Source organism: Nerophis ophidion, linkage group LG06, assembly GCF_033978795.1.
Source record: "Nerophis ophidion isolate RoL-2023_Sa linkage group LG06, RoL_Noph_v1.0, whole genome shotgun sequence".
Taxonomy (NCBI): domain Eukaryota; kingdom Metazoa; phylum Chordata; class Actinopteri; order Syngnathiformes; family Syngnathidae; genus Nerophis; species Nerophis ophidion.
The window spans coordinates 63,930,200-64,002,288 of NC_084616.1; the positions used below are offsets into that span (position 1 = coordinate 63,930,200).

The following is a 72,089-nucleotide window of genomic DNA, read 5'->3' on the forward strand; positions in this document are numbered from 1 at the left end:
TTTAGTGTTATTCCTTGCACATATCATGTTCTTTGTATATTTTTTCTACGTTCCTTTTATTATATTTGTGTATATGAGTGTAATGTTTTACTCCTTTATGTTTACGTGTTTTTGATTGATTGATTGATACTTTTATTAGTAGATTGCACAGTACAGTACATATTCCGTAAAATTGACCACTAAATGGTAACACCCGAATAAATATTTCAACTTGTTTAAGTCGGGGTCCACGTTAATGGTTACTTCTTATTAAGAAGTATTGCTGTCCTGGGTAAAACAAGGCACATTCTTAATCAAAAAACATTACACACTCTTTATTGTACACTTGTTTTACCATATTTGAGTTACTGTCTAGAAGTTTGGGGAAATACATACAGGACGAACATCCAACCACTATTCATAATGCAAAAAAGGGCCATCAGACTAATGCATAACACAGGACCCCGAGAACACACTAATGGATTATTTATAAAAACATTTGATTTAAAACTACCAGATCTCATCCAACTCAAGACTGCCCAAATGATTTATAAAGCAAGTAAAGATTTACTTCCAACAGGGTTACAGAGAAGATTTTTACAAAGAAAAGGGAATTATAATTTAAGAGGAGAACTACTTTTTAAGATCCAATATTGTAGAACAACGCAGAAACGAATGAGTATAACAATAGCAGGGGTTAAAATATGGAACTGTTTAAAGGATGAAATAAAACACAGCACCAACATAAACCAGTTTAAAAAGCTTTTTAAATCATTTATCATTAGTAAATATAAGAAAGAAGAGCAAACATTGTTTTAGAAAGACAATAATATATAATATGTATATAAATACAATTTATGATTTCATAATTATAGATATAGGTTGTATTAAAATGTATGTATTACCACTTTATATGGAATTTAAATAGGTTGTGTATATGTGATATATGTATGTATATATATATATATGTATATATGTGTATATGTATGTATATGATTGATTGATTGATTGATATATATATATATATATATATATATATATATATATATATATATATATATATATATATATATATATATATATATATATATATATATATATATATAAGTGTACAAATGTATATGTTTGATTTAAATGTTAAACTGTGTATATGAGACGTGTGCTACATATATGTTGATTATATATTGTTTAAAAAAAAAGTAATATAATTGAAGCATGTTTTAGATTTTATATATTTTGAACCTTGTTCTTGTTGTGATGGGGTAGGTTTATATAAGCGTTGCTTCAACCTACACCCTTTCGGCTCAATCATTGCTCAAATGAGTGTTGTTGTTGTTGTTTTTTTTTTCTTGTTGTTGTTCTTTTTTTTATGTGAAGATTGCCGAAATAAATAAAAAAATACATTGATATTATATCAAAACACTTGATTATCCATCCATCCATCCATTTCTACCGCTTGTCCCTTTTGGAGTTGCAGGGGTGCTTGAGCCTTTCTTAGCTGCATTCGGGCGGTAGGCGTGGTACGTTCATGACAATGGGAACTCTGAACTTCACTCACACACGAACAGAACAACAACCGCAGCACATCGTAACAATATGCCGCATTAAAACTACTCTGACGAGTAAAATTTTCCCAAAAAGGTTACTTAGTATCGTAGCGCACTCTAGAGTAGTCTTGTGGCGCGTATATGAAGGCAGCGTGGGCAGTTTGCGTTTGTCTCCCAAACGAACGACTCGCAAATGCAATTCGGTTCTCATCATTCACTTAGGAGAGCCGTTCAACATGTTCGCCTCGTTCGCAAACGTCCCAACTGTAGTAGGTACGAGGTGTCGCACGTAAGGGCACACACAGGGCGGTTCATGAATGGGCAGTGGGAGGGCCCATCGTCAGTCTTTACCAGTCGGCCGTGGGTTAAAAAAAAGTGGGTGTTGAGTTGTAGTTTTGTTTTGGCTCGCAATGTTTTCGCAATGTTATTGAACACATGACACCGCGCATTCAGACGGCACGGAGAGGGGCGTTCATCCATCGGCTGCCCGGCGCAGGCCAGCCGCGGTGCAGTTAACGGCAGACCCGCAGCAGCAAGAGGAGTCTCGCCTGCGAGTCAACCATGGGTTTCCGCAAGAAGAACAAGAGCCCGCCGATGCTCAGCCACGAATTTATTATCCAAAACCACGCCGACATGGTTTCTTGCCTGGCTATGACCATCCTCCTGGGCCTGATGTTCGAGGTACTGTGCGGATTTAAGCGTGTTTGATAGTTGCCGAGCTAATGTTGTGTTCGGTTGGTTGACATGACACCAGCCGCCTGTCGTCCTCCTTCCTCATCCCCACGCCCCTCTTGCCCACCCTCACGTCTGATCGCCAAATGGCGCACATTACACCTAAACATCAACATTTGTCTCTTACCTCTTCTCTAGCCCAGTGGTTCTCAAATGGGGGTACGCGTATCCCTGGGGGTACTTGAAGGTATGCCAAGGGGTACTTGAGATTTTTAAAAAATATTCTAAAAATAGAAACAATTCAAAAATCCTTTATAAATATATTTATTGAATAATACTTCAACAAAATATGAATGTAACTTCATAAACTGTGAAAAGAAATGCAACAATGCAATATTCAGTGTTGACAGCTAGATTTTTGTGGACATGTTCCATAAATATTGTTTATGTTTAAAATATTCTTTTTTTGTGAAGAAATGTTTAGAATTAGGCTTCACAGTGGCAGAGGGGTTAGTGCGTCTGCCTCACAATACGAAGTTCCTGCAGTCCTAGGTTCAAATCCAGGCTCGGGATCTTCCTGTGTGGAGTTTGCATGTTCTCCCGTGAATGCGTGGGTTCCCTCCGGGTACTCCGGCTTCCTCCCACTTCCAAAGACATGCACCTGGGGATAGGTTGATTGGCAACACTAAAATTGGCCCTAGTCTTTGAATGTGAGTGTGAATGTTGTCTGTCTATCTGTGTTGGCCCTGCGATGAGGTGGCGACTTGTCCAGGGTGTACCCCGCCTTCCGCCCGATTGTAGCTGAGATAGGCGCCAGCGCCCCCCGCTACCCCAAAAGGGAATAAGCGGTAGAAAATGGATGGATGGATGTTTAGAATTAAGTTCATGAATCCAGAATGATCTCTATTAAAATCCCCAAAGAGGGCACTTTAAGTTGATGATTACTTCCATGTGTAGAAATCTTCATTTAAAATTGAATCACTTGTTTATTTTTCAACAAGTTTTTAGTTATTTTTATATCTTTTTTTCCAAAAAGTTCAAGAAAGACCACAACAAATGAGCGATATTTTGCACTGTTATACAATTTAATAAATCAGAAACTGATGACATAGTGCTGTATTTTACTTCTTTATCTCTTTTTTTTTAACCAAAAATGCTTTGCTCCGATTAGGGGGTACTTGAACTAAAAAAATGTTCACAGGAGGTACATCACTGAAAAAAGGTTGAGAACCATTGCTCTAACCTGTCCACGCCGAACTTAACCATCAGCATGACACTAGAGCAGGGGTCTCAGACACGCGGCCCGCGAGACGTTATTTTGCGGCCCCCACCTTAACATGAAAGTTTAATGTTAGTGTTGCCCACGAGTTTTATATGAATTGCGCTTGATAGCGTTGTGTGCTCCGGACAAAGACAATTTTTGTTATGTGGGTTCAAAATGGCTCTTTAAACATTCTGGGTTGCCTACCCCTGGGTTAGTGGAGAAGCGGCAAATGAGTGAAAGCGACAGAGACGTTGCCAGGGAGACGTGGGTTTTCTTACGTGCCTGGCTGCAGTCACACCGCGACACTTGTCCGTCAGTATTAAAGGCTTACTGAAACCCACTACTGCCCACCACGCAGTCTGATAGTTTATATATCAATGATGAAATATTAACTTTTCAACACATGCCAATACGGCCTTTTTAGTTTACTAAATTGCAATTTTAAAATTCTCAGGATTTTCTTCTTGAAAACGTCGTGTAATGATGACGTGTATGCGTGACGTCACGGACTGTTAGGAAATATGAGCGCTGCACACACACACAGCTAAAAGTCATCTGCTTTAACCACATAATTACACAGTATTTTGGAGATCTGTGTTGCTGAATCTTTTGCAATTTGTTCAATTAATATTGGAGAAGTCAAAGTAGAATGATGGAGTTGGGAAGCTTTAGCCTTTAGCCACACAGTGATTCCTTGCTTAAAATTCCCGGAGGTGAAACTTTACTATGGATCAGAGCGGTCAAGCGAACATGCATCCCCACCGAATGTCAACCAGCAGGTTTCGGTGAGAAAATTGTGGTAAAAAGTCGCTTCTTACCATAGGCCAGCTGAGCTTGCGCCGTCCATAAAGCTGCCGTCGACTTCCTGAGACACTGGCGTCAACACACCCGTGGACACACACCTCCGACTATCAGGTACTGTTAAACTCACTAAAACACTAGCAACACAATAGAAATATAAGGGATTTCCCAGAATTATCCTAGTAAATGTGTCTAAAAACATCTGAATCCGTCCCAATGCAATCGCGTTTTTTTTAAAAACTTTTTTATTTTTTGTAGTCCGTCGCTATCAATATCCTCAAACACGAATCTTTCATCCTCGCTCAAATTAATGGGGAAATTGTCGTTTTCTCGGTCCGAATATCTCTTTTTGTTGGAGGCTCCCATTAAAAACAATGTGAGGATGTGAGGAGCCATCAACGGGTGACGTCATCGTCTGCGACTTCCGGTACAGGCAAGGCTTTTCTGTTAGCGACCAAAAGTTGCGAACTTTATCGTCGATGTTCTCTACTAAATCCTTTCAGTAAAAATATGGCAATATCGCGAAATGATCAAGTATGACACACAGAATTATACAACAAAGTTGTATAATAGTAGTTTTTATGTGAAAACAATCATGGCATTTATATACAGTTTTGCTGATTCCAAAGTCATCAAAGGTCTTATATGCTAGCATTAGTTAGCGTCAGCTTTCCAGTTGATCTGCCAATTCATTGCCCTTTATGGCTACGTAAACCATACCCATAGGAACCTCATGCTGGTATTCACCCTCTCACGCCGTAACAGTTTTCATTATTATCACGTTGGCAAGATTGCTACATGCATGGATGGATGGATGAGAGTGTAGAATGCAAGACGGAACTGGTTTACAATCACATAATCTGGGTTATATTATTCCGATCTTTAAAATGTCAAAAACACTGTTAATTTTTTTTCCACACAAAATCTTTGATACACTACATTACGTTTTTTTAATTGGATTTTAAAATTAGTTTGAACCAAATTAAGTCAATTAATAGTTTTTTAGTGCATGTGGCAATGACGCAAACTTTAGGGTTGTTGTTTTGGATGTTGTTGATGTCCAGCCCTTTTGGGCTGCGGGTAAAGTGGATCCCAGTCACAATCACAATGTTCATGCACGTACTGTTACATAGAGTTGATTGATTGATTGATTGAAACTTTTATTAGTAGATTGTACAGTACAGTACATATTCCGTACAATTGACCACTAAATGGTAACACCCGAATAAGTTTTTCAACTTGTTTAAGTCAGGGTCCACGTTAATCAATTCATGGTAATGGGTGATGGGCAAGCTACTTTGAAAATGTAGTGAGTGAAACTATGGAGTTGGTCACCTCCCTTTTACAGCTTCGGCTTCCCTCCTGGGAAACCTCTACACAATTTTGGAATATGTATTTGTTGATTATTTTAATCTTTGAAACCATATTTTGAATGATGCCATTCACTTGCTATTTGCTTTTATTGTTGTTTTTTTGTCTGACAAACGGTAATGTTTTCTTTGCACTGCAGGTCACAGCAAAGTTTGCCATCATGTTCATCACAGTCCAGTACAATGTCACACAAGTTCTTGGTGAGTAGAAAGCGCAATTTCTAGTGATGACGTCTTGTTTCTTTTTGGTAAACATCTGTTTTTTTTACAGGTGAGAAGAACGACCCAGTGAACTTTTACCATTATGGCCCAAAAGATGTGGCGACTGTGTTTTTTTATCTCCTCATCGCCATCATTCTTCATGCCCTCATCCAAGAATATATTTTGGATGTAAGAATCCATGCTGAGCAGTTCTAACATTGTGTAATGTTTCCCCTTCTTATACTCTGACTTACTATGATGACACTTTTGCTACATGCTTCACTTAAATATTTGAAATCACTTTTAAAACAGCATAGTTGATAATTAGGGGAAATTTGTCCCCATTTTGGCTTTCCTGCACTTTTCCCTGAATATATATGTGACTAATATCCAAAGCACTTGCCTTTTTACACATTCTGAATATTTTCAGTTTGCAGAGGGAATATTACAGTCTTATGTGTTCACCAAATCAAAAAAGCATGACTTTCATATCCTGTCAAAACACATAGGGGTAATTTAACACTAATTAATTTAATAGTGTAATCCTGTCAATTTCATTTCAGTTAATTTTTTAAAAAGCAATACATTATTCCCTGCCAGTATGAGTATACATACAAACATGGAGGTGTTGTGTGGGAATGGACTATAGAACAGGGGTTGGCTACCTTTACTCTAAGAGCCGTTTTGCAAAACATAACACTGCAATTCAACTTAAAATAAAATTTCAAAGGCCAAGGAATCGAATTAAACGCTTTATTTTCTTTAGAGGTTTTTATTTTTAGGTTGTTGCTTACCACGGGGGTTGGACACTGAAGATTCAGACGTCTTTCTTGTGGAGATGTCTCTGTCACGATACACAAAGTGCTGCCCTTCCCTTTTCTTACCTTCCTATCTCTCATAATCACGAGTCAGGAACACAATCACAGCCTCATAGATAGTCGGAAATTATACTTTCCTTTAAAAAATGCGCACCACAAGGAGCCACCACAAGGAGGCCGAAGAGTCACAACGGACACAAAAAAATATGCTAACAATATTAACCTTAAAAAACTCTGACTTGTACTCAGGATTTACCAGACCTTTTTATTGTTTTTATGACAGTGAAACAACTGCTACACTTTAATGGTCTAGAACAGGGGTCGGCAGCTCCGGAGCCGCATGCGGCTCTTTGATCACTCTGATGTGGCTCAGCTGCGTACTGGCCGAACCCCCCGTTTTTTCCGGGAGGTTCCTGGATTTCAGTGCCTCTCCCAGAAATCTCCCGGGGTCAACACTCTCCGATTTTCTTCCTGAAATCAATATTGAGGGTACGCCATGACGGCAATGCCTTTAGCGTTCTCTAGTAAATGTCGTCTCGCCTGCTTTTACACCATGCTATCTGCGTGCCGGCCAATCACATGTAGTATAGGCCCTCTGTTTTCACACGAAAGCGACTGCAAGCATATTTGGTCAACAGCCATACAGGTTACACTGAATGTTGTGATATAAACAACTTTAACACTCTTACAAATGTGCGCCACACTGTGAACCCACACCAAACAAGAATGCCAAACACATTTCAGGAGAACTTCCGCACTGTAACACAACATAAACACAAAATAACAAATACCCAGAATCCCATGTGTCCCTAACACTTCAGGGCTACATTATACACCCCCGCTACCACCAAACCCGCCCCCCAACCCCACCCACCTCAACCGACGCACGGAGGGGGGTGGGTGGTCTTAGCGGGGTTGTATAATGTAGCCCAGAAGAGTTAGGGATGCATGGGATTCTGGGTATTTGTTCTGTTGTGTGTATGTTGTGTTACAGTGAGGATGTTCTCCTGAAATGTGTTTGTCATTCTTGTTTGGTGTGGGTTCACAGTGTGGCGCATATAAGTAAGGGTGTTAAAGTTGTTTAAACGGGCACCCTCTGTGTGACCTGTATGGCTGTTGAACAAGTATGTTTTGCAGTCATTTACATGTGTCTGCAGGAGCCACATACAACATGTGACTGGGTTGGTAAGCAGTTTGTACAGGTTGTAGAGGGCGCTAAAGACATACGAAATAATAGTTACTCGGCAATTCGGGAGTCTCCCGGAAAAATTGGGAGGGTTGGCAAGTTTGATGCTGTCAAGCGGCATTCATATAAAACTCGCAGGTGGCAATAACAGTAAATTTTCATATTACACAAAGCAAAAAAAAAACCTCTGTATGCAGTGTTATTTCATTTTAAATTTCAAAATAGTTTTGTGGCTCCCATTGTTTTCTTTATTTTGTGAAATTGGTCAAAATGGCTCTTTGAGTGGTAAAGGTTGCCGACCCCTGGTCTAGAAGGATAACGGTAGACCAGCCAAACGCCTCTTGGTGCTTTAACATTACTGGTCATGGTTGTGTACAGTGTCTATGGAAAACGTTTAGACTTTATTTTATAAAATGTGTTATTTGACATCACTTCCACTTTAACCTCTCAACGAATGCTTACCTCTGTTAATTAATGATCACAACACTGGCCTAAAGTGCATTGTAATTATTTTATAAGAAGCCAAGAGCAAATAAAATGATTCCTTACTGGTACCTTTATGTCAAAAGTCTCATCACAGTTTTGTGAGCTTTAATATACTAATAGACATGCACATCTATAAATGTGTTTACATATCATTACAAAAAGCAGTTAAAACATAAAATACATTTTCACAGATTTAAATGAAAAATCTACAAAGTGCCATTATAATATGATTTTTTTTCCCCAATGTTTTGTCTGATTTTCAGAAAATTAACAGGAGGCTGCATCTGTCAAAAACCAAACACAGCAAGTTCAATGAATCAGGGCAACTGGCGGCATTCTACCTGTTTTCCTTCATCTGGGGCTGCAGCATCCTGACAGCAGTATGAAAGTTACACCGGACATTAAAACACGTCTCTTCAATCTGTCACACTATTAATAACATCTTCTCTTTTTCTTTCTTTCTGTATTTTCCTGGATAGGAGGACTTTGCAAAAAACCCAACTTTCCTATGGGAGGGTTATCCACACACTCACATGGTGTACGTAAGGTGTTATTTTCATATAGTTATGTCCTTTCAGTACAGGGTTTCCCCTTAATGTAATTGATTGTGATGGTACGCCGTGGCAGAATACATTTCACCACCCCTTGAAAGTGAGTTTTTTTTTTCACGACTAAACAAATAAAAGCAATATAATGTATTATAGCCTGCAGAGGAAGTCGCACAAAGTCTGACAGTTTTGTTTTACTTTTATTGCGAATCTTATGCTGACAACGCTTCATTCTTAGACACACAACAACACTTCCTCATTCTCCGCCAACACGGTGCGTTCACAGTCATGGAAACAATGGACAGCAATAATACATGAACATAAATTTTAACACCAGCAGGTTGTTGCTGTGTAAAATTTGTTAATGTATAGCCTATTATTTGCACACTATTCATAAGTGATGAACCGAAAAAATACTGAAACCGGGTGTTGTGATGACCTAAGCAATGCGCAGGGGATTGTCTGGAGCAGAGGCAGCATGCGCACGTGGAATTTTTTTTTAATATAGCCGAAATATAACCGCGAACAGTGATCTACAAAATGTGCACTATGCGATAATAAGAGGACAGTGGTGGCTATCTAGGAGAGAAAGATTGGAACAGCGCAAAGATTGATTGATACTTTTATTAGTACATTGCACAGTTCAGTACATATTCTGAACAATTTACCACTAAATGGTAACACCCGAATAAGTGTTTTAACTTGTTTAAGTCAGGGTCAACGTTAATCAATTCATGGTAGTTAATCAATTCATGGTAAGAAAGCAAGTGTGACGTCAGGTTTGCTGTTGCTTTCACTGTTGGTCAGGGACATGGATTGAGAGAAGAGTCTCTAAACATGATTACAGTCTCTAGTCAAACCAGAAAAAGATCCTAGATTTGTTGCTAGTCGTTTTATATAAAGAAAAAGTCACTAAAAGGATTGGAGAAGGAAGGATCTTGAAAAGATCTCAACAATGTACATTGTATAATGAGAGGCAAAAATTTAGATATAGACAAAAACAATACAATATAACAAAAAAAATATGTTAATACCAATTTATAAAAAATATATATATTTAAATCTATATATAAAAGTTTATATATGTAAAAATGTATGTACATTTGTATTATATAATATATGGATTGATTCATTGGATGATTCATAGCAGGTTATGCAAATTCAATGATGGCATCATGTTGACTACGCCCCCACTATGCCCATGGCCTCACACCCCCCACCAGGGGTATGTTGGCAATTTTGGAGAAACACTGCAGTTTAGCAGACGTTGTATGGAAATCTCATGCACAATGCGATATAAACCTTGTCCTTACTTCAACACCTGTTTTGTTTGTTTAGTTTTCAGGCCAAGTTTTTCTATGTATGCCAAATTGCTTATTGGCTTCACACACTTCCTGAACTCTACTTTCAAAAAGTACGCAAGGTAAGGTGTTTAATGTTGAAACATTATTGTATACTATATAATAATTGTGAACCAGACCTGCATGCTTTAAATCCTACTGTTTCACTATCTCACTTTGCTGCTGTGTCATGTTGTTTATCCGGCAGCTACTGACTATTATGTGCCTTATTATGCTGTATTTTATATTACACTTGGAGGTTCACTATACCAATGTCAAATGATGCTCTCATGCAGGAGTGTCAAACTTGTTTTCATTAAGGGCCACATCCCATTAACGGCTACTCTCAGAGGGTCGTTTGCAACAGTGAATGTACATGAATAATCTCAGGGCATTCAATCGATCGCAACTGGACGGTTTGGTTTGTCTTAGAAGACGTTTTGTCGCTCATCCGAGTAGGCTTCATCAGTTTGTGCTCATAGACTTAGATTGGTTAAATATAGTCCAGCGGACAGTGCTAAAGTCCCAAGTATTTATACAAAAAAAAAAAAAAACCAGGATGGTGTGCCTGAACAAGGATGGGTTCACCTTATCGTAGTGACAAAAACAACTGTTTTGATGTAAACGAGCAATCCTAACGGTCAAAGCCAATGACAGTTGAAGTGTAATTTTTTCTTGTTAGCATTGAGGTATTGTGTCAGAACAATCGCTGTGGATCGACCACTGCCAGTCTAAAATAGTCGGAATCCCCCACGTAAGCATTCCGTTCAGTTGTAAAGAAATGGTACAAATGGCATACTGGTCACTTTCTGTGACCAGAATGTTTCCAGCTTCTGTTATTTGTTTGAGGCTAAATTGCAGAGTTTTTTAGGAATTGTAGAAAGGGCAGTGTCGTATGTGGGAGACAAGTGGTGTCGCAGACCACCTCCTATGTTCAGGGATGGTTTTTCAACCTTGACATAGATTGCTTCCCTAATTCCTCTTTCGTACCGTCTGTCCTCCCTGTCCAGAATCTATACCAGTTTTGTTCCCAAAAAAGTGCTGTTTTTCCCGGAGGTGCAGGTAGACAGCTGAGTCTTGGCCTGAAGTGTTGGCTTAGTGGTTGTTTCGTTTCTCCAATATATGTATCGGTGCATTCATCATTACAGTGGATAGCATACACCCGATTGTTTTTGTGGGTGTGGGGTGTCCGGTCTTTAGGATGCACTAGTCTCTGTCTCAGGGTGTTGCCTTGTTTTAAGTGTACTGGGATGTTGTGTTGGTTAAAAATTCTTCAGGGTTTCTTAGATGGACCTGATACATATGGAATGACAAATGTTTGTGTCGGTCACCTTTTTCATCCTCATCCATCCATCCATCCATCCATTTTCTACCGCTTATTCCCTTTCGGGGTCGCGGGGGGCGCTGGCGCCTATCTCAGCTACAATCGGGCGGAAGGCAGGGTACACCCTGGACAAGTCGCCACCTCATCGCAGGGCCAACACAGATAGACAGACAACATTCACACTCACATTCACACACTAGGGCCAATTTAGTCCAGTGTTCAGGTTATTTCTGGAACCGGATGTTTGTTTCACAAATGATCCAGCTGGGGTAACCACAGGTTTTAAGAGCTTCCCTCAAATGCCTATGCTCTTTTTCTTTGACCTGTGGGCTGCTAGGAACATTATCAGCTCCGTATTGTAGGGTTCTTATAATGCCCAGTTTGTGTTCCAGTGGGTGGTGTGAATCAAAAATTAGGTGTTGATCGTATGTGTGGGTTTTTTTATAAACCCCAACCTGGAGGCCCCTGTTTTCTCCAATCTGGACATCACAGTCAAAAAAAAGGCAACTTAATGTCTTTTACATCCTCATCTGTGAACTTTGTTTTTGTCCACTGGGTTCATGTGCTCTGTGAAGGCTTGCAATTCTTGGTTTCAGATTTTCACCCATGTGTCTTCTACATACTGTATCTGTACCAATGACTTGGTGCTGTTCCTTTAAAAAAGCTCAAAGCTCTCGTTTTCAAGTCTGCCATGTAAATGTTGCTACTATTGTGGGTACAGGTGATCCCATGGCACAACCATGTTTTTGTCGGGAAAACATTCACATTAATTGAAAGTTTGTTGTGTTAAGGCAAAGTTCCAGCTAAAGGCAAACCTGATCATTGTGGAACTATCCTGTAAGGTGTGATCACCTAGTAGACGTTGCCTCACTGTCTCTACTGCATCCTGAGTTGGAATACAGGTGAACAGAGAGGTGATGTCAAATTAATCTATTATTTCATTTTTTTCCAGTTTTAGATCTCTGATCTTTGCTACAAATTCAATTGAGTTTTGGACAGGATGTTTAGTTTTACCAACCCAAGGTGCTAAGATGTTGGTCACATACTTAGCAATATTCTATGTCACAGAGTTGATACTGCTGACAATGGGTCTGAGGGGAGCCCCTAGACAGAGGAGATGGTCTGCAACACCACCTATTTCTCCAATATACAACACTGTCCTTTCAAACATTCCTAAAAAAAATCTGCAATTTAGCCTCCAACAAATAACAGGAGTTAGAATCATTCTAGTCACCTTCTGTGACCAGAAGGCCATTTGTTAACAACTGAATGGAATTCTTACGTGGGGGATTTTGACTATTTTAGACTGGTCGATCCACAGCAATCGTTCTGCCACACAATACCTCAATTCCAACGAGGGGAAATTACACTTCAATGACGTTGGCTTTGAGGGATAGGATTGCTTGTTTTTGCATCATAACAGTTGTTTTTCTCACTACAATAGGGCAAAACCATCCTTGCCCAGGCACAACCTCCTGTTTTTTTTTTGGAGCATAAATATGTGGGGTTTTGGCACCAGCTGCTGGACTAGATCTGACCAATGTTAGTCAATGAGCACGAACTGATAATCCATCCCACTTCACAGGTGTGGCATATCAAGATGCTGATTAAACAGCATGATTATTGCACAGGTGTGCCTTAGGCTACCCATGATAAAAGGCCATTCTGAAATGTGCAGTTTTATCACACAGCACAATGCCACAGATGTCACAAGTTTTAAGGGAGCGTGCAGTTGATATGGTGATTACAGGAATGTCCAGCAGAGCTGTTGCCCATTAATTGAATGGTAATTTCTCTACTATAAGCCGTCTCCAAAGTCGTTTTAGAGAATTCGGCAGTACATCTAACCGGCCTCACAACCACAGAACACCAGCCTAGGACCTCCACATGGTTGTCTGAGACCAGCCAACCGGATAGCTACTGCAACAATTGGTTTGCATAACTAAATAATTTTCTTCACAAACTAAGAGAAACCGTCTCAGGGAAGCTCATCTGCATGCTCGTCGTCCTCATTGGGATCTTGACCTGACTGCAGTTTGTTGAGTGGGCAAATGCTTACATCCGATGGCGTCTGGCACGTAGGAGAGGTGTTCTCTTCACAAATGCATCCCGATCTTCACTGTTCAGGGCAGATGGCAGACAGCGTGTGTGGTGTCTTGTGGGAGAGCGGTTTGCTGATATCAATTTTGTGAATAGAGTGGTCCATGGTGGGGGTGGGGTTATGGTATGGGCAGGAGTATGTTCTAGACAGCGAACCCAAGTGCATTTCATTGATGGCATTTTGAATGCACAGAAATGTTGACGAGATCCTGAAGCCCGTTACTGTGCCATTCACCCAAGACCATCACCTCATGTTGCAGATGACAATGCACAGCTCCATGTTGCAAGGATCTGTACACAATTCATGGAAGCTGAATATATCACAGTTTTTGCATGGCCAGCATACTCATTGAACAGGTCACCCATTGAGCACGTTTGGATGTTGTGGATGGGCGTATACAACAGCGTGTTTTAGTTCCTACCAATATCCAGCATCCTGGCACAGCCATTGAAGAGTGGACCAACATTCCATAGGCCACAATCAACAACCTGATCAACTCTATGCGAAGGAGATGTGTTGCACTGCATGAGGCAAATGGTGGTCATATAAGATACTAACTGCTTTTCTGACCCTCCCAGACACCAATAAATCAAAACTTCACATTTCAGAGTGGCCTTTTATAGTGGGCAGACTAAGGCACACTTGTGCAATAATCTTACTGTTTATTCAGCTTCTCAATATGCCCCACCTGTGAGGTGGGATGGATAATCTTGGCAAAGAAGAAGTGCTCACTAACACAAATTTAGAATATTTGAGATTACAATGAATCAACTTGTTAGTTTCCTTTTGTTGGTTCGACTCAGGAGTTACTGCTTGAATCACACTGAAAGGGAACTTTCACTTTAACCATTCACGTTCACACCTACAGTCATAGACCCATACTACCCACATGTTTTTTGCCCAACTCACTCGCGCATCTGAGAAAAGCAAATGCGCACAAACTTGCAGATGTTTGTCTAATTATTGTGTTCTTTGTCTAGGAGGATATCCCCCGCCAACTCTACTATATTTGCCTCTATGTTGTTCACATCACTGGTGCCTATGTCCTACAGTAAGTATACGTTTAGGTCAAATGTGTCCAAAGTGCGGCCCCAAACTTTTTACCACCCGCGGCACATTCTAAAAATACCATTACAATAAAACCAAACAAGTGCAGTGAAAGATCAAACAGGTGAAAGGTTACGAGAAAAGGTTGCAATGTTGACCATTAATGCAAAACTGCTATAGAGGCAGGATTTTTTTCTTTAAAACTGTCGTTGCTCAAAAATAATAAATCAAAATCAATGTTATGAAATATTGACCTATTAAAGGCTCCAACTACTTTAAATCAAATATTCCATTTAGAAATATATTTTGGGGAAAATATATATTTTTTGTGTGTTTACCAAAAAAAAAAAAAAAATGTAATACCAAAAAGCGCACAAATAAAAACATAGACGAATAATAAAACATACTTGTAATTGAGAGATGATTCAAAAGTTGTTTTAAAGATTTAAGGGTTAAAAATAAAAAATAACACCCGAGAGACTTTTCGTGGGATTTTTCCATTGCTCAAAAAATTATAATGAATTAAAATCAATATAGTCATTGATCATCGACCTGTTCAAGGGTCCAATGACTTTATATCAAATATTTCATTTTGAACATTGTTTGGGGAAAATGTTGCATATTTTGTTGGGGGTTTTCCTATAAAAAAAAAACCAACAACAGGGTTTTCTTTAAAATAAAGGGCATTAAACATAAATAAAGTAAAATTGGAAAAAAATATATATGTGACGTATTTTAAAAAAAATATGACTAAGACCCCTCCAGGTCACTGGGAAGACTTTTTAGGAGATCCTTAAAGGAAAAAAAATTATATATATTGTATTGGTTTTGGGGCAGCACGGTGGCAGAGGGGTTAGTGTGTCTGCCTCACAATACAAAGGTCCTGAGTAGTCCTGGGTTCAATCCCGGGCTCGGGATCTTTCTGTGTGGAATTTGCATGTCCTCCCCGTGACTGCGTGGGTTCCCTCCGGATACTCTGGCTTCCTCCCACATCCAAAGACATGCACCTGGGGATAAGTTGATTGGCAACACTAAATTGGCCCTAGTGTGTGAAAGTGGGTGTGAATGTTGTCTGTCTATCTGTGTTGGCCCTGCGATGAGGTGGCAACTTGTCCAGGGTGTACGCCGCCTTCCGCCCAATTGTAGCTGAGATAGGCACCAGCGCCCCCGCAACCTCAAAGGGAATAAGTGGTAGAAAATGGATGGATGGTATTGGTTTTGATATTTAATTGTTCAGCCCTCAGTGGGAAAAGTTTGGACACCCCTGGTTTAAAGTCATCAATAAGGTTTTGACAGCAAATGACTAGCTTTTAGTGTAGTTTTTGTTTACTCACACTTGCCTTGGTAAACATATGACAGGGCAGAACTGGTTGGAAATGTCGACGCACCTAATAAAAGTAAGCGCAAATATGACAATATGACAATGCATGTATTTGCAGTCTCTGAATTTGGCGTCTGCTTCCTGTACTTTGCACTAAATTTCTTAGTTCTAATGACTGAAAAGCAGGATTGTGTCAAAGCTCAAACGCGTACGTCAATTGTCGAATCAAAACTTATGTTTGATTCTTGTGTAAACGAGGCAGGAACAATAACGTGTACAATATATTAACTACCATGAATTGATTAACGTGATAAACGTGGACCCTGACTCAAAGAATTTGAAAAACTTTTTCGGGTGTTACCATTTAGTGATCAATTGTACGGAATATGTACTGTACTTTGCAATCTACTAATAAAAGTCTCAATCAAGCAATCAACTCTATATTGCTTAAATGTTACAACCGATGCTTAAAAAAGCTTGTATCTCAAGGTATGCTTCAACTTAAAGGGGAACTGCACTTTTTAAAATTTTGCCTATCGTTTACAATCCTTATGAGAGACAACAAGACAAAATATTTGTATTTAGTTTTGCAGTTTTACATTTAAAAATTGAGTTGTTCTAGGTAGCTAGCAATGCTGCTAATGGGAAAGATCAATTCTACCTCTAAATCCCTCTAAAAATGCGATTTTTATTTTCCTGGAGGAATCAATAAAGTACTATCTATCCATCTGTTCTCAAACCGTCACCAATATTTAATTTCGTTCTGTAACCTGTATAATAATCGAGCTGTCGCAAAATTGTTATTGTAAGAGCAAACAGTGAGGAACTCGTTTTCTATTGTACTAACACATCAAAGTGCTTAGGTATTAGCCGTAAAAGCTAACTACAGCAAGAGATAAGCTAGCTTTTACACCAACATGAAACGCGTTTGAGTTTGTAATGCACAACACAATGTGATAAGACACCAATCTGCACTGACTGAAAAACATGAACAATCATATTATGGTATTTGTAAAGTATTAGCCAACATTTAATGTTTTGTTTGTACACAGCTAGCTAGACAGCGTATTAATAACACGCATGGCGTGCTGCATGTACCATGACTGATATTAACGTGTGACTCACTCGATAGACAGTTGTGCGTTAGGTCCAGCTGGCTGTGGCCATTTTTTTCTGGTTTATTTGGGTTAAGCACACCATTTATGTCGAAAGAGCTTGTCTCCAAATTTAATTTCAGCAGCTTTGTGTAATGCCGTCCTCACTATTTCGGCTCCGACGTTTCACCCTCTTCTCCGTGCTGGCTTCTATAAACAGTATTGAATCCTCTGTTCATTCAGCTTCAAAAAGATATAATTAAGAATAGTCCAAAAATAGTCGTCTTCAATGTCTGTTACCAAGTCTGCCATGATTAGAACACACACACAAGCCTTAGTATACAGGAGTAGGAACACAAAGTTGTTGCCAGAAATCGGTAGTGCGCTGCAGTGGAAGCAAAAAATTTGTCCCGATGATGATGTTTAAAATGTTCAAAATACGATAAATATTTTACATATTACATATTGTTATAAACATGTCTGTTGCTACATTATATATAGACTTGCAGTGTGTATATAAACCGTTGGAGGGTTTTAAAGTTGTCTTTGAGGTCTTTGAAGGCTACAATGGTGACTCCCATTAGCCACATCTTCTAGGCGTTTATTATCATCTTTAAAATCCTAATAAAAAAAACATGTGTTTTCTTGTCTTTCATGATTGTGCACAAGTGCATTAGCCCTTTAAAGCGTAACAAAAAACTGAGACATCTCATTCTTCAAATTACTTGTAAGTTGAGTTACCACCGTAGTGGATTGCTGAAAATACTATAATCACTTTTGAGAAATGTCCAACACATTTTAAAAAAGTGAAGGGAAAGTAGAGTCACTTTCCAAAAACCAGATTTAACCCTATGCGTAAATAAATGTGACATTGCAGCGAATATAATCGACGCTAAAAGAGATCCAACAAGTGTGATTTTTTTTTTTTATGACCATGCATTTTATATTGTCTGCATCCAATATTACTGATGTGATTGCTGATTTTGGTAAATGAGGATGCAACAAGCCAACATCTCTAATAATTCACCGTTATGTGACATTCAGGAGACCAATTATTACATCATCGGTACTACAAGCCAAAACCAATGAAAGTTTCCTTTTTTTTCCTTTGGTCAGTCTCCACCGACTCGGACTGTTGTTGCTGGTCCCTCACTACTTAGTGGAGCTGCTCTTTCACGCCTCTCGTCTCTTCTACTTCAGTGATGAGAACAAGCAGAAGGGGTATGCTACATAAAACCACTATGTTGTCATTTAAATGGTGATATCTACTACAGCATGTAACACTCTTCCTTCATGTGTTTTCTTGTTACAGTTTCACGCTGTGGGCTTTGCTTTTTGTCATTGCCCGACTGCTTACTCTCACCCTCTCTGTCCTGACATTTGGCTTCGGATTGCCCCGGATAGAAAACCAAGGCTTTTCACTTGTGAAAGGCAACTTTAATGTCCTCACTGTAAGGCAAGTTAAAATGACAACAATGTGAGATCAACTCTGTAGTCCTTTGTATGTACTTGCTGTATGTTCTCCTTTTTAAGTTTATACTTAACATCTCGACTTCAACTGATATCTCTAATTGTGCACTTGCAAGTTGGAACGCTTGAGAAAGTAGACATTTTCCGTAGGAATACTATGTAGTCCGCTACAATGTCACATTTATAGTTTACAATTGTTCCTCTTATCCAGGGGTCTGCAATCCGCGGCTGTGTATCCACATGCGGCTCTTCTGCCTCTTTATTCTGGCTCCTTCAGATTTTTTTTATCCCCAGAGTGACAAAAGGTTGGAGTTTTTAAAAAGAGATCTATAACTTCTGACTGTGTGTGAGGCTGTGAAAGCACACAGGCTGAGTCCTACACTGCAAAAAGTCCGTGTTCAAAAACTCGAAAAAAACACACAAAATTGAGGGGTATTTTACTTGAACTAAGCAAAAATATCTGCCAATAGAACAAGAAAATGTGGCTTGTCAAGACTTTCCAAAACAAGTTAAAATTAGCTAACCTCAATGAACCCCAAAATACCTTAAAATAAGTATATTCTCACTAATAACAAGTGCACTTTTCGTGGTAGAAAAAAAAGAGACCTTTTTTCTCAATATGTTAAAAAATATTCTTAAATTAAGTAAAAGCTAGTGCCATTGTCTTAACATAATGATATGCGGTCGGCATCATATTTTATTTTTTTTGCCATGCTTGAAGTAAGAAATTATTACTTTAAAAAAGTAGTTCTATACTTGTGAGTGTTAATGACACAACTTTGCATCAGTTGATATTCTAGTTTCAAGCATGTTTTACCTAATATAGGTCATAAAATCTCAGCTACAAGCTGTAATATTTTACTGATATCATTTAGGACCAAAACCCTTGAAACAAGTAAAACATTCTAACACAAAATCTGCTTAGTGATAATAATTATCTTATCAGATAGAAAATAAGCAAATATCACCCATATTTGAGATATTTAATCTTACCAAGATTTCAGTTTTTCCAGTGTAAGGCGCAAGAGAGGCATGTAAAAGAGACTGGAAGCCTGTGTGTTCAGTTCAGCTTCTCAAGTGTGCACCTCCGTGGGCAGAGGTGGGTAGAGTAGCCAGAAATTGTACTCAAGTAAGAGTACTGTTACTTTGGAGATTTATTACTCAAGTAAAAGTAAGGAGTAGTCACCCAAATATTTACTTGAGTAAAAGTAAAAAGTATGTTGTGAAAAAACTACTCAAGTACTGAGTAACTGATGAGTAACCTGATTACGGCAACAAATAATGCACAAAAACATAAAAATAGCAATGAGCAAATTCAGAGCCAGGAATATCTCTTAAGCAACTAAAACAATAATATATATTAAATAATAGTACATTAAAATAAAATAAAAAAATGGCACATTGAGCCACAATACCTTAACAGCACCATATGCTCAGTAGGCATTCATTGATTTGATTGATTGATTGATTGATTAAAACTTGTATTAGTAGATTGTACAGTACAGTACATATTCCGTACAATTGACCACTACATGGTAACACCCCAAGTTTTTCAACGTTTATCAATTACTTAGTAAATGACCAAGTCGAGTTGATCTACCTCATATATACATATACATACACACACATATCATACATACACACACACACATATCATACATACATTTATATATACAGTATATAATTTATATTTATTTATTTTGCCGTTTTTGTTCACATGTTGAAAGTGTTTTAATGAATATACATGCATGTTTAACATATAGATTCCTATCTTTCATGAACACAATAATATAAGTTGATGTATTACCTGATTCTGATGACTTGCATTGATTGGAATCAGACGTCCACGTTTTCAAATGGAGGAGAAAAAAAGTTCCTCTTTTCTGTCTAATACCACATGAAAGTCGTTGGTTTTTGGCATCTTATCTGTCCAGCTTCCATATTCGTCTTTATACACTTTACAAGAAATACATTGGCGGCAAACTCCGTAGCTTGCTAGCTTGTTTGCGCTGGCTTTTGGAGACTCTTATTTTGTTAACGCAGGCGCGATGGCGCGGCATTTTTATTGTGAAGACAGGAACTGTGCGATCAGTCTTTAGGCTTTTGACGGGAAGTATGGTTGAAATAAAACGTGTCTTTTTTCCTTTACACTTTTGATTGATTGATTGATTGATACTTGTATTAGTAAATTGCACAGTACAGTACATATTCTGTACAATTGACCACTAAATGGTAACACCCGAATAAGTTTGTCAACTTGTTTAAGTCAGGTTTTACGTATCACGGTCATGTGACCGCCTGGCTCTGTTTGATTGGTCCAACGTCACCAGTGACTGCATGTGATTGGTGAAATGCAGGCATGCGTAGATTCTACTTTGAAGCTCTGTCATTAACCAAAACAAACATTAATAGATCGATAAAAAAAAAGTAGCGAGTAGCGAACTTAATGTAGATAAATGGAACGGAGTAAAAGTAGCGTTTCTTCTCTATAAATATACTCAAATAAAAGTATGTTGCATAAAAACTACTCGTAGAAGTACAATTTATCCTAAAAGTTACTCAAGTAAATGTAACAAAGTAAATGTAGCGCATTACTACCCACCTCTGCCCGTGGGTAAGCTAACCATCAATAATTGCCAAAACACAAAAGAGAATAGGTTTTGCGACGTTATACCATTGTTTTTGTAGTGCAAGAGGTGGCAAAAGGTGTCTTTTGATAGTAAAGGTTGCAGACCCCTGATGTAATAACATCTGTATAAAGAGGTACTTCAGTTTTCATTAGTCATTACTCCCAAAAGGTCTGCTACTTCTTTCTCTTTTGTTGAATTGTAAAACTGAACGTGTGACGTTACACACTATTGTAACCAAGTACACATGTTTGAAATAAACTAAAACCATTACCAAAGACAGAATTGTAGAAATACTGAAGCAATTTTTCCTATGAGAAAGGCAGTCCTATCAGTTTGTTGCAGATACCCAAATACAAACACAAATCACTTCTTTTTAAAAAATATTTTTTCTTTTACAGGCAAAAAACATTACGAATCAGATGAGAACAGAATGAAATAGATAAATGAACATTTAACATCACTTTTACCCTTATTGAAGACTTCTGTTGGTGAAAACGAGAGGGAAAGAAGAGCCACCTTCGGTTTGCTCCAAGTTACTTCTCAAATTCAATAGTGTTTCTCACCATTTCTTGTTTTTTTTCTTCACGGTGTTGTTACTTGCAACTTTGTGCGGCCTTATTGTGGCAGAGACCTTCGGCGTGGTTGTGGTCGTTAGCAAATAATTACAAAGTTAACTGGTGATAACCTTAAAGCTGGAGGAGAATGCCTTCCGGGCACGGTAACAAAAGGACAATTTACAATAAAGACATGTTAGGAATATTTTGTTGTACTCACGCAGTGTATTAAAAACAAGACAAGATCAAGTCACTAATGTATTGGATTCTAGTTTGTTGTATGGCCATACGATAACAGACAGTATAGGAAAACTGGAGCAAACCTTTGGCAAATTGCTTTGGTGTAAACCAAATCCAATGAAAAGGAGGGCATACGAAAAAACTGAGGAACCATTGTATGAACATGTAGTATAAATACATTGCATTGACTGTGTCTGCTGTGCGCTTTTAGGATGACATGTTTGGCAGCCATCTGCCTGACTCAGGCTTGGATGATGTGGAAGTTCATCAATTTCCAGTTAAAGAAGTGGAGGGAACACAATCAAAACCAGGCCTCAAAGAAGAAGACAAGCAGCCCAAAGAGCAAACCTCATAAAAGGGAACTCATAAGGGGTGAGTTGTTAAGAACCTCATCCGGTCAGCAGCCTCAAAAAGAAACAGTCATAGTCCTCGTAAAGAGACTTTACAGATGGCATGTTCAACACATTTTTCTTCAAACTTTCAGTGTTATTTAAAAGAGCCATATGTAAAAATTTAATGTCAAGTCATCATTAAATGCCCCTACTATGTCAAAATGCATTAATAAATTATGTTATTTTCGAATACCTTTATAACTGATGATAGTAGTTCAGCCAGGATAAGCTCATTTCAAAATTAGATTTACTGCCCCAAAATCTTGTTATTGTTTACATTTCGACATCCCGCCCTCCACCTTTTTAACCAATTAGAAAGTCAGTGAGTGTTACATCCAGGTTGCCGGTTACGCACCGCCATCTTCGTCGAGCTACTGCCACTGGTAAAGTTACTAAACATGTCAGACCTTAATAAATTCAAAAGGCCTCATTACGATTCTCAACTTATTCATGACAAAGACAGGAACAAAACAAGGATTTGTATCGGGGATGCCTTTTGAAGATAGAGACGATTAAAGGCGGAGAAGATTTTTTTCGTCTGTCGCCAAACTTGCTAATTTATTCAGTGATAGCTAAGTAAGGCATTTAAGTTTTCTTATTACCGCATTTTTCGGACTATAAGTCGCAGTTTTTTTTATGGGTTGGCCGGGGGGGAGACTTGGCAAAAAAACAAAAACAAAACATTATTTTTTTTATAGTTTGGCCAAGTCTCACCCCTAACTATTAAAAAAACTTATAGTCCGAAAAATACGGTACTTGTAATAAATGTAAATAGACATTTCGTATGTAAACTATGTTGTCCAATACAGTCTATGATCTTCTCTAACAAAGCTAGTATGTTCGTGCAACGAATGCTTAGCATGCTGGCCTGGTCAATGGGAGTATACGTATAGCCCAGTTCCATAACACATCGACATATAGGCTAACGGGGGAAATATATGGTAGTTTCAGTGCCTATTTCGTTCTCAAAATGCTGATACGCTGAGGAAACGAGTTCCAACGTTAGCATGGCTGTCATCATGGCAATGTGAAACGTATGGAGACAGTCAAATCAAATGATAAAATAGTTTCTCATTCGTATCTGATAATGTGGACTGCATGTACCAAAATATGTCTGGGGTTTGAAAGCTGGATTCTTCCGTGGTCAGCTCCGTAGCCTAAAAAGCAATATATATTGTGATGGTGGTCCGTTCGGTCACACTAAACATTTTAGCAGTATAATGCCAACAATTTGTCCTGACTCCCGATTAAAATATTGCTGCGTAACTTTACAAATACATTTAGCTAATCAACATTAGTAAGATGAGGCATAATTACTTAGTAAACCATATTGCAAGACGCAAAAACAAAAGAAACCTAGAGCGTAGGACTCGTCGCTTGCCATTTGAAGTTCCTTGGAGTAGCCCAGTCGATCGAACTGGATTCAGCTGCGTATCTGGCAACCTCAGTCAGGGAAAGGGTGAGGGGACTACTGAATTTTGATTGCAGTACCATTCCTGGCTAGATTCTTACATATGGTTCCTTTAAACACTTACACGCAAATATAAGGGAGACATTTTCTTTAGATAAAAATAAGCCTGAAAAAGAAGGATCGCCTTATACTTGGGGTCTAAAGATTTATTCATGCTTAACAAAAAGTTTAACGCAAATGTAAGTTTTTCTTCTTGTTTCTCACACATCAGTGACTCTTCGTCACTTGCAGATGTGACACGGAGACAAGCCTGAAAAAAGTTAACCCAAAGTTTGAACAGGTTGGCAAACAATAGAATGGTTCTGATACAAAATTAAGATAATGCTGACCAATACAGCAGAGTCATTAAAACAACGGCCCCTAAGAAATTTATAATTTTTTCCTAGTAATCTTTTCTTTTTTTTTTTTTGGAGTGAGCTGGATATTGACAAGAAATACCTTAAGATTATAAGAAATATGTTCTGGAAACAAAAAGCAGCAATCAGGATAGATCTTGAATTTAAACCCTTTTAAAAGGGTGTTCGACATTGCTGTGTTCTATCTCCTCCAACATTGATGATCAAACTGGAATAAACATTGGAGTGAATATTCGTTACTAACAGCCTCAGATATGCAGATAACGCTGTACTCAGCTTATACTATCGGAATATTGCGATAATGCATTTTTTACATGTTCGACCTGAGTCCCACAACTTTGACGGTGACGAAAGAACGAACGCATTCTCAACCTATTGTCGGGCTCACCAGCATACTAGCGGCTAACTATTACTTGCCTTCACGGTGGCAAATAAACTGTTTCTTACGGGTAACATTATCAATCAATCAATGTTTACTTATATAGCCCTAATCACTGGTGTCTCAAAGGGCTGCACAAACCACTACGACATCCTCGGTAGGCCCACATAAGGGCAAGGAAAACACCCACCCAGTGGGACTTCGGTGACAATGATGACTATGAGAACCTTGGAGAGGAGGAAAGCAATGGATGTCGAGCGGGTCTAACATGATACTGTGAAAGTTCAATCCATAATGGATCCAACACAGTCGCAAGAGTCCAGTCCAAAGCGGATCCAAGACAGCAGCGAGAGTCCCGTTCACAGCGGAGCCAGCAAAACATCCCAAGCGGAGGCGGATCAGCAGCGCAGAGATGTCCCCAGCCGATACACAGGCGAGCAGTACATGGCCACTGGATCGGACCGGACCCCCTCCAAAAGGGAGAGTGGGACATAGGAGAAAAAGAAAAGAAACGGCAGATCAACTGGTCTAAAAAGGCAGTCTATTTAAAGGCTATCACTGAAGGACGAGGAATATCTAAATATGCTACTCTACACCTCCTAAAAGGATACAGTCATTTATGCGCACCGTCGAGCTACAAATCTGGAACATAAACAAAGGTGGGCGGGTCGATTCGAGTATCAACAGTAACGATACAAAGTACAGTAGTATATCGTCGGTACTACAATTATTAGAGTTATTTTTTATTATCACAAGAAACATTTTTGCTGTTTTTTTTTACTGTTTACAAACTTAGGAAATACGTCCTTGGACACAAAAGGGAAATATGGGCAGAAATCAAAAGCTTTAAAACAGACCCAATTGTAGTTTTAGTAGTTAGTTATTTTGCACTATTACATTTATTTTCCTCAAAATATTGTATGTAATAAAAGGCAATATGAGAATAAAAATAATATAGAATTAATATTGTTACACCGCCATCCTGTGTTTATGTCTGATAATAAATGTGATCAAAAAGTTAATCATTTAATGATCTTTAAAATTTGTATCAGCATATCTAAGGCCAAAACTCTCGCTGTCACTGCTTGGTAATTAATTATTTGATTAATGTAAAGTATTAAAACAACATAGGAATAAGTGATTATTAAAATTTAACCAATACATTTTAGTTAAAAGTTTTAAGAAAATAATACAGCCAGAAATTATATAATATGTCAGCAGCCAACCCAGCAAGCACAAGACAGTGGAACAAAGTTGATTATAAATACATGTCCTTTATCAGTGACATCGAAACACTGTTACAAAATAGTTTTATTTGTAAATAGAGTGAACGTTGATTTCTAACCTTGATTCAACGTTGTTGATTGACAACTTGACATTGAATGAACGTCGTCAGAAAGCATGTTGTTCCAATGTTATGTGATGGTTGCTTAACTTCAGAACCAAATTCAACAAGTTCTCAATGTTGTTTCACTGTTTTGTGCCTGCAGGGAAATTAGGAGCGTTAGTAACCCAATTTAAAATGGTTCCATTAGCATTTACATAGCTTTGCGATATATATTGTTATTGCAGGAGGCTATATCGCAACACAGATTTTAGGCCAGATTTTTCATCCCCAACATAGCAATGGCCGACTGTGGAAAAAAGCTACAAAACAACTTAAACAGATTAGAGGCCCACAGTGACGGAAACAGACTCTAAATGTTAACAAAACCAAATGCATGACAGTTTTCAAGAAACCACATCCCCCATCACATGCAACAACAAGAAAATAAAACATTGTGAATCGTTCAAATATCTTAGCAACTCACTAACATCAGATGGTAGGTTGCAAAAAAGAGATCAACTCGTGATCTTCAATGTCAAAAGACAGCTTCACCAAAATAAGTGCTATATTTAGAAATATGAATATCTCACTTGACACCAAAGTCAGCCTTCAAAACAAATGTACAAATGTATGGTCTTTCCTACTTTTTGGATGTCAGTGCTGGACTTTGAATAATCTAAGAAAATTGGAGGCAACTGAAATATGCTTTTTGAAGGAAAAAGCTTGTAAAACTGATAACAGGACAACCTGAAGGAAAGAAAACTCCAGCCTATGATATTTCAATAGAAATATCAGTAATATAGAATGTATGCACAAGACAAATGAAAGATGACTGGAGACTCCTGGTCATCAATGACCGCAAAAAAGCCTGATAATCCATGATACCGAATCTTCTTTTTATTTCACTCATATTGAAATCCTGATTTTAAAATGTCCTCTTATTCTTTGAAAATGTGTCTGATGTTTGAGTCATTTTTGCATGATATACAATATGAACAGAAGTACTGAGAAAAAGAGTTAACACGCTGACAAAAATTAAATTTGAAAGTAAACGTCTGATAAAATTTTATTACCAACTCAAGAGTTTAGTGAGGTCTAAGGTCGCCGAGGTGTACCTCAGATTCTGTGTTTCCAAGTAGGACGCATTGAATTGTCTTGTCTTGAAACAACACAGATAATTTGGAGTGTAACAAATTATTTATTTAAGAGGTTTTGGTCCATTTGATCATACCTGGGATAGGTTATTTGAGATTGCTCTTTAAAGTGCCAGTATATTGGAAAAAACAAGTTGCCTCTAAATTGAAACTATTATCATCTGACATGTAACACCAAAAGACTTCCAAAATGTGTCAATAAATATAAATGATCACAATAGTATCAATCTCACAGAGATTCCTGACCCATTTTGAGAATTAATGAGCAAGCCAGTCACGTGATCCTTGACGTAGAGTTAAGAACCAAAGATCCCCTGCCCATCAACAACAATGCTAATCAAGCACACTTTGTGAGAGATAACAACGATTACTTTGGGGGAAATTATGATCCAGAACCTTAAATTTTTGAGCCCAAACACAAAGAGGATACGCAATAAGTTTTAGAAGCCGAGTGCTAAACGGCTTCATTGAAACACTACAGCATCAGCAGCATTGATAAGTGCTCAACATACACACTAACCATAATATACCATAACAAAACAAACACTGTACAATTTCTACTTTCGCTGGGATGCCAACCGATGGGACACTCACATAATACCGTTTATATAAAGATTCAATCACAATCCTCACGAATGTTTAAAAAAAAAGGTGAGTTGAGTTTATACCAAAATGGATACATGGATGATACAGCAGAGGATTGGGAGAATGTCATGTGGTCAGATGAAACCAAAATAGAACTTTTTGGTATAAACTCAACTCGTCGTGTTTGGAGGCTTAAGAATCCTGAGTTGCATCCCAAGAACACCACACCTACTGTGAAGCATGGGGGTGGAAACATCATGCTTTGGGGATGTTTTTCTGCTTAAGGGGACAGGACGATTGATCGGTGTTAAGGAAAGAATGAATGGGGCCACGTATCGTGAGATTTTGAGCCAAAACCTCCTTCCATCAGTGAGAGCGTTGAATGGTTGACCAAATACTTATTTTCCACCATAATTTACGAATAGATTATTTAAAACTCCTACAATGTGAATTCCTGGATTTTTTTTTCATATTCTGTCTCTCACAGTTGAAGTGTACCTATGATGAAAATTACAGACCTCTGTCATCATTTTAAGTGGAAAAACTTGCACAATCGGTGGCTGACTAAATACTTTTTTGCCCCACTGTATATCTCCAAAACATCCCAAAAAGTCGCTACATTTGTCACTAGTCGCTTTTGAGAATGAAAGTCACTAAAAGGAGTAAGAAAAAAAAAATTGATTGAGCGAGAAAGTTGACAACCTTACACTGAATGAGGTACTGTATGTGTGAAAGATTGAGAGGCCGAGACCTGCCTTACTTTGCTTCTGATTGGTTTACACGCGATGGTGCTTTCCGTGGTTGGCTGGATTTAGGCACGGTAATTTATGGATTGATCTGGGATTGGTTTGTTCTGTCAGAGTGCAGAAGCGTTCCTGGAATCTACGGAAATTGCAGAATATAGTTAAAGCGGATTATTCAAAATGGCTGACTGAATTTGTGGCAATTTGTGATGTTTAGACGGCGTGGCGCAGTGGGGAGAGTGGCCGTGCGCAACCCGAGCGTCCCTGGTTCAATTCCCACCTAGTACCAACCTCGTCACGTCCGTTGTGTCCTGAGCAAGACACTTCACCCTTGCTCCTGATGGGTGCTGGTTGGCGCCTTGCATGGCAGCTCCCTCCATCAGTGTGTGAATGTGTGTGTGAATGGGTAAATGTGGAAGTAGTGTCAAAGCGCTTTGAGTACCTTGAAGGTAGAAAAGCGCTATACAAGTACAACCCATTTATCATTTAGGGGACGGCGTGGCGCAGTGGGAGAGTGGCCGTGCGCAACCCGAGGGTCCCTGGTTCAAATCCCACCTAGTACCAACTTCGTCACGTCCGTTGTGTCCTGAGCAAGACACTTCACCCTTGCTCCTGATGGGTACTGGTTGGCGCCTTGCATGGCAGCTCCCTCCATCAGTGTGTGAATGTGTGTGTGAATGGGTAAATGTGGAAGTAGTGTCAAAGCGCTTTGAGTACCTTGAAGGTAGAAAAGCGCTATACAAGTACAACCCATTTATCATTTATTTAGACGGTATTTTCACATACTTTGCGGATTTTTTAAATACAATTGGATATGGTTTAATGAATACAATGAAACACAATTAAGCTTTTAAAGTCAACTTGTTTTTACTGGTACTTTACTCTGTAATTTTGCCTATCATTCACAATCATTATGAAAGACATGACTGTTAGAACGTGGACTATGATGTGGGGGTTTTTCCCGGAATGCAAAGGAACTGGACCGGACATGGCGTGAAGGTAAAGACATGTTTAATTAACCACTGTGAAAAAAAGTGCAAACAAAAGGCGCGCACAAGGCAGGGAGCAAACTTGAATAATAAAACAAAAAAACTAGCGCAAAGGCAGAACTATGGACATAAAAACGAAAATACACTAACTGTGGCATTTAACAAACAAAAACTTATTTGTGGTGACATGAGCACGGCCGCATGAACTATGACATGAAATAGGTATGAAACAGAGTGTAGAGTACAGAGTACAATGATGTCAGGCCGACTGCCTGGCAACTACAAGCTTAAATTATGGTGACATGATTATTGACAGGTGTGTGAGTCCGAGTGAATCAGGTGAACTAATTGGTCGTCATGGTAACCAAACAAGGGAACGTAAACAGGAACTAAAAAGAGTCTTAAACCAACGGAACATAACTAACAAAACGTGATTACAAAGACATGACAATGACGACGGATGGATTTTTTTTAATCAATCAATCAATCAATCAATCAATGTTTACTTATATAGCCCTAAATCACTAGTGTCTCAAAGGGGTGCACAAACCACCACGACATCCTCGGTAGGCCCACATAAGGGCAAGGAAAACTCACACCCAGTGGGACATCGGTGACAATAATGACCCAGTGGGACGTCGGTGACAATAATGACCTTAGAGAGGAGGAAAGCAATGGATGTCGATGCATTCTAACTTCGAAATGGAGCCAAAGGGAGGTCCTCTATTTCACCCATGAAATGTAAAAAATAACCATTGAAAAACCTGCCAACAATACTCCATTTACATTTCATGATTTGAATATTAACCAAGTATTAGTAACATTGTTATTATATTATATATTTGATCGACCGGCGAGGTGTTTCCTAGCTTCCTTGCTCCCTGGATGTTGTAGCATTTTAAATCATGCATCTCACTTGGACAGAAGAATGACTGACAGCCATTTAGGACCCGGAAAGGGCGAGAACACAAAAAGATGCTTCCAAAGAAAATGCTGTTCCCCTTTTAAAGGTCCATTTGTCCTCATTAGCAAGGGCAAATTCCTGTCATCCATTCCAGTTTGATATTTACACTGCTCTAACTCTGGTATTTGTGTTCAGGAGGAGCCACCAATGGAATTGTGAAGCCTGATGAGAGGACATCACCACGCGCGAGGAAAGCTAAAAACTCATAAACGCAGAGCATCCGTTTACCGCTCGCTAAACAAAATCACACAACAAACCTCACATAGCTGTCTCTTTTGACGATCACATTCCCTTTGCAAGACTTGTTCTGGGTGAAAACATGCAGGACCGACTTGGTTTTGATGCTTTAAACCAATATCACTTGTATATTTTTGTGTACAAGTACAGTAGTACCTCAACGTAGGAGCTTAATTAGTTCTGTGACAGGGCTCTTAACTCCAAACACTTGTATATGAACTCAACATTGTAACATTGAAAATAATTGCAATGTTGGCAATTTTATCTTAATTATTGGTCATTTTGTGTGCGCAGCTCAATCACTTTCCTTTTTTGCAAATGTTCTTCTTCCCTCTCCTGCAGTTGTTTTCTATCGTCTGCTTACTTTCTCTACGGCACAAACCCCTGAACAAGCTGATGTGGGGTCCATGTTTTATCGTGTAGTAACCTCTGCTTTGTTCATTTACAAAATCGTCGAGCCACGTTTATACTGGAGTCTGATAAAGATCACATGTAAACCAAACAGTCATCGGGTAAAAAATCAGATTTTGAAATAGAAGACATTTGTTCCACTTTGGCCTGCCCTGTAAACATAGTCCGTCCGTCCGTTTTCAACCGCTTGTCCCTTTCGGGGTGGCTGGTGGTGCTGGAGCCTATCTCAGCTGCATTCATGCGGAAGGCGGGGTACACCATGGACAAGTCATCTCATCGCAGGGCCAACACAGATAGACAACACAGATAGACAGACAACATTCACACTCACATTCACACACTAGGGCCAATTTAGTGTTGCCAATCAACCTATCCCCAGGTGCATGTCTTTGGAGGTGGAAGGAAGCCGCAGTACCCGGAGGGAACCCACGCAGTCACGGGGAGAACATGCAAACTCCACACTGATTGAACTCAGGACCTTTGTATTGTTAGGCACATGCACTAACCCTTGTCCTACTGTGCTGCCATAAACATAGTCTTAGATAAGACAGAGTATAAAAAATTACAATAAATGTGCTACTAACAACTACTTTATGAAGTAATGTTATGATAATGTACAGTATTACCTTAGAGAGTGGACTTCTACAGTAACTCCTTCCAGCTACTTTGCCGTCAAACACACCATAAGCAGCTTCTACATATTTTCATGGATAAATGTTTGCTGTTTAGATATTATTTCAACCTCCTAGTCTGGCTTTAGACTCTTTCAATCAATCAATTAATCCATCCATCAATCAATCTTTGTTTTGGCATTGTCATAATAACATCAGTTATACTTGTCATTAATATTTTTTTAACATATTGTAGCTACACAGGAAAGTGCAGAGGTGGTGCAGGTACTTCTGGTACAGCCATAGACAGCACAATTGCAGTAGTTTTTGTAGCACGGTGTAGACTAGCAGTAATACGCTTGAATTGCTACTACAAGTGGAGCACACACTGTCATGTTTTTGATGATTTTTTTCTTTAATTCAGTGAATAACAGCCACTTATTCTTCTCAGCACTGTCCTTCATGCTCACTTTCTTACTTCCCATTGTTGGAAAACAAAGTAGTGCCAATCTCCAGGTAAACACTAATGCTAAAGAGTAAGACCAGGGGCCTCATGTATTAAAAGTTGTGTTAATTTCCTACAAAAAAATTGTGTATGCTCAAATCTAGAAAAATTTTGCGCGTAAATAGTTCCAGACCAAAGCATGCATTTACCCATGCATACAGTGGGGCAAAAAAGTATTTAAAATGAAGACAGAGGTCTGTAATTTTCATGATAGTTACACTTCAACTGTGAGAGACAGAATGTGAAAAAAAAAATCCAGGAATTCACATTGTCGGAATTTTAAAGAATTTATTTGTAAATTATGGTGGAAAATAAGTATTTGGTCAACCATTCAAAGCTCTCACTGATGGAAGGACGTTTTGGCTCAAAATCTCACGATACATGGCCCCATTATTTCTTTCCTTAACATGGATCAATCATCCTGTCCCCTTAGCAGAAAAACAGCCCCAAAGCATGATGTTTCCACCCCCATGCTTCACAGTAGTTGTGGTGTTCTTGGGATGCAACTCAGTATTCTTCTTCCTCCAAACACGACGAGTTGAGTTTATACCAAAAAGTTCTATTTTGGTTTCATCTGACCACATGACATTCTCCCAATCCTCTGCTGTATCATCCATGTATCCATTTTGGTATAAACTCAACTCGTCGTGTTTGGAGGAAGAAGAATACTGAGTTGCATCCCAAGAACACCACACCTACTGTGAAGCATGGGGGTGGAAACATCATGCTTTGGGGCTGTTTTTCTGCTAAGGGGACAGGACGATTGGTCCGTGTTAAGGAAAGAATGAATGGGGCCATGTATCGTGAGATTTTGAGCCTAAACCTCCTTCCATCCGTGAGAGCTTTGAATGATTGACCAAATACTTATTTTTCCACTATAATTTACAAATACATTTTTTAAAATTCCTACAATGTGAATTCCTGGATTTTTTTTTCACATTCTGTCTCTCACAGTTGAAGTGTACCTATGATGAAAATTACAGACTTCTGTCATCATTTTAAGTGGGAGAACTTGCACAATCGGTGGCTGACTAAATACTTTTTTGCCCCACTGTATTTCTTTTTTACATCCCAATCAACGTCAAATTTCGCTCACATGTTTGAGTGCAGCTGGCCACTCCTTGTCCATGCCCCCATTTAACTACTATATCTGGAAGAAAGTGAAGAAGAAGATGATGGATATGGCCCAAACAGGCGAAGGGACCGAACATAAAGTTGCGCTCTTCCTGTCTGAAAAGATAGTCGCTGCAATGATACGTAAAACTTTAGAAGAGGTGGGTGACTCTGATTACCCCCAAGTTGAATATAATTTGTTATAACTTAAAACAAAATGTGTTCAGACTTTAGCCTGCTCACAGCCAGATTTGAGGTCCATGTGAAAATGATGTAATATTTTGTTTAAATGTTTTACATTTAAACATACTGGCATTCAAAAAAGTTATGAAAGACTTTGAATCTTGTTTGATTAGTCAATGTATTATTATAACGAAGGAGAACTACCTGTGGTAGCAGCCATGTGACACCAAGTCTTCACATTCCTCAAGTTGGCGTGAGTCAGCACACATTTCCATGCTCACTTCACTTTGGATTTACAGTTGTGGTCAAAAGTTTACGTACACTTGTAAAGAACATAATGTCATGGCTGTCTTAAGTTTCCAATAATTTCTACAACGCTTATTTTTTTGTTATAGAGTGATTGGAGCACGTACTTGTTGGTCACAAAAAACATTAATGAAGTTTGGTTCTTTTATGAATCTATTATGGGTTTACTGAAAATGTGACCAAATCTGCTGCGTCAAAAGTATACATATCCATCCATCCATCCATTTTCTACCGCTTATTCCCTTTCGGGGTTGCGGGGGACGTTGGCGCCTATCTTCACGGTGGCAGAGGGGTTAGTGCGTCTGCCTCACAATACGAAGTTCCTGCAGTCCTGGGTTCAAATCCAGGCTCGGGATCTTTCTGTGTGGAGTTTGCATGTCCTCCCCGTGAATGCGTGGGTTCCCTCCGGGTACTCCGGCTTCCTCCCACTTCCAAAGACATGCACCTGGGGATAGGTTGATTGGCAACACTAAATTGGCCGTAGTGTGTGAATGTGAGTGTGAATGTTGTCTGTCTATCTGTGTTGGCCCTGCGATGAGGTGGCGACTTGTCCAGGGTGTACCCTGCCTTCCGCCCGATTGTAGCTGAGATAGGCGCCAGCGTCCCCCGCAAGTATACATACAGCAATGTTAATATTTGGTTACATGATCCTTGGCAAGTTTCACTGCAATAAGGCGCTTTTGGTAGCCATCCACAAGCTTCTGGTTGAATTTTTGACCATTCTTCTTGACAAAATTGGTGAAGTTCAGCTAAATTTGTTGGTTTCCTGACATAGACTTGTTTCTTCAGCATTATCCACACATTTAAGTCAGGACTTTGGAAAAGGCCATTCTAAAACCTTAATTCTAGCCTGATTTAGCGATTCCTTTACCACTTTGGACGTGTGTTTTGGGTCATTGTCCTGTTGGAACACCCAACTGCGCCCAAGACCTAACCTCCGGGCTGATGATTTTAGATTGTCCTGAAGAATTTGGAGGTAATCCTCCTTTTTCATTGTCCCATTTACTCTCTGTAAAGCACCAGTTCCCTTGGTAGCAAAACAGGTCCAGAGCATAATACTACCACCACCATGCTTGACGGTAGGATGGTTGTTCCTGGGATTAAAGGACTCACCTTTTCTCCTCCAAACATATTGCTGGGTATTGTGGCCAAACAGCTCCATTTTTGTGGGGTTTGGTGGTAGCGTCCCGGAAGAGTTAGTGCTGTAAGGGATTCTGGGTATTTGTTCTGTTGTGCTTATGTTGTATCACAGTGCGGATGTTCTCCCGAAATGGGTTTGTCATTCTTGTTTGGTGTGGGTTCACAGTGTGGCGCATATTTGTAAAAGTGTTCAAGTTGTTTATACGGCCACCTTCGGTGTGACCAGTATGGCTGTTGACCAAGTATGACTTGCATTCGCTTATGTGTGTGTAGAAGCCGCATATATTATGTGACTGGGCCGACACGTTGTTTGAACGGAGGGAAAGTGGACGTGACGACAGGTTGTAGAGGACGCTAAAGGCAGTGCCTTTAAGGCACGCCCCCAATATTGTTGTCCAGTTGGAAATCGGGAGATATTCGGGAGAATGATTACCCTGGAAGATTTTTGGAAGGGGCACTGAAATTCGGGAGTCTCCGGAAAAATCGAGAGGGTTAGGGCTGCGGATCTTTGGGTGTCCCACGATTCGATTCAATATCGATTCTTGGGGTCACGATTCGATAATATATCGATTTTTTTCGATTCAACGCGATTCTCAATTCAAAAACTATATTTTTCCGATTTACAACTATTCTGTATTCATTCAATACATAGGATTTCAGCAGGATCTACCCCAGTCTGCTGACATGCAAGCAGAGTAGTAGATTTTTGTAAAAAGCTTTTATAATTGTAAAGGACAATGTTTTATCAACTGATTGTAATAATGTAAATTTGTTTTAACTATTAAACGAACCAAAAATATGACTTATTTTATCTTTGTCAAACTATTGGACAATGAGAAGCAATGCAAGTGTAAGCCACTGTGACACTATTGTTATTTTTATTTTAATTTTTTATAAATGTCTAATGATAATGTAAATAAGGGATTTTTAATCACTGCTGTGCTGAAATTATAAATAATATTGATACGGTTGTTGATAATATTAATTTTTGTTTCACTACTTTTAGTTTGTTCTGTGTCGTGTTTGTGTCTCCTCTCAATTGCTCTGTTTATTGCAGTTCTGAGTGTTGCTGGGTCAGGTTTGGTTTTGGAATTGGATTGCATTGTTATGGTATTGCTGTGTACAGGTTTGTTGGATTGATAGAAAAAAACAATCGATTTTTAAAAAAACGAGAATCGATTCTGAATCGCACAACGTATTCGAATCGATTTTTTCCCACACCCCTATTTGGCAAGTATGGTGATGTCAAATGTGGACAATGCTGAAGAAACAAGTCCATGTCAGAAAACCAAGAAATGTAGCTGAACAGCACCAATTCTGTCAAGAAGAGTGGTCAAAAATTCAAACAGAAGCTTTTTGCTACCAAAAGCGCCTTATTGCAGTGAAACTTGCCAAGGGACATGTAACCAAATACCAACATTGATGTATTTATACTTTGACCCAGCAGATTTGGTCACATTTTCAGTAGACCCATAATACATTCATAAAAGAACCAAACTTCATGAATGTTTTTTGTGACAAACAAGTATGTGCGCCAATCAATATATAACCAAAAAAATAAGGGTTGTAGAAATTATTGGAAACTCAAGACAGCCATGACATTATGTTCTTTACAAGTGTATGTAAACTTTTGACCATGACTGTATATCAACTTCGCTATGAAAAAGGGCATACGGTGGTTTTAGTGAGTACACATGCCTAATACACGAGGCTCCAGATCTTTTAGGCCAGTGGTTCTTAACCTGGGTTCGATCAAACCCTAGGGGTTCGGTGAGTCGGCCTCAGGGGTTCGGTGGAGCGTCCGCCGCGGAGGTCAAGCCACGTCCGACTCATCATTTGTGTACTCTAGCCTTTAAATAGACCTCCTTTTTAGACCAGTTGATCTGCCGCTTCTTTCCTTTTTGTCCTCTGTACCCCCCTTCCTTGTGAAGGGGGTCCGGTCCGATGACCATGGATGAAGTACTGGCTGTCCAGAGTCGGGACCCAGGATGAACCGCTCGCCTGTGTATCGGTCGGGGACATCTCTACGCTGCTGATCCGACTCCGCTTGGGATGGTTTCCTGTGGACGGGACTCTCGCTGCTGTCTTGGATCCGCTTTGAACTGAACTCTCGCGGCTGTGTTGGAGCCACTATGGATTGAACTTTCACAGTATCATGTTAGACCCGCTCGACATCCATTGCTTTTGGGGGGGGGGGGGGGTTGCCCACATCTGAGGTCCTCTCCAAGGTTCTCATAGTCATCATTGTCACTGGCGTCCCACTGGGTGTGAGTTTTCCTTGCCCTTATGTGGGTTCTTCAGAGGATGTCGTAGTCATAGTGGTTTGTACAGTCCTTTGAGACATTTGTGATTTAGGGCTATATAAATAACCATTGATTGATTGATTGATCGTGTACATAAAAACTTCTCCCTATTGTCATATTATGGATACGGCAACAGCAGAAGTCAAACTGATTTGCAGGCGTGTCATTTGTTGTGAGTTCATCCAATGTCTTGGTTTTGTTCTTTGAACAAGGTGATGTTCATGCACGGTTCATTTTGTGCACCAGTAAAAAATCGTATAACTTTGTCTTGAATTTGAAAAAAAACAAACATTTTCACAAAAGAAGGGTTCGGTGAATGCGCATATGAAACTGGAGGGGTTCGGTACCTCCAACAAGGTTAAGAACCACTGCTTTAGGCGCATCTTCCGAGGTTCACTTTAACATTTGCGAGGCCAATTTTTGGTGGGATGTTTGTAACTCACATTTTTGCTTGCAATTTAAAGCTTAACAATTAGCTGAAAGACTGCTCTTATCTCAAAACCCTCTTAAGTTGGAGCTCTTTTAAGTTGAGGTACCACTGTACGATCCCATGTTGTGTTTTTCATAGAATAAGACACGTTTTCAGTTCCTTTATGTACAGATAAATTGTAAAGGGTTGGTTTTAACAGGCTGCTATTTCATCTCCTTAGAACCGTTCTTGCACAGCACAGAAATGATGTTCTTGTTCGAAAACATCCCAATCAGTCAAGTCTGTGTAAATTAGTAGTGCTCAGTAGTCCGTGGTGAAGTTGGTAACTAATGATCATTTCCTGCGAGCATCTGTGGCCATTGCCTGTGAAATCCCGACATTGGATAGAGGCACTTTTCCTACTTCATTTCATTTTCGCCAGCCTTGCTCGCAGGGGCCCGTCCGCATCCGCGTAGCAACGCTGGGACATGTTGACCGTAAGCGTACAGTTGAATCAAACTGTCAGCATGAGCAGACATTTGAGCAAGGAACTCTGTGTGCAACTCAGTGGGTTTTTTTTTTTCTATGGTAATGTCAATGCATGGTTCTGAACACACTATGGCAAACTCCTACTTTGAGTTTGCTACTCACACACACTCCGAGAAGCATTCAGTGGCCTTTTTTTTACAACTGCTGCAAGAGGGTTATTTATTTTTGTCATATGGTTATTATAACCAACAAACACAGCAGTACATCAAAACTGTGTTCAGTTAGTCCAAACAATACAATCCTTCAAGTGTCCTTATAATGTCAGTGAGCTTTATCACTTGTTTTTGCGCGCGTGTGTGTTTATTTCATTGGACTTTTTTATTTATTTTTATATTCTGATATATCAGGGAATTAGATGTTTCCCGCTTACATCCCATGTTGCATTGGGAAGTGTGTGCATGTGTGTTTTGTTCTGCTTGTTGTGTATATGTGACTCGAAATGTTGATGAGAGCAATGTTTACTGCTCGTCGAGTAAGAAAAGAAAGTCTGTGTGCAGAGCAATGTGACAATCTGTCCATTATATCACATCACGGCGTCTTTTTAAACCTGGCCTGTCTTTTATTTCGATGTGTATTGCAATGTTAGGAGACTGAGATTTGTGTTTGTATCCATCCAATGATTTGGAGATTACCACAAACACTTTCCTCTTTCCTTCTCGTGGACCATGTGAGCTGTGAAGAGAACGCTTGCGGATTTCATTTCGTAGTCAGGGGAGGAAATATAAATGCCAATTCTGCGCTTTTTAGTTCACCTTATTGGGAATTTGACAGCCCAGTTGCAGTGTCAGGGGATGGAAAGGAGCTGAAGTTACTAAACTCTCTCAGATTTAAAAGGCACCACTGTAATACATGTCAGATTTCATTCAAATTTTTATAGGGATGATGTGACTCAATGCCACTGTTGTTCAGTTTATGAATTGTTTGTATTCCAAGAATGAAGCGTGCGTACTCTATATTTCAGTTTGAATGGCCTTATTTGAAGCAAGTCTCAGTTGCCTCCATGCTGTAGCTGTCTCATGCATTTTAGCTTACATGAATGACAAAACATTCAATTATTCTCTCTGGATAGTTAATATTTATAAAGAAAATGCACTTCTTGCCAACACATTCTGAGGGGGATTTTAAAATATGGATTTTGGGACACTTTCCATTTGAACTGAATCCGACGGACAATTTGGTGAGAGTTGCTGAGGTCTTTGACTTTTTCAGTTGTTTCCAATGAAATGTTATCGTTTAAGCTCTCCAAACCCTTGATTTGTCAGGTTCCCCTTCTGTGACCAGACGGTGTGTATTCCTTTTTGAATGTGTTGTCTTTGAAATGTTTTGATGACATACAGTATATATAAATACAGTATATATTTATGCAAAATGATTGTGTTCTGATCACTTTTTTGTGTCACTTTGGTTTACGTTTAAATAAAGGTTTTTCTTCCACTTTTATTGTTTAAACCAGGAGTAGGGAATCCTATTGCCAAAAAGCCAAATATTTTAAAATGTATTTCCGTAAGAGCCATATAATTAGTTTTTTTAACACTGAACACAACTAAACGCGTACATTTTTAAAGTAAGACCAACATTTCTAGAGTATAATAGGTCTCTCATTCTTTCTAATAACATTGTTATTCTGAAGCTAACTGTGGAGGGGGCGTGGCCTGCAGGCCTACAGCGAACTGGGGTGTGCCAGGACCGGCCTCGAAATCGGCGACGGATGCGTAGATGGTCCACCTGGGCCTTGTTGTCTAATCACCTGTCGCTCTGTTTTAAGCAGCAGCCGGGGGGAGAGATGGGGTTGAGGCTGGAGCCAGAGCGTGAGCGAGAACAAAAGACAAAAATACAATTGCTGGAGAGCAACTAAGAGACTTATTAAAAAAATAAAACAATATTGTAACCCTGAAACAGGCTCTCATGTTGATGCTTGGTGGTCTGAAGAAGCCCTAGGAGGTCAAGCCCCACACTAACCAATAATAAATAAATAACTTACCATTAACGCAACTTCTTGAACAGGTGCGGTAGGAAACGGATGGATGGATTAAAAACGCATGTGAATGTTTTATATTTTGAACGTTATTTTTAACACTGTGATTACAAGTGGAATTATTCAATACTTATCGTGTTAAGCAATGTCAGCTCAGATTTATCTGAGAGCCAGATGCAGACATCAAAAGAGCCACATCTGGCTCGCGAGCCATAGGTTCCTTACCCCTGGTTTAAACGCTCTCATTAGAAAAGTACATTAGGGCTTAAAAAAATATGAAGTATACAAAGTAATGGTAACTTTGCATAATGACACACTTAATGTTTCCCCCAAAGTAGCTTCTTAAAAATGATTAGTTAAATTAAGCATTTAAAGGCCTACTGAAACCCACTACTACCGACCACACAGTCTGATAGTTTATATATCAATGAGGAAATAATAACATTGCAACACATGCCAATACGGCCTTTTTAGTTTACTAAATTACAATTTTAAATTTCCCATCAGTTTTTGTTGAAAACGTCGCGGGATGATGACGCGTAGCCGTGACGTAACGGACTGTCAGGAAATATTAGCGCTGCACCAAACACGGCTAAAAGTCGTCTCTGTTCATCACATAATTACACAGTATTTTGGACATCTGTGTTGCTGAATCTTTTGCAATTTGTTCATTTAATAATGGAGACTATAAAGAACAATGCTGTTGGTGGAAAGCGGTGGATTGCAGCTGCCTTTAGCACCGAGACACAGCCGGTGTTTCTTTGTTTGTTGTGAAGCTTTAACACAGAGCGGTCAAGCGAACATGTTTCTCTACGTCAACCAGCATGTTTTTGGATGGGAAAATTGTGATATATACCTCACCGGAGAAATCATTGGATTATTAGTCCTCCTGCAGCAGCTGATTAAAAGGCAGCTATGACCTTGGCTCCTCGGCTTCTCTCTGAGACACTTCGTGTTCACCGCAGCCATCCGACCTCGAGGTATGTCTTTACAATCTTTAAAATCTCACTAAAACACTATTAAAACAATAAGCAGATAAGGGATTTTCCAGATTTATCCTAGTAAATGTGTCTAATTACATCTGAAACGCTCACACTGCCGCCGCCCGAAGCCATCGCTTTTTTTCTTTTTTCTTTATAGTCTTTCTCTATCAATATCCTAATTCACAAATCTTTCATCTTCGCTCAAATTAATAAGGAAATTGTCGCTTTCTCGGTCCGAATTGCTCTTACTGCTGGAGGCTCCCATTATAAACAATATGAGGATGTGAGGAGCCCTCATACCGGTGACGTCACGCGCACATTCTTCTGGTAAAGGCAAGGTTTTTTTTATTAGCGACCAAAAGCTGCGTACTTTATCGTCGATGTTCTCTACTAAATCCTTTCAGCTAAAATATGGCAATATCGCGAAATGATCAAGTATGACACATAGAATGGACCTGCTATCCCCGTTTAAATAAGAAAATCTCATTTCAGTAGGCCTTTAAAAAAACAAAAATCACTGCTATTTATTGATCTATTCCTTTATTCTGGAACACCACCAGAGGGCAACCTTGAGTCTTAAAAAAATATATTTTGTCTGCCCGGGGGACAGAAGCAGTCTGCAGGGGCATAGCTGCATACAAACCTGCATTAATAAATCATTTGTCAGTGTGAGAAAGACCCACACAATGTCTTCTCACACAATATCCAGCTCGGTTGTAACGATTTAGTCCTCGGCAATCAATCCCACAAAACAGTCAACATTTTTGCATGATAAATCTCAATGTGGGTTTATTGATGACCTCGGCCTTACCTGCAACACTGTTGTGTAAACCCTAACCCTAAACATGACATATGTCTTCCCCCTGAAAAAAAAAAAAGAGACAATAGCAGGTCAGCACTGGTGTGTTTTTTTAGTATTGGCTATTCTGCGGCCAAGCAGACAGCATGATGCATTTGTCAGAGGTAAGGAGGAAGGCTGGAGCTCTGCAGGGTCAGCACAAGGACAGGAGTTCACACGCATTCTCCATCAGGCACACACATTGCATCTCCAACCCAAGCGTGCGTGATCTGGATTGTCTGGAGTGCGCTTGAGAGGCAAAAAGTCCACCATGGAAGAGGGTGGTGAACCTTCCCACCCCATCGATTCCTCCCTTCCAGCCAAATGAGGATAAATCACCCAGTGAATTGTCAGTATTATGTGTAATTTCCATATAAATTAACTTCATTAAAAGTGGAGTACTTTCTTATTCAACAAAGCTCATTTCAAATTCTGTATTTAATAGGACATGTAATCCCGAACATGCAGACAAATAGCCAGCAATTAGCTGGGCTGGAGCTTGTGCATTTATGCATATGTGCAAAGTCTTCGCATTGTCGTCCTCCAGCATTGTTTTCATTGATTGTCTCATATGAGCAAATTGGGCAGCAGCTGCTTTCCAAACACTGTTTTTTTTTTTCAAGCAGTGTCCTGTGAAGTGCAGAGGAGATCAAAGACGTTTGTGACCTCGCGGCTATTTGCAGGCCCGCAGAGCAAAGTGGTGTGTTTGAGGTGGTCAGCGCAGCAGATGTGCAACGATGAAGGGGTGGAAACATCTGGAGGCATCGCGTAGTCATGGGGACGGAAAGATGGGAGGGCATGGTCAAGGAAGCGAGAGAGGAAGAAAAGAGAAAAGCAGGCGGCGATGTGGAGCATGCGATCACGTGCACTTTGGGAATAATGGGCAGGCGAGTGTGTGCTCGTGTGTGTTGTAAGTAAAGTGCATGTAAATAAATGGAGGAGACGGTGAACAAATAATGGCTGCCTGGGAGGCAAAAAAAAAAAAGGTACAATTACAAGGACATATTTGTTCGTGTATGTGCGATGGAGGAAAATTCCATCTAAAAATAACATTTCACTTTGTCATAAAAAGACCAGAGATCACTTTGAAGATTCTAGCGGGAACTCTAATTCAACCCTTTTGGGATTACGCTTGCACCTCCTGGTACCCCAGCACCTCCAAAACCCTCAAATCTAGACTCCAAACATCCCAGAATAAGATAATCCGGTTACTTTCAGACCTCCACCCCAGATCACACCTCACTCCAACCCACTTCTCCAAAGTGGGCTGACTCAGGGTGGAGGACAGAGTCAAACAACTTGCACTGAGCCTAGTCTATAAAATCCGCTACACCTCCCTGATACCGAAGCACATGTCAAATTACTTCATTAAATGACCGCCATAACCACAACACCAGGGGGAGCTCCACAAACCTCGTTAAACCCGTATTCCGATCTAACAAAGGTCTTAACTCATTCTATGCCACATCAAGGTGGAATGCACTCCCAACAGGTGTAAACGTAATTGCATCTCTATCCTCCTTCAAAACCGCCCTAAAACAACACCTCCAGGCAACTTCAACCGTTTACTAATACCCTCCTCCATTCACATCCCATCTCCCCGGTTTATAAATAACCTAATGTAAATAATTATATGTACTTCTAATGTATTTATTTGCTCTTATGCTATCTGAACTCACTATGTTCTCTGCTGGCTGTACATATCCTACCAAGTAAGACCTACATTGTTTCAATGTCCATTTCTCTGTTGATGCAATTGTTGATGACTGAAGTACTGATATCAAACAAAGCTCCTCATCCCAACCCCCGGATTGTAAATAATGTAAATAATTCAATGTATATACTATGATGATTAACCTGTGTGATGACTGTATTATGCTGATAGTATATATTTGTATCATGAATTGATTAACGTGGACCCCGACTTAAACAAGTTGAAAAAGTTATTCGGGTGTTACCATTTAGTGGTCAATTGTACGGAATATGAACTGAACTGTGCAATTTACTAATAAAAGTATCAATCAATCAATCAATCAATTGCTTTCACACCAACTTCACCGGTGTAACCAAATTGAATCATATCGATTCAATCCAACTTTGTACGATTGTGAGTAATACTGTAATTAAAACTGTTGTAACAAGCTCTCTATTGTTCCTGTTTAAGATTTGGAGGGTCCTCTCCAAGGTTTCTCATAGTCAGCATTGTCACTGGTGTCCCACTGGGTGTGAATTCTCCCTGCCCACTGGGTGTGAGTTTTCCTTGCCCTTTAGTGGGTTCTTCCGAGGATGTCGTAGTCGTAATGGTTTGTGCAGCCCTTTGAGACATTTGTGATTTAGGGCTATATAAATAAACATTGATTGATTGATTGATAGTTTGGAGGTAACCCTAGGACAGAAATTTTCCACTACATTTTGACAAACAATATTACAGTACATTAAACATATGTTTCTTATTGCAATCAAATAACAATTTTGTCCTTGAAAAAAATAGTGAACATACAAGACAACTTGTCTTTTAGTACTTAGTAAGCAAACAAAAACCGGTACTTTTTAGAGGCAGTATAGTACCGAATATGATTCATTGATATTACAGTACTATACTAGTACCGGTATACCGTACAATCCTAATATAAACTTAAGATAATTGTTCAGTAATAAGGTTTTGTTGCACCAAATTAAGAATGTTTAAGAAGACCTACACGCCCCTATCAAAATCCCACCTGCGTAGCGTTAGCATCAAACACGTCACTCATCATATTTGTACATATCGTATGTGCTGATGTTGCTCTATTGATGTTGTTGTTACTGTTGTGTTTGCTGTTGTTGTTTTTGTCTCTCTGTCTAATCCTCCTCTTAATTTCTCAATTTCCCCCGCTGTCTTCCTTTTTTTCTCTTTCTATCCCATCCAGCTGCACCAAATGATAATATAAATACATTTAATAAAGTCAAATACAAATAAGGCAGCCTATCTTACCGATTGTATTGTACCATATGTCCCGGCAAGAAATCTGCGTTCAAAGGACTCCGGCTTATTAGTGATTCCCAGAGCCCCAAAAAAGTCTGCGGGCTATAGAGTGTTTTCCGTTCGGGCTCTAGTACTCTGGAATGCCCTCACGGTAAAACAGTTCGAGATGCCACCTCAGTAGAAGCATTTAAAGGGGAACATTATCACCAGACCTATGTAAGCGTCAATATATACCTTGATGGTGCAGAAAAAAGTTCATATATTTTTTTAATCGATTTCCGACTGTAAATGGGTGAATTCTGGCGAATTAAACGCCTTTCTGTTTATCGCGATGGAGGCGATGACGTCAGAATGTGACGTCGCCGAGGTAATGCAGCCGCCATTTTCATTTTCAACACATTACAAACACCGGGTCTCAGTTATGTTATTTTCCGTTTTTTTGACTATTTTTTTTTAACCTTGGAGACATCATGCTTCGACGGTGTGTTGTCGGAGGGTGTAACAACAGTAACAGGGAGGGATTCAAGTTGCACCACTGGCCCGAAGATGCGAAAGTGTCTGCCGCCAGACCCCCGTTGAATGTGCCAGAGTGTCTCCACATTTTACCGGCGATGACAGACATGGCACAGAGATGTATGGATAACCTGCAGATGCATTTGCAAGGATAGTCAACGAAATCACAAAGGTGAGTTTTGTTGATGTTGACTGCCAGCTAATCGATGCTAACAAGCTACGCTAATCGATGCTAACATGCTATTTATCGGCGGTGCTAAAGCAGACATGGCACAGAGATGTATGGATAACCTGCAGATGCATTTGCAACTATATTACGTTTCCTTCCACCCACATTTAATGCGAAAAAAACACTTACCAATCGACGGATTTAAGTTGCTCCAGTGTCAAAAGATGCGACAGTCCTGATCGTTTGGTCCGCACATTTTACCGGCGATGCTAACGCAGCTATTCGGCCATGCTATGGCTATGAATAGCGTCAATAGCTATTCGCTCAATAGCTTCAGTTTCTTCAATACTTTCATACTCCAACCATCTGTTTCAATACATGCGTAATCTGTTGAATCGCTTAAGTCGCTGAAATCCGAGTTTGAATCCGAGCTAATGTCACTATATCTTGCTGTGGTATTCCCATTGTTTGTTTACATCGGCAGCACTGTGTGACGTCACAGGGAAATGGATAGTGGTTTCGAAGATAGCGAAAATAAGGCATTTTAAAGCTTTATTTAGGGATATTCCGAGACCGGTAAAATTTTGAAAAAAACTTCAAAAAATACAACAAGCCACTGGGAACTGATCTCTATTGTTTTTAACCCTTTTAAAATTGTGATAATGTTCCCCGTTAAGTCTAACCTTAAAACTAATTTAAATAGACACCCTTTTTAGACCAGTTGATCTGCCATTTCTTTTCTCTTTCTCCTCTGTCCCATTCTCCCTTGTGGAGGGGGTCCGGTCTGGTGGCCATGGATGAAGTACTGGCTGTCCAGAGTCGGGACCCAGGATGGACCGCTCGTCCAGAGTCGGGACCCAGGATGGACTGCTCGTCTGTGTATCGACTGGGGAAACCTCTGCGCTGCTGATCCGCCTCCGCTTGGGATGGTTTCCGGTTGGCTTTACTATGGACGGGACTCTCGCTACTGTGTTGGATCCACTTTGGATTGGACTCTCACGGTTGTGTTGTATCCACTATGGATTCAACTTTCACATCATCATGTTAGACCTGCTCGACGTCCATTGCTTTCGGTCCCCTAGGGGGTGGGGGGATTGCCCACATATGCGGTCCTCTCCAAGGTTTCTCATAGTCATCATTGTCACTGTCACCGACATCCCACTGGGGTGAGTTTTCCTTGCCCTTATGTGGGCTTTACCGAGAATGTCGTTGTGGTTTGTGCAGCCCTTTGAGACACTGGTGATTTAGGGCTATATAAATAAACATTGATTGATTGATTGAAGAGAAGTATCTTACACTTCTCTCTTTTAAAGGAAATCTGAACAGCAGAAATGAGCATCAACAACAATCTTATTATTTGCCTGAAAAACTGGACAGGAAAAAACAAACAAACAAAAAACAAAACACGTCACTCAACAGCGAAGTCATAACGTCATCGAAGCTCATCTTCAAGCATTCTCACACAGCAGAGACGTTTTGGAACTGGGATGAGATGACAGAAGAAAGGTGAAATTATAACAAATCCAACTGTGGCAGCGTGGGGGGAACGTGATGTACAAGTTTCAATTTTGCAGCTCATTGCCCATAATTGTGGTGCGTTCAAAGACTCTTGATTAAAGTTACAAACAGAGGCCGCTATCATTATATTTTTCTTTTAAGACAGGGGGAGACTGCACATCATCACAATAACAATGAAGTATTATTACGATGCTACTATTCGTTATTCTCTTTACACTAGGAAGTAAAGGAAAACCTGAAAGATGTATCATCATATTTAAGTAAAAAATGACAGGTTATATTATTTTAATGTGTAGTCAGGACACTTTATATTGAATTTCTTGAAATGTGTTTCAAAATGAAATTATTTAGTTTTTTTTTTTATGTTCGTCCTGTCTTTAAAAAGTCAAAACCCTCATTAGGATTGTTACATGTGTTTTATAAGCTGAGTTCAATCCATACTTCGTTATTAGTGCATGTAAACATTCCAAGTGTGTGGGTCTTTTAGGTGCATGGTATGGGGGCCCCTGAAGAGTCTTGTATAGTTTGGTGCGACGCCCCTGATTAGGCGCGTCGCCGGCTGTCTACCTGCGCCCTGTGATTGACTGGCGACCAGTCCGCGGTGCAACCAGCCTCCAGTTCACCCTGAATAGGACGGAAAGGAAATAATCATAAACAATATGGTCGTGTGAGACCATGCACTAAATACTGTGATTAGTTTCATAACTTCTATTGGACTAATATACACTGTAAACCCAAATAAGTAAGCAGAACTACAAAAAAGTGAAGCAATCAGTTGCTACATATTTTTTGAGTTCATAAAGTCAAATATTTGAGTATATCAAATCGTAAATATTTGTATTTTATGTTAAAATATACCTTTAAATAATAATTGAATTAAACCTACTAATTAAGCCAACTCAAAAATGTTCCTCCTCGTGTCTGCCTGAAAAGGAAGTGTACGCAAATGCTACAAAATAAAAGCGTGGGCGGTGTGCGCACATGGCGTATATTAACAATACAAATCTATAATGCATTTGATTCATCCATCCATCCATTTTCTACCGCTTGTCCCTTTTGGGGTCGCTGAAGCCTATCTCAGCTGCATTCGGGCGGGAGCCGTGTACACCCTGGACAAGTCGCCACCTGATCACAGGGCCAACACAGATAGACAGACAACATTCACACTCACATTCACACACTAGGGCCAATTTAGTGTTGCCAATCAACCTATCCCCAGGTGCATGTCTTTGGAGGTGGGAGGAAGCCGGAGTACCCGGAGGGAACCCACGCAGTCACGGGGAGAACATGCAAACTCCAAACAGAAAGATCCGGAGCCCAGGATTGAACTCAGGACTACTCAGGACCTTCGTATTATGAGGCAGATGTAGTAACCCTTTATTTATTCTTGATTTGATGTATTAATTTGTTCTTCCAAAATAAGACAAAATTATGTTTAATCCACTGAGTTTTAAGTAACTGTGATTTAATTATTTTAAGTAACAGTTACATAACCTGCAAAAAGTGTCATGTCCTGGTGATCACGTTTAGTTTGGCTATGTTCTGTTTGGTTTTTGGATTTTGTCAGTTCCTGTTTTTTCACTCCCTGCTTCGTTTCCATGACAACCCATTAGTTTTCACCTGTCCTCATGTCACGCATCTGATTCATTTGGACTCATGCACCTGTTGTTAATCACCACATCACTATTTAGGCCTGCATTTGCCAGGCAGTCAGGCTGGCGACACCACCCTCTATACACCCTTGTTATTCATGCTGATGATCCATGCTGCTCTTTTTCATGCTCTTTTCTCGTTCCAAGTAAGTTTTCTTTATTCATGCCATTGTTTGCAAGTTTTGTATTATGTCCGTAGTTCTGTCTTTGTGCGGATTTTTGTTCACACCCTTTGTCTTTGTAGTACTTTTGAGTGTCAAAATTAAAAGATGTCATTACCTTCACGCCATGTCCGATCCAGTCGCTTCACACCTCGGGAAAACAATCCACACCAGAGTCCTAGTCTTGACAATAAGTTCATATTAATTAAAAACAACAAGTTTAATCAATTTAAAAAGAAATAAATCGCTACTGACGCTCAACATTTTTAAGTAAGTATGACTTTTAACAGCTTTTTTGTTGCGATCCGCTGCTCGGATCGTTCCATTTTGTAGTTTTTGTTCCATTTTTGTACCACTCTCTGTCGTTTGACTCCTTAGTTCCTGTTTAGTCCGTCACTATGGTTACATATTAGTTCCACCTGCTACTCTCTGTTCCCGCACACCTGTTTTACTAATCACCATCCTATTTAAGCCAGCCTTTTCTGTTCACTCATTCTCGGACTCTAATTTGCCTTCGTGCAACAGTAACGACTGATTGATATGATTATTCTCGCCAGCTTACACGCTACGCCGTTGTTTATTCTTAGCTCTCATGCTAAATGTTTTGTTTTTCCCTTTTCGTGCCTTCGTGCCAAGTTTAGTTTTTCTGTTTGTATTCTTAGCTTTCGTGCTAGCGCCATTTGTTTGCCTTCCTGCTTAGCACCAGTATTTTTGTTCCTTAGCTCCTTTTATTAGTTAAATAAATACTTTATTTCTTACCTTTGCTGTGTTCTTGCCGACACATCCCTGGAAGAACGAACCCGGCATCGCTAAGCCAACCAGACGTTACATTTTTAAGTTTACAGTACTTCCATCCATCCATTTTCTACCGCTTGTCCCTTTTAGAGTTGCGGGGGGTCGCTGGAACCTAACTCAGCTGCATTCGCTGCATTCGGGCGCAAGGCGGCGTACACCCTGGACAAGTCGCCACCTCATGGCAGGGCCGTTTACACTACTTATTCTAATTAATTATTTTGCGCATTGGGGTTTGCAGTGTTACAAGTGCAGGGAGATAAACGTAAATCCTCAGAAATTACACGGTGCTGACCTTTGAGAAAAACAAACAGTGGAGCCAGGGCGAGCTGTCTTAGCTCTTTACACAACATGAACTTGGCTTTTTGCATCGTTTACTTTCATTCAGCAAGGTCACTTAGCTGTTGGGAACTCGCATGGCTGCAGTTGTGTGTCCCCGATGATGCAAGAATCCAGGAGAGTTGAGTGAAGGTAAGAAAATAATTTAATACTCATAAGAAACAGAAATAAACATGAAGCAGTCTTGCATAGTAAATTCTCCAACATAGCTTTTATCATCGAGCACTGAGGATTGCTCGAGTGAAACATAAATAGAGACTAATGGGATTGACAGCAGGTGTGAACCGCTGCCAATCAACGAAAACAGAAAAACAACAGTGCTCCGTGAATAAAACAGGAAATACAACAAAATAAGAGCACTGAACAGGAAGTAAACACAAAAACACGAAAAACTAACAGAAATGAAGTGACAGATTGTCACAATAGCACCTGAAAAAAGACTGCGCGCTTGGATATCATCCCTCCCATTCTTAAAGGGGAACATTATCACCAAACCTATGTAAGCCTCAATATATACCTTGATGTTGCAGAAAAAGGACCATATATTTTTTCAACCGATTTCCGAACTCTAAATGGGTGAATTTTGGCGAATTAAAAGCCTTTCTATTATTCGCTCTCGGGGCGATGACGTCACAACGTGAAGTCAACTAGGTAGTCAATCCGCCTTTTTCTCAAACACATTACAAACATCGAGTCAAATCAGCTCTGTTATTTTCCATTTTTCGACTGTTTTCCGTACCTCGGAGACATCATGCCTCATCGGTGTGTTGTCGGAGGGTGTAGCAACACGATTAGGGACAAATTCAAGTTGACTTACGTGGAGTGTGTATCGATTAGCACGGCATGCTAATCGACGCTAACATGCTATTTAGGCTAGCTGTATATACATATTGCATCGTTATGCCTCATTTGTAGCTATATTTGCATCCAGCCTTTCCCTCCACCCACATTTAATGCCAAACAAACACTTACCAATCGACGGATTCAAGTTGCACCAGTGTCAAAAGATCCAAAAGTCCCTCGTCTGCACATTTTACCGGCGATGCCATGGCACAGAGATGTATGGATACCCTGCGACACTCAAAGCAGATGCATTTCCAACGATGAAGTCAACGAAATCACAAAGGTGAGTTTTGTTGATGTTATTGACTTATGTGCTAATCAGACATATTTGGTCGCGGCATGACTGCCAGCTAATCGATGATAACATGCTATTTAGGCTAGCTGTATGTACATTTGTAGCTATATTTGCATCCAGCCTTTCACTCCACCCACATTTAATGCCAAAAAAACACTTACCAATCGACAGATTTAAGTTGCTCCTGCACATTTTACCGGCGATGCCACGACAGACATGGCACAGAGATGTATGGATACCCTGCAATAGCTTCAGTCTCTTCTTCAATTTCGTTCTCGCTATCTGCCTCCATACTCCAACCATCCGTTTCAATACATGCGTAATCTGTTGAATCGCTTAAGCCGCTGAAATCCGAGTCTGAATCCGAGCTAATGTTGCTATATCTTGCTGTGCTATCTGCCATGTTGGCATCACTAAATGACGTCACAGGAAAATGGACGATGGATTTACAGATAGCGAAAATCAGGCACTTTAAAGCCTTTTTTCGGGATATTCCATGATGGGTAAAATTTTGAAAAAAACTTTGAAAAATAAAATAAGCCACTGGGAACTGATTTTTATTGGTTTTAACCCTTCTGAAATTGTGATAGTGTTCCCCTTTAAAGCCCTCAATGATGAAACACAAGCCACATATCTGTGAGCTGCAGGGATGTGTGGAAGTGTGTGGCAGGATCAGGCAGCAGATGACGTGGTCACCCTGTGCTGCCCATGGCGGTTAAGCACACCATAGCAAATCATGAAACTGGGTGGAATGTTGCGGCGTGCAGTCAGCACGTGTCACACTGTCGCCTGGAGCAATCAGACTGGGCAAAGCCAGATCAACAGACATCATGGGGCGGGGGGGTTATGGGCGAGATTTATCTATGGCCTCTCTGCACAGTGAGTCTCCACACACGCATGTGCATACGTGCATTTGGGCTGTCGGCACCAAGAAGTCACGTGGGTTGGCCTGATTGACAGTAAACACACATTTCCCAGCTCGAGTCCCATGTTCCTGCTCCTCCACCTTGATGGCTGTGTTCTTTTTACGCACCCTAATGATCTCCAAGACTTGGTGATTCTACGACTGCTCCCAAATGTGATTGATTGTCCTTATCGATTGTGCATTGGATGATGTTATTGCACAGCTGGCTACCAGGAGGGGGTGATTGCTTAAAGACCACAAAGTAAGCCCGGTCCCTACCGTTTGAGAATGAATTATTTATTTACAATGCTTACTATTTATTACTCTTTGAGCTCCAGCTCCACCTGGATACTAATTGTGTCACTATCTCCCATGACAGTTATTATTATCAATCAATCATCCATCCATCCATTTTCTACCGCTTATTCCCTTTCGGGGTCGCGGGGGGCGCTGGCGCCTATCTCAGCTACAATCGGGCGGAAGGCGGGGTACACCCTGGACAAGTCGCCACCTCAACGCAGGGCCAACACAGATAGACAGACAACATTCACACTCACATTCACACACTAGGGTCAATTTAGTGTTGCCAATCAACCTATCCCCAGGTGCATCAATCAATCAATCAATGATTATTTATATAGCCCTAAATCACTAGTGTCTCAAAAGGCTGCACAAACCAAAACACAAACCACAACGACATCCTCGGTAGGGCCCACATAAGGGCAAAGAAAACTCACACCCAATGGGACGTCGGTGACAATGCTGACTATGATGACTTTGGAGAGGACCGCATATGTGAGCAACCCCCCCCCCCTGTAGGGGAACCGAAAGCAATGGATGTCGAGCGGGTCCAACATGATACTGTGAAATTTCAATCCATTGTGGATCCAACACAACCGTGAGAGTCCAGTCCAAAGTGTATCCAACACAGCAGAGAGAGTCCCGTCCACAGTGGAGCCAGCAGGAAACCACCCCAAGCGGAGGCGGATCAGCAGCGCAGAGATGTCCCAGCCGATACACAGGCGAGCGGTCCATCCTGGGTCCCGACTCTGGACAGCCAGTACTTCATCCATGGCCACCGGACCAGACCCCCTCCACAAGGGAGAGTGGGACAGAGGAGAAAAAGAAAAGAAACGGCAGATCAACTGGTCTAAAAAGGAGGTCTATTTAAAGGCTAGAGGATACAAATGAGTTTTAAGGTGAGACTTAAATGCTTCTACTGAGGTGGCATCTTGAACTGTTACCGGGAGGGCATTCCAGAGTACTGGAGCCCGAACAGAAAATGCTCTATAGCCCGCAGACTTTTTTTAGGCTCTGGGAATCACTAATAAGCCGGAGTCCTTTGAACGCAGATTTCTTGCCGGGACATATGGTACAATACAATCGGCAAGATAGGCTGGAGCTAGACAGTGTAGTATTTTATACGTAAGTAGTAAAACCTTAAAGTCACATCTTAAGTGCAGAGGAAGCCAGTGCAGGTGAGCCAGTACAGGCGTAATATGATCAAACTTTCTTGTTCTTGTCAAAAGTCTAGCAGTCGCATTTTGTACCAACTGTAATCTTTTAATGCTAGACATGGGGAGACCCAAAAATAATACGTTACAGTAATCGAGACGAGACGTAACAAACGCATGGATAATGATCTCGGCGTCTTTAGTGGACAAAATGGAGCGAATTTTAGCGATAATACGGAGATGAAAGAAGGCTGTTTTAGTAACGCTTTTAATGTGTGACTTTAGTCAGGGTCCACGTTAATCAATTCATGGTACAATAATAATAATAATAATAATGATCACCCACAGGATTGGCGCCTTTGGTTCCATTGGTGGGTGAATCTGTAACGTGTGCGCTGTACCACTATCCTCCTGAAAACTCGTCTCTACCTGTTAAGAATTTTAAGCAGCTTCCTGTTCTTCTCACCCTCCCACACCTCACGCTCTAGCCTCCAAAATCCTCACCGGGGGGGGGCTCTAAAACCCCACACGTGTAAATAAAGCACACTGTTTTTTTTTTTTACTGTACTTTGGAATGCATTCATTCAATACATCAGTATTTTTTTTTTATGGAGACCAAGCGTAATAGTATTGACCTTTGTGTTATTTAGACAGGAACTGATTCCGTCTTGCCATCATGACATACAAGGAAAATAATTGTTCAATCAGGAATCAACAAACTGCACTCAAAAAAGTACAGTTCAGCAAAGCACTGTTTTGACCTTTAAACCGAGTTACTTCAGCTCTTTTGTCATCAATCAAAATCAGTAGCTATTCTTTCCATAAGAAAAGTATGTGGATATTTGACCTAATATCAATAAATAGCTTTTGAATGACGCCGGACAATAAACAACGGATGTTTATTCACAAATTATTGTGGCAACATTTTACAGCTCCACAAAGACAAATGTAAGATTATGTAATAAAGTCAGATCAGGGCACCTTTTTTTTTAAATCCAAAATGTCAGTATTAAACTCCCAAAACCTTTCTTGTGTAAATTTGCTTTCCAAGAACAGTCACATTTTCGAATCCCTCACTGAGTTATGTTCTAATCTCCTTTTTTCTTCTCCCAGGCAGGCCCTTTCATTTTGTCTGATGAATTAAGCCTGACCCACAAGGCTAATTGCTTTAAACCTTCAGCACAACCCCATTTTAACATTTCCTTACTCTCTGCAGGCTTATACTGTCTCAGTTGCTAACTTTTACAGTTACTTTTGTACACTTCCACCTCCCATTCACTCCTATTACAACTCTTCCTTTTCTTCTTTGATTTTTTTTTTTTTTTTAACACTTTCTGGCGTTCCCACTACCCCTCTGTGGAAATAGGCGGCATTTATCATTATCTGTGATCAGTCCTTTACTTACTTTAAACTCAATTCCACTATCTCATCATCTTGTCCCGTTTTTCTCTCAGCCTCTTCTCTTCTCAGCCGTCTCCTCCCCTCACACTGTCACTGACACAACACAATCTATTGACTGTGTGCGTGTGTGTGCGTGCGCGCGCGATGTGCATCTATCCATCTATCGGTGCTCTTGCCTGGTATCACCATGGCGACGGATTCTGCTGCTGCCTGTCCCTGCCTCGTGTATCTTGGCAGCAGTCAGAGCGCTGTGTCGATGCGTCCCAATTCATAGGCCACCTGGCAAAGACGTCAGCGCTCCATGCTGGACCCGCCAGCTCGCATATGGAGCCTGCATATGGGCCTCATCTTTAAGAGATGGCTGGCCTGGAGGAGCGACACTCCCTCCAGTCGCAAACACACAAAGCCGGCTTACAGAAGGCTGTAGGATGTCGGATGTCATTTCAGGGTTTGCCTTGATGCATGATGAGACAAGACAATTAAAAACATAAAGGAAGTCTCCATGGGTTAACTACAGCAAATTAGGACAGAAAAAGAGAGACACGCCTCAGTAGATAGATAGATAGATAGATAGATAGATAGATAGATAGATAGATAGATAGATAGATAGATAGATAGATAGATAGATAGATAGATAGATAGATAGATAGATAGATAGATAGTACTTTATTGATTCCTTCAGGAGAGTTCCTTCAGGAAAACTAAAATTCCAGCAGCAGTGTACAGAGTTGAGATCAATTTAAAAAAAAAAGTAAAAAGTAATTAATGGGGGTTTAAAAGGAAACAAAATAGAGAAATATTACAAAAATAATAAAAACAATGGGAATAACAATATAACAGTAAAATAAGAATATAACACGACAAAGTAGGCAGTAGTGACCATGTTATGAAAACGTATTGCACTGTTAATGTTTTGCATCCCCTGTCATCCTAATACCCCCCGTCCCCAGTCCCAGAGAGGAGTTGTACAGTCTAATGGCGTGTGGGACAAAGGAGTTCTTGAGTCTATTAGTCCTGCACTTGGGATGAAGCAGTCTAGCACTGAACAGGCTCCTCTGGGTACTGATAACGGTATGCAGAGGGTGACTGGCATCATCCAGGATGCTCACTAGTTTGTCCACAGTCCTCTTCTCTGCCACCGTCACCAGTGAGTCCAGTTTCATTCCGATTGTAGAACCGGCCCGCCTGATCAGTTTCTCAAGTCTGGAGCTGTCCTTCTTAGATGTACTGCCCCCCAGCACACTACCATGTAGAACAGAACACTGGCAACCACAGACTGGTAGTACATCCACAGGAGTTTTCTACAAATGTTGAAGGAGTGCAGTCTCCTGAGGAAGTACAGCCTGCTCTGTCCTTTCTTGTACTGGTAGTAGTCTAACTCAGTGGTTCTTAACCTTGTTGGAGGTACCGAACCCCACCAGTTTCATACCCGCATTCACCGAACCCTCCTTTTTTTTCAAATTCAAGACAAAGTTACCGTATTTTTCGGAGTATAAGTCGCTCCGAAGTATAAGTCGCACCCGCCGAAAATGCATAAAAAAGGGAAAAAAAACATATATAAGTCGCACTGGAGTATAAGTCGCATTTTTGGGGGAAATTTATTTGATAAAACCCAACACCAAGAATAGACATTTGAAGGGGAATTGAAAATAAATAAAGAATAGTGAACAACAGGCTGAATAAGTGTATGTTATATGACGCATAAATAACCAACTGAGAAGGTGCCTGGTATGTTAACGCAGCGGTTCTCAAATGGGGGTACGCGTACCCCTGGGGGTACTTGAAGGTATGCCAAGGGGTACGTGAGAATTTTTCAAAAATATTCTTAAAACAACAACAATTCAAAAATCCTTAATAAATATATTTATTGAATAACACTTCAACAAAATATGAATGTAAGTTCAAAAACTGTGAAAAGAAATGCAGCAATGCAATATTCATTTTTGTGGACATGTTCCATAAATATTGATGTTAAAGACTTATTTTTTTGCGAAGAAATGTTGAGAATTAAGTTCATGAAACCAGATGGATCTCTATTACAATCCCCAAAGAGGGAACTTTAAGTTGATGATTACTTCTACATGTAGAAATGTTTATTTATTTTTGAATCACTAGTTTATTTTCAACAAGTTTTTAGTTATTTTTATATCTTTTTTTCCAAATGGTTTAAGAAAGACCACTACAAATGAGCAATATTTTACACTGTTATACAATTTAATAAATCAGAAACTGATAACATAGTGCTGTATTTTACTTCTTTATCTCTTTTTTTTTCAACCAAAAATATTTTGCTCTGATTAGGGGGTACTTGAATTAAAAAAATGTTCATAGGGGGTACATCACTGAAAAAAGATTGAGAACCACTGTGTTAACGTAACATATTATAGTAAGAGTCATTCAAATAACTATAACATATAGAACATGCTATACGTTTACTAGACAATCTGTCACTCCTAATTGCTAAATCCCATGAAATCTTATACGTCTAGTCTTTTACGTGAATGAGCTAAATAATATTATTTGATATTTTACGGTAATGTGTTAATAATTTCACACATAAGTCGCTCCTGAGTGTAAGACGCATCCCCGGCCAAACTATGGAAAAATAACTGCGACTTATAGTCCGAAAAATACGGTATAGGTTTTTGGTAACACTTTAGTATGGGGAACATAACAAAGACTTAGTTCAGAGTTTTTTGGACACTCGGGGAACATATTCTAAGTAAATAAGACTTATTTTAGAGTTATTTGGTTAGGGTTAGGGTTATAATAAGGCCATGTCGAATAAGGCATTAATAAGTACTTAATACTGACTTGTTAAGATCCAATATGTTACTAATTTGCATGTTAATGAACAATTACTTGATGGTGAATATGTGTTCCCCATACTAAAGTGTTACAATGTTTTTTTTACTGGTGCACAAAATGAACTGTGCATGAACATCACCTTGTTCAAACAACAAAACCAACACAGTGCATAAACTTGCAACAAATTACACACCTGCAAATCAGTATGAATTCTGCTGTTGCCGTATCCATAATACGCTGATAGAGAGAAGTTGTTATTTACACAATGTTTTTTGACCACCGCCGAACCCCTGAGCCCGACTCACCGAACCCCTAGGGTTCGATCGAACCCAGGTTAAGAACCACTGGTCTAACTCTTGTTTGCTTTTCAGTGTTATGTGCACAACTAGTGGGGGTCTTCAAAACCCTTCTTAAAGGGGAACATTATTACCAGACCTATGTAAGCGTCAATATATATCTTGATGTTGCAGAAAAAAGACCATGTATATTTTTTAACCGATTTCCGAACTCTAAATGGGTGAATTTTGGCGCGTATACGCCTTTCTATTTATCGCTCTCGGAGAGATGACGTCAGAACGTGACGTCACATAGGTAATAAAGCCGTCATTTTCTCAAACACATTACAAACACCGGATCTCAGCTCTGTTATTTTCCGTTTTTTCGACTATTTTCTGGAACCTTGGAGACATCATGCCTCGTCGGTGTGTTGTCGGAGGGTGTAACAACACTAACGGGGAGGGATTCAAGTTGCACCACTGGCCCAAAGATGCGAAAGTGGCAAGAATTTGAACGAAATTTGTTCAAAATACGAGGGTTTGGGGAAAGCCGAGGAAATGGTCAGTCGTTTGTTCCGCACACTTTACCGACGAAAGCTATACTACTACAGAGATGGCAAGATTGTGTGGATATCCTGCAACACTCAAAGCAGATGCATTTCCAACGATAAAGTCAAACAAATCTGGCACCAGACCCCCATTGAATGTACCGGAGTGTCTGCACATTTTACCGGCGATGCTAAGGCAGACATGGCACAGAGATGTATGGATAAACTACTGATGCATTTAAAACAACAAAGTCAATGAAATCACAAAGGTGAGTTTTGTTGATGTTATTGACTTATGTGCTAATCAGACATATTTGGTCGCGGTATGACTGCCAGCTAATCGATGCTAACATGCTATTTAGGCTAGCTGTATGTACATTTGAAACTATATTTTCATCCAGCGTTTCCCTCCACCCACATTTAATGCCAAACAAACACTTACCAATTGACGGATTTAAGTTGATCCAGTGTCACAAGATGCGAAACTTACTATCGTTGGTCTGCACATTTTACCAGCGATGCTAAAGCAGACATGGCCGAATAGCGTCAATAGCTATTTGCTCAATAGTTTCAGTTTCTTCTTCAATTTCATTTTCGCTATCTGCCTCCATACTCCAACCATCCGTTTCAATACATGCGTAATCTGTTGAATCGCTTAAGCCGCTGAAATCCGAGTTTGAATCCGAGCTAATGTCGCTATATCTTGCTGTGCTATCCGTATTGGCATCACTGAATGATGTCACAGGAAAATGGACGGTGGCTTCACAGATAGCGAAAATCAGGCACTTTAAAGCTTTTTTAAGGGATATTCCGGAATGGGTAAAATTTTGAAAAAAAATTCTAAAAATAAAATAAGCTACGGGGAACTGATTTTTATTGGTTTTAATCCTTCTGAAATTGTGATAATGTTCCCCTTTAAGACCTACCTCTTTTCGCTTGCCTTTGACCTGAGCTGAGTCCACCCACTAGGCCTGGATTTTTTCATTTTGTCGCACTTTTATTATATTTTTTATTTTGCAATTTTTTTTTTTTACCCCTTTTACTGTATTGCGTTTGCACTATCTTGTTTAGCTAATTCATTGTTTATGTTTGTCAAAGTTAGTTGATGACGAACCCCAAGATGCAGAGACGAATAAGGAAACATGGTTTTAATATAAAATACTAGAACAAAACCAAACAAAGGGTACAAACACAAAGCGCGCACGAGGCGGATTACAAACTAAGGGAGCTAGCATGGGAGCTAGAAAACAAAAGGGTCTTTAGCATGGAAGCTAGCAAGAAACAAAAAGGGGCCTAGCGTGGAAGCTAGCGGGTAGTAAACAGGAAAACAGAAGTCGTTACTTGTAGAGTGAAAACAAAACGGAAGCAGGGAACAAAAAACAGTAGGCTACAAACAGATACCGAAAGATAGCTTACCGCTACGCTGCAATGACTCGACATGAAACGACACAATACGGAAGTCATCGACAAGACAATACAATAATCCAGCCCTGACTGGAGGAACAAAGCTGGCTGATTGACATCAGGTGTGGCCAGATGCCAATCAGCCACAGCTGAGGGGAAACAAAGCACTCAGGGAGACAAACAGGAAGCTGAACCAAAATAAGAGTGCTGACAGGAACTAAGGACAGGAAATACTAAACACACAGAGGAGAAACTAAAATACAAACAAGCTGTCAGTGGCAAGCCTGACTATGTTCTTTGTTTGTTTTTTGTTTTGTTTTTTGCTATATGCTTTTTAACGTGTAAAGCACTTTGGTTCAATTTAAAAATTGTTGTAAATGTGCTATATAAATAAAGTTGCCTTGCCTTGCAAAATCTAGACATTCCCCACAAAATATTCAGCTACAATTATGACATTTTAATGATTATCAGTAAGATATAAATGAACTTAAGGGAACACTTTAGTATGGAGAACACATTCACCATTAATTAGTAACATATTGCCTCTTAATTAGTCATTATTAAGTTACTAACCCTAACCCCAAACCCAAAGCTAACACTAACCCTCTAACCCTACCCCCAACCCTAACCAAATAGCTCTAAATTAAGTCTTTGTAACTTAGAATATGCTCAATAAACTGGACGATTGAGCATTACCTTTGATACACAGATTTACCTACCTGCTCAGTGGCCTAGTAGTTAGAGTGTCCGCCCTGAGATCGGTAGGTTGTGAGTTCAAACCCCAGCCGAGTCATAACAAAGACTATAAAAATCAATCAATCAATCAATGTTTACTTATATAGCCCTAAATCACTAGTGTCTCAAAGGGCTGCACAAACCACTACGACATCCTCGGTAGGCCCACATAAGGGCAAGGAAAACTCACACCCAGTGGGACATCTGTGACAATAATGACTATGAGAACCTTGGAGAGGAGGAAAGCAATGGATGTCGAGCGGGTCTAACATGATACTGTGAAAGTTCAATCCGTAATGGATCCAACACAGTCGCGAGAGTCCAGTCCAAAGCGGATCCAACACAGCAGCTAGAGTCCCGTTCACAGCGGAGCCAGCAGGAAACCATCCCAAGCGGAGGCGGATCAGCAGCGCAGAGATGTCCCCAGCCGATACACAGGCAAGCAGTACATGGCCACCGGATCGGACCGGAACCCCTCCACAAAGGAAAAAATGGGACCCATTACCTCCCTGCTTGGCACTCAGCATCTAGGGTTTGAATTGGGGGTTAAATCACCAGAAATGATTCCCGGGCGCGGCCACTGCTGCTGCTCACTGCTCCCCTCACCTCCCAGTTGGGGATCAAGGGTGATGGGTCAAATGCAGAGAATAATTCCGCCACACCTAGTATGTGTGTGACAATCATTGGCACTTTAACTTTACTTAACTTTAACTTTACATATTGCTTGGACTCTGACCTCTCCGGTCCATCACACAAACTCGTTAGCGATTTCCTAGTTCCTATTGTTACACGACAGAGACGATGTTGCCAGATGTCACGAGCCAAAGAAGAAACCAGCTTTATGAAAACAAGTTACTCACATTAGGTAAATATTAAGTGGACTTGGCGACGGTGGACGGACAAGCAGTTGGAAGGAGACGCCACATTACTTTGGTCACCAAGGTAAATGCTGAGCAATATTATTTTAGTATTACAAAACCAGTGAAGTTGGCATGTTGTGTAATTCATAAATAAAAATATAATGATTTTCAAATCCTTTTCCACTTATATTCAATTGAATATACTGAAAAGAGAAGATATTTAATGTTCAAACTGAGAAACTGAATTTAATGGCAGCAACACATTGCAAAAAAGTTGGCACAGCGGCATTTCTACCACTGTGTTACATGGCCTTTGCTTTTACAACACTCAGTAAATGATTGAGAACCAATTTTTTAAGCTTTTCAGGTGGAATTCTTTCCCATTCTTGCTTGATGTCCAGCTTAAGTTGTTCAACATCCCGGGTTTCTGTTGTGGTATTTTAGGCTTCATAATGCGCCACACATTATCAATGAGAGACTGGTCTGGACTAAGGCAGGCCATTTTAGTACCTGCACTCTTTTACTATAAAGCCACACCGTTGTGACACGTGGCTTGGGATTGTCTTGCTGGAATAAGCAGGGGCGTCCATGATAACATTGCTTGGATGGAAACATATTCAAGATTCAAGATTGTTTATTGTCATATGCACAGTTAAACCGAAAGTTTGCCATACAATGAAAATCTTACTTTGCTAGTCCACCCTTCAACAAGTCGCACGGTACTTAGCTAAAAATGAACATAAAATTTAAAAAAATGTAAAAAAAAAATAAAAATGTATATACAAGGCACAGTAAGTAACATAACATTATTGCACATTCTGATTGACAGTCAACAGTATAAATATGGAGGTGATCTTGGGTCACAGCAGCAGTTAAAGTGTCTTTAGTGATCAAAGGTGAAAAGTGTCTGCAGTGATGGTTCACAGTTCGGGGGTGGTCAAGGTAGCTGTCTTTTGTTCAAACAGACAAAAGTAAAAACGGGGGAGGAGAGCTAGCATTCACAAGTTAGCATTCACAAGCCTGATGGCCTGTGGGTAGAAACTGTTTGTCAATCTCGTAGTCCTGGATTTCAGGCTCCTGTATCGTCTGCCTGATGGTAGGAGGCTGAAGAGACTGTGCTGGCGGTGTGTACTGTCCTTTATGATGTGTGTTCTCCTGGTGGCCCTGGTAGAGTACATGTCCTGTAGTGAAGGGAAGGCTGCTCCTGATATGTACTGAGTAGTTTTAATCACTCGCTGGAGTGCCTTCCTGTCCTTAGCAGTGCAGTTTCCATACCAGACCGTGATTGAGCTGGTAAGGACACTCTCAACCGTACTTCTATAGAAGTTGCTGAGAATTTTGGGTGGCATACCAAATTTCCTCAGCCTTCTTAGGAAGTACAGTCACTGCTGGGCTTTCTTTATTGTTTGTTGGGTGTTGTGATCCCAGGTGAGGTCCTCGCTGATGTGGGTCCCAAAGAATTTGAAGGTTTTCACCCTGTCCACCTTTGTCCCCCGTTATGTACAGAGGTGTGTACTGTGCACTCCTTCTCCGTGGGTCAATAATCATCTCCTTGGTCTTGTCTGTGTTCAAGGAGAGATTATTATCCTGACACCAGGCCACCAGTTCCGCTACCTCCCTTCTGTACGCTGCCTCAGCTCCCCCGGTGATCAGTCCGACGACCGTAGTGTCATCTGCAAACTTGATGATACTGGTGTTGTTCTGGGAGGCCACACACTCGTGTGTGAAGAGGGTGTACAATAGGGGACTCAGCACGCAGCCTTGGGGGGTCCCTATGCTTAGAACCTTTGTGCCTGATGTCTGGTTGCCGATTCTGACTCACTGGGGCCGGTTTGTGAGAAAGTTCAGGACCCAGTTCAAGAGAGCCCGGTGTCAGACCAACAGTGAGGAGCTTAGCAGTGAGTTTTTGTGGGATGACCGTGTTAAAAGCAGAGCTGTAGTCGATGAATAATAGCCTGGCATAGGTGTCCTTGACCTCTAAGTGGGTGAGGGTGGTGTGGATGACGGTGTTGACTGCATCCTCAGTGGACCGATTCTACCGGTAGGCAAACTGTAGAGGGTCCAGTATGTCTGGGATGATCTTCTTGATGTGTGACATGACTATCCTCTCGAAGCACTTCATCACTATTGGGGTGAGTGCAACAGGGCGATAGTCATTCAGACAGGTCACAGTGTTTTTCTTTGGCAGGGGCACGATGGTGGTGGTCTTGAAGCAGGTGGGCACAACAGCTTGTGCTAGTGACAAGTTGTATATGTCAGCAAGTACGTCAGCCGGCTCTGTAGAACACACCCTGAGGGCCTGGCCAGGGATGTTGTCTGGTCCGGATGCCTTCCGTGGGTTTGTTCTCCTCAGAACTGTACGTACCTCTGCTGTTGTCACAGTGAGTGGTGGGTCCTGCGTGCGCGCCGTGGTCGGAACCCCTCTCTGTTATTTGGTGTTGAGGACCTCGAAGCGGGCGTAGAACTCATTAAGCTCATCTGGCAATGAGCGTTGGCTGTTTTTGACCCCCCTGCTCCCCTGCTTGTAGTCTGTGATGTGTTGCAGGCCTTGCCACATGCGACGGGAATCTTTGGTGGAGTAGAATCCCTCCAGCTTTTATCTGTATTGTCCCTTAGCCTCGCTGATGGATTTATGCAGGTCATATCTGGCCTTCTTATAGTCCTCAGCATTGCCTGAGACAAATGCAGTGGAGCGTGCAATTAGCCTGGACCGAACATCAGAGTTAATCCAGGGTTTTTGGTTTCGGTATATCTTGTATTGTTTTGTGGGAACAATGTTTTCCACACGTGCTGATGTAGCCAGTTACACTGGAAGCATATTCCTCTTTTTTTTAGGGGTCGGCCACCTTTACCATTCAAAGAGCCATTTTGACCCTTTTCACAAAATAAAGAATACAATGGGAGTCACAAAACTCTTATGAAATTTAAAATGAAATAACACTGCATACAGTTTTTTTTTAACATTGTGCTATGTATAAATCAGGTGCTGCCTATGAAGCCCTCTACAACACGTCAAATCAGCTTGCCAGCCCAGTCACATGTCGTGCGAGGCTTTTGCTGACGCACGCAAACGATTGCAAGGCATACTTGTTCAACAGCCATACAGGTTACACTGAGGGTTGTGATATAAACAACTTTAACACGCTTACTAATATGCGCCAGACTGTGAACCCACACCAAACAAGAATGACGAACACATTTTGGGAGAACATCCGCACTGTAACACAACATAAACACAAAATAACAAATACCCAGAATCCCATGCATCCCACTCTTCCGGGCTACATTATACACCCTTGGTAGCACCAAATCCCCCCACCCCCTCCGTGCGTCGGTTGAGGTGGGCGATGTTGTAGGGGGTGGGGTTTGGTGCTAATGTAGCCCGGAAGAGTAGGGATGCATGGAATTCTGGGTATTTGTTCTTTTGTGTTTATGGTGAGTTATAGTGCCGATGTTCTCCAAAAATGTGTTTGTCATTCTTGTTTGGTGTGGGTTTACAGTGTGGCGCATATTAGTAAGAGTGTTAAAGTTGTTTATATTACAACCCTCAGTGTAACCTGTATGCCTGGTGACTAAGTATGCGTTGCAGTCGCTTTCGTGTGTCAATAGAGGCAGAACATAAAATGACCAATCAACACACAGATCGCGTGATGCAAATGCGGGCGCGACGACATGTTTTAGAGGAGGATAAAGACATTGCCATCACTGCACACCCTCAGTATTGTAGCCTAGGTGAAAATTGGAGAATGTTATCCACGGGTGATTTCTGAGAGAGGCACTAACATCTGGAAAACTCACGGAATAGTCGTTGGGGTCGGCAATTTAGCAGCTGAGCCACATCAGAGTAATCACAGAGCCGCATACGGCTCCGGAGCCGCGGGTTGCCGACCCTTGCTCTATGTCCACAGTACCGTCATCCCTCTGAGCAGCAGTTTTGAACATGTCCCAGTATGTACTCCCAAAGCAGTCCTGAAGCACTAGTTAGGTGCCTTCATTCCACACTTGAACAGTTTTTCTCTTGCTTGAGACGCTGTCTGTACGCTGGCTACAGAAAAGCTGAGATGTGATCAGATAGTCCAAAGTGTGGTCTGGGTACAGCCTTGTAGGCTCCCCTCACGTTGTAGTATACTTGGTCCAGAGAGTTTTTTCCCTCGTAGGAAAGTTCACATATTGATGGTATTTTGGGAGGACACTCTTTAGGTTGCGGTGGTTAAAATCCCCAGCTACCGTGAACGCAGCATCGATGTGTGCGGTCTCTTGTTTACTGATGTCGTCATGCAGCAGCTTTAGCGCTGTAGTGGAATCCGCCTGTGGCGGGATGTAAACAGACAGTATAAACACCGCACTGAACTCCCTTGGCAGGTAAAAAGGTCTGCATTTCACCATCAAAAACTCAATGTTGTCCGAGCAGTGTCTTTCAACCACCTGTACGTCCGAGCACCAGCGGTTACTCACGTAAACACAGACGCCGCCGCCTCTCGCCTTTCTTGAAGCCCTTGTCCGGTCTCCTCGGTAGACTGAGCGCGTTGCTAGCTGGATAGCAGAGTCTGGGATGCTGTCCGAAAGCCAAGTTTCCGTGAAAATAAGAGCACAGCATTCTCTCAGTTCACGCTGGGATGTAATCCTGGTTCTCAGCTCATCCAGCTTGTTATCGAGCAAGTGCACATTCGCTAGCAGCAGGCTAGGTAGTGGTGGTCGTGTAGCTCTAGCCTTTAGCCTAGCATGTGGCCCCACTCTATTGCCTCGCTGTCTTGTTGTTGTTGTTTTGTGGTAAACTGGCTCTCGTCGTAGAAGAAAGTTGAAGTCCGTGAGACTATAAGTGAGCTCATGGTGAGCTTTTCCGATGTCCAGAAGTGCATTTCTGTTATATCTCACTGTTGCGTGCAAAAACTTTGCATTTAAGATGCAAATTAGTACTATAATAAATAAGAAACGTAAATGTTTTCGGGAGGACGACGCATAGATGTCAGCCACGGGGAGCGCCATCTCCAAAACCTGTATGTACCTTTCAGCATTAATGGTTCCTTCACAGATGTGTAAGTTACCCATACCTTGGGCACTAACACACCCCCTTACCATCACAGATGCTGGCTTTTGAACTTTGCGCCTAAAACAATCCGGATGGTTCTTTTCCTCTTTGTTCCGAGGACACAACGTCCACAGATTCCAAAAACAATTTGAAATGTGGACTGGTCAGACATCAGGAACACTTATCCCCTTTGCATCCATCCATCTTAAATGAGCTAGGGCCCAGCGAAGCCGGCAACTTATCTGGGTGTTGTTGATAAATGGCTTTCCCTTTGCATAGTAGAGTTTTAACTTGCACTTACAGATGTAGTGACAAACTGTAGTTACTGACAGTGGTTTCCTAAAGTGTTTCTGAGCTCATCTATTGATACACACTGTGATACCATCTAGTGATACACACTGATGTTGGTTTTTGATGCAGTACCGCCTAAGGGATCCAAGGTCATGGGCATTGAATGTTACGTGGAGTGATTTCTCCAGATTGTCTGAACCTTTTGATGATATTACGGACTGTACATGGTGAAATCCCTAAATTCCTTGCAAACAGCTCATTGAGAAATGTTGTTCTTAAATCTGTTCGACGATTTGCTCACGCATTTGTTCACAAAGTGGTTACCCTCACTCCATCCTTGTTTGTGAATGACTGAGCAATTCATGGAAGCTGCTTTTATACACAATCATGGCACCCACCTGTTCCCAATTAGCCTGTTCACCTGTGGGATTTTCCAAACAAGTGTTTGATGAGCATTCCTCAACTTTCTCCGTCTTTTTTGCCATTTGGGCCAGATTTTTTTGAAACATTTTCCTGGCATCACATTCCAAATGAGCTAATATTTGCAAAAAATAACACAGTTTTCCAGTTCAAACATTAAATATCTTGCCTTTGCAGTCTATTGAATTGAATATAGGTTGAAAATGATTTGCAGATCATTGTATTTTGTTTTTATTTAAGATTTACACAACGTGCCAACTTCACTATTTTTGGGTTTTTTACATAAAACTACTGTAGTTGTTGTGGTTCTCATTCATCTGGGTTATTGTCATCTCAGGGCGTTCAATCGACTGTACTGCTTGTTGACTTGGAAACCAAGCAGTCCAATAATGATCGAGTGAATTCTGTAGTTGTTTATAGTACATGCTTTTATAATGTTTTCCCAGCTATACTTATTGTCTAAAAGTGGGATGATCTGGGAAGGCCGAGCATAGATTAAATTATTTTGATTCATTTCAATGGGCGGGCATGACTTGAGATACTTACGTTTTGAGTTACCAGTTTGGTGGTGGAACGCGATGTGCTCCTAAGTTGATGTACTTGCGTAACTTTGGTGTGATTTGCTTCGTGTTCACATGTATTTCCGTCAAGAAACCAAAGGCTGTGCAGTAAAAAAAAAAGTAAGTATAAAGACATTATTAAAAGACATAACTCAACTATTCCAAAAGAAAATGCTGTTCGGTGGGTTAAACTATTTTTTTTTTATATTCTGCTATTTTTACTAGCATATATTTCACTAAAAACTTTCTGCGGGGTCATATTATGATTGTTTTCTATTGTCTACTACTATGATTGTTTTTAGTTCCTGTCATTTCTGCTGTGTAGGATTAATTGATTATAAAATTATGTTCTTACCTGCTACCCTTGTCTGGAAAAGTCTGTTTGCATCCCGGGAGAACAAACCCCGCAGTACGTTGCGATAACCCCCTCGTCATGACAGAATGACGCCAGCAATCCGTTTTCCCGCAACGGACACGGAGGAAGATACGTGGGAAGTGTTACGTGCTATGGATGTTAGGACCTGATGTGGGGTCCTAGCGTCAAGTTGATCTTGATCAGCTCTGTGTGGCCGGGGGTCAGTGGCACGTCGCTGCAGTGCCGGACGCGCCGGCAGAGACGTAAGCCGTCAGGGGAGGCTTCTCCTAGCCGGCAGGACGCGTCAATTCCGCAAGCTACTCCTCCTCCGGACCGATGCAAGCTGCAGGCAGCCTGGCCGCCCCATGATGATGTCACGCCGCCGCCGGGTGATGACGTCATGGACCAGGACTTTTTTTTTTCTTAATTCTGTTTTTCTTAGACAGGCGCCCCCTAAAGACTTTAAATCCAGAATAGAACATTATCAAAAAATGTTCTTGGAAATTAGAGCTAATCAATCCAAGCCACCTGGTAAATTTCATGCTCCGCCCCCAAGACTCAAGGCCCGCCCACGTCACGGAATTTTTATTTTTGTCCGCCCACACAACCTTAGGTGGGGGATACAAAAATACTTTTTTGACAATTTTTACGGGTAGGAGTCTACCCCCCTCCTCTCTTCCTTCCACCCACTCCTAAAAACGGTTCCATCCGCAAGGTGAGCGTCTGGTATCCACTCCTCAAGGGGGGGCCAGGGCCGGGAGCTGTGCTAGTGGGGTGGCTCAGCGGCTCCCAGCCAGGCAGCAACCACTGGTTCTTCGGCATGCCAAGCCGCAACCCCCAGGTAGGCCACCTCCGGCAACGCCAAGGCTAGCAACTCTTCCTGATCCATGGCTAAATACTCCTCCTGATCCACGGCTAGCAACCCTTCCTGACCCAAAGCTAGCAATCGAATTTGCACCACGGCTAGAAACCGAACTTGCACCACGGCTAGCTCCAGTCGCTGCTCAACGCCAAGCTCCAGTCACTGTACCACGCCAAGCTCCAGTCACTGCACCACGCCAAGCTCCAGTGGCTGCACCACGCCAAGCTCCAGTTGAAGCTCCACGGCAAATCTCCAGTGGCAGCTCCACGCCAAACTCCAGTGGAAGCTCCACGCCAAGCTCCAGTGGCAGCTCCACGCCAAGCTCCAGTGGCAGCTGCACGCCAAGCGCCGTCTGCCGCACACACGCCTGCTGCGACGAGGACGTGCGCCACGCGCTGCCCCCACCCATGCCACGACCACCGCGAGCCCAACTCCCTGTCGACCACGGATGTGGCCGCTCCCGGGTCGCCCGCCTCGCCAAGGGCAGCGGCGTTCCACCACCAAGTGCCCCCTCCGTCCTCCCATGACTCTTGATCTTGTTTTTTTGTTTTGGGACATCTGGTATCTGTCCTTAAGGGGGGTGAGGGGTTCTGTCATTATCTGTGGTCTGGATCATGGTTTTTGTTATTTTCTGTTAGTTTAAGACTCCATTACTTCCTGTTTGTGTGCACCCTTTTTTGTTTTAGTTTCCATCAATATTCAGTTCACACTTGTCTCTAATCAAGAGACTATTATTTAAGCCTGTCGTTGCCAGTTAGTCGATCTGGCGACATTACTCTGTTCATGCCATAGTTTCATGCTCTTTTCATGCCACAGTTTCATGCTTGTTGTCACTCGATACCATAGTTCATGTTGCTTGTTGCCATAGTTAAAACTATTTGTTTCATGTCACAGTTTAGTGTGTGTTTCATGTCTTTAGTTTCATGTTCTAAGTTTTTGCCTTAGCTTCTCGTGTGATCGGCACGCTTTCCTTTTGTTTTGGTTCCTGTCATTTCTGCTGTGTAGGATTAATTAATTATTAAATATGTTCCTACCTGCTACCCTTGTCCGGAAAAGTCTGTTTGTATCAAGTTTGTCTGCAACCTTATTTCATCTATTCATGTCTATGTATATAGTAGGGGGCCCGGTCGCTGGTGGGGCCCGGCTGTCCCCTGTTTTCTCTCTGGCTTGGGGGCTGGCTGTCCCCTGCGTCTCCCATGCCTTGTCCTACGTCGGGCGCCTCTGTCTACCGCCTACTGCTGGCCCTTCAGGGCGGCACAGTGAACCCGACTGTGGGGTTAATGTCACTGGCCGGCCAGGCTGTGTGGGGCCGGTGGTCCCTTGTTCCCCTTGCGCCACATCTGCTGTTTTGAGTTGGGCTCTCTGGATGGCTGGGGCTGTACACTTATGAGGGGCCATTAGGGACATTATTCAGAATTACCTCTTACATACACTACTGAAAGGCTCTCACATAAACAAATTAAATATTTTTCTCTCACACACACTACTGAAACACTCTCATACACACTACCAAAACACTCTTATACACACTACTGAAATGCTCTCACATAAACAACTGAAAGGTTTTGCTCTCCCGCACACTACTGAAACACTCTCATACACACATCTGAAAAACTCTTATACACACTGCTGAAACACCCTCATACACACTACTAAAACACTCTTATACACACTACTGAATTGCTTTCATACATACTACTGAAACACCCTAACGGCCCTTCATATGCTCTGGTTCCCGCACACACTGGGAGACAAATATATTGTACATACAAATACACATTTATACTCACATACACACAATTATACATACATACGCTCCCACATACACACACAAATATAGTACATACCTACACACTCAAAGTTCATACACCCACACGTACATTCACCGATGCACATACTACACATATACAAGCACATATGCATACAATATAAATCCATTTAATAAAGTAAAATACAAATAAGGTAACAAGAGAAGTATCCCACACTTCTCTTTTATGGACATTTACATCAACAATATGATATAGCTGGACAAGACAAAAAAACAACTGGTCAATGGAACATTTCGAGTCTCCAACATGTGAGAGAAAATATACACTAGTAGAAGTAATACATGCACATTTCACACATACTGTACTTCGGGATTGGAATCTAAAACTGTATCTTGTTCAGAACTAGTTCCCAATGTATCAACTCCTTGGAATCGCTTGCTATTTTTTCAAATGATTCTCTTAACAATTCCTGTGGGCGGGAAATATATTATTATGCAATGTCCTTAGTGACGTTAGATAGCAAGATGCCGCCTATGGTGGCAAAAACACTCAAAAGTCTTTTTTTACAATAAAACAGCGCAACTTGCAATAATTGCAAGGCGGCTATTTTATCAAAAGAACAAAACATTTGAACATACAGTATGCAATAACTATAAATGAATGTTGCGTTTTTGAACCGCTCCGATCTCATCCAAGCAGCAGTCACCTGGTGTAAGTACTACAGGTACTACTCACAAAACACTGCCTATCATTTTTGTGTAATTCCCGTTTAATTGAAATGAATGCTGTCTTATTTAGATAAGAATAACGAGAGAATGATTTTGATCGGCCCTGAGGCTGGCAGTAATAGCCCCAGTTCACGTTTTCCCCTAGCCAAATGTCAGAGACTAAGTTTGTGGTAAAAAGCTTGCACCCATTTGCCACAGTAGATGCTCATTTTTTTCAGTGGGCGAATGTTCAATAGGCGTCACAGAAAAGTTGCATGTTTTCCTCCCACCAGATTTTCCCTCAGCTATTTCCATTATGCAGGTGAAACTAAAAAAAATAGAAATTTGTCAAAAGTCCATTTATGTCAGCAATTCAACTTCGAATGTGAAATGAGACATGACAAGCCTTTATTTATTACAATTTTGATGATCATGGCTTAAAGCTTTCGAAACCCCACATTTTCTAAAAGTTTGAATTCAAAGTCAAAGTTATAAGCTGTAAGCCATAATCATTAACAGTATAACATATAAAAATATACATCTC

At 40.7% G+C, this 72,089-nt stretch overlaps 1 protein-coding gene across 1 annotated transcript; it reads left to right on the plus strand.

The window, feature by feature from the left end:
- The first annotated feature begins 1,791 nt into the window (after positions 1–1,791).
- zgc:113278 (Translocating chain-associated membrane protein 1-like 1-like) lies at positions 1,792–32,308 on the plus strand. Its single transcript, XM_061904566.1, has 11 exons — positions 1,792–2,207; positions 5,774–5,834; positions 5,905–6,023; positions 8,588–8,704; positions 8,804–8,862; positions 10,211–10,295; positions 14,618–14,688; positions 18,216–18,320; positions 18,412–18,555; positions 22,205–22,365; positions 30,489–32,308. Exons 1-11 carry the CDS (start codon positions 2,088–2,090, stop codon positions 30,560–30,562), a joined length of 1,116 nt encoding a protein of 371 aa, XP_061760550.1. The 5' UTR covers positions 1,792–2,087; the 3' UTR covers positions 30,563–32,308.
- Positions 32,309–72,089: the final 39,781 nt, after the last annotated feature.

Bases quoted from the DNA above. Each gene is read 5' to 3' on its own strand.
- zgc:113278 (XM_061904566.1), top strand. From the start codon at position 2,088: ATGGGTTTCCGCAAGAAGAACAAGAGCCCGCCGATGCTCAGCCACGAA. The intron at 8,705-8,803 runs GTATGAAAGTTA...TTTCCTGGATAG, and splicing joins GCTGCAGCATCCTGACAGCA to GAGGACTTTGCAAAAAACCC. The intron at 14,689-18,215 runs GTAAGTATACGT...TCCTTTGGTCAG, and splicing joins ACTGGTGCCTATGTCCTACA to TCTCCACCGACTCGGACTGT.